This window comes from Zonotrichia leucophrys, chromosome 1, assembly GCF_028769735.1.
Source record: "Zonotrichia leucophrys gambelii isolate GWCS_2022_RI chromosome 1, RI_Zleu_2.0, whole genome shotgun sequence".
Taxonomy (NCBI): domain Eukaryota; kingdom Metazoa; phylum Chordata; class Aves; order Passeriformes; family Passerellidae; genus Zonotrichia; species Zonotrichia leucophrys.
This window is the reverse complement of record NC_088169.1, coordinates 93,280,491-93,351,529: the sequence shown is the minus strand read 5'-3', so window position 1 is coordinate 93,351,529 and position 71,039 is coordinate 93,280,491. Positions and strand designations below refer to the sequence as shown.

The following is a 71,039-nucleotide window of genomic DNA, read 5'->3' as shown; positions in this document are numbered from 1 at the left end:
AGCTACACCATTACCTAACAAGTTCTATGGCAGTGTGCTGGATCCCACAAAAGCAGCATTCACTCAGCATACAATGATGCCTGCACTTCATCAGATAAAGGGTCAGAGGGTCCAGGAGATGTCCTTGGGATGTTGAGTGCTGTGTGTGTGATTACTGTTTTGGGAGGGTAGGGGCACACTGTGAGCAGCTGGGAGCCAGCTATCATTGAAGACAGACAGATTTGTACAATTAATTTGTACCATTAATTGCTGTCATCTACATGGCCTCAGAAACATTGTCACCAGAAGGAAGGCCATTGACACCACAAGGGCTGTGCTCACTGAAAGACACAATAGAATTCAAATGCAGTGTCAAGCTCTTCCTCTTCTGTCCACTGCCTCCTCCAGCTGCCCCTTATTTGAATCAAATGGCAACAACATGTGTCATGCCCTGAGCTTTTCCAATTTGTAGATGGGATGTAAAATGGAGAGGTGAATTTTAAAGAGACATTCAGCAAGAGATTCTGGGATCCCATTTCCTCTTGTTTTTGTGCTGGTGTGTTGTAGTCTTGTTGTTGCATTTCTAAAGTCCCATGCTGTTGCAATCATATTTCTAAAGTCTCGTACCTTCTCGGTGATACTTCTTGGGGGCAGTTCTTCACAGCTCTGACTTCTTCTCCTGCTTGTTGCTCCTTCTTTGTCAGGGCTCCTTGTCAGCTCAACTCCATTGGCCAAACCCAGCCCCTTTTATCCTAGTTATCTTCACTAGCTACAGCTGCAGCCTATCAAAAACAACCAGGGCTTATCAGGGCGAGGCCTATATGCAGATATTCAATATACAATACAGATCTTTTACTAAGACTCCTACTATACTGGTGCATACAAGACTTTGGGCATTTGATATGGTATCAAGTGTCAGAGACAGACTAGTGACTGCTCCAGTTTAGGGATGTGGTTTAGAGGGACTTGGCAGTGGGAGGTTTACAGCTGGACTCCATGATCTTAAACACCTTGTCCAACCTGAATGATTCCATAAATTTTAACGTTCATCAATTTAAAGAAGATACTTGCAGTTTCAGAGGAAATAATGGAAAATGTGATCCAGCTAGAACTAAAGACTAAAAGACAAAAGAAAAACTTGGCCAATTCCTGATTTTCTGAAAGCCCAGTATGAAGCCCCTGAATTTCCCACACTTCTATGAAGGGACAAACAAGCATTGAAGCAGGAATAACTCATAATTTACAACAAAAGAGGTAATGTTTGTTCCCTTTGAACACCACACCGTATTTTGCATTGGTCCCAGCTGTCACCTAATTTTTGTCCCATCTGAACAAAAATGCCACACTTTTGCAGTGGCAGGAGGATGGACAGCAGGACTGCAATTGCCTTCTCCAACCAGAGCATGCAGGGAGGAGAAAAGAGAGTTAATTTTGAAGGTGGGCTAACCAACATCACATCCAATATGCATTTGCAAAAGAAGACAAGTCAGTCAAGGTTTACCCAAAAGTTCCCGGCTCACCAAAAATGCCCTCATCTCATGGGATCAGAGACATTTTCAGGAGTCTATAATTATAACAGTTTAGGACATTGAGGAATGTAATTGATTCTGTGAGATCAAATAATTCTTCCCTGAAACTTGTGCTGCTTTCAGTCCTGCTGTGCTGTCTTTGGAGGATTGAGTCAAAAGGTACCAGCAGGCTGAACTCCTAGAGAGTGGGGTTACTTAACTGGGAGGGCTCAGATGTCTCAGATACTGGGGATAGATTTGGTGGAAAAGAGGGTCTTCAGGGTGGATGTCACCAAAATGAAAGAATCTAGGACGTCATCCCAGAATGGATGTCACACAAGAGGAGTGAGTCTGGCAATATGCGCTTGGCACTCCAGATTATAAACTGTGGAATTTCCTTTGCTGCAACTGTGTCCACTGCTTCTTATCCTTTCAGCTTGGACCCCTGTGAAGAGTCTGACTCCCATAATCCTCCCATTAGTCAAAGACATCGAGTAAGTCCCCCACAACTATCTCTACTCCAGTATGAGCAAACCCAGGCTCCTCAACCTTTTCTTATGCATTAAGTGCTTCAGATTCTTTATTTTCTTGGTGTACCCCACTTAGTATCTGAATATCATTCATACCTTGGGAAGAAAAGAACAAGAAAGAATGTTCCAGATGCAGCCTCTTGAGTGTTGAACAGAGGGAAGTGATCCCTTTCCTTGACTTGCTCTCTTGTTTCTGCAGTCCAGCATGCCCTTGGCCTACATAGCTGCTGACTGCACTTCTGATTTCAATCAGTAGTCTTTTGGGACCCTAAAGCCTTTCTGCAGAGGTGTTTCCTGGGCAGTCAGCAGCCAGCTTGCACTGGCAAGCACTGCAAAACTTTGTACTTGTCACTGTTGAACTTGGTGAGATGTCTGCCAGCCCTTTTCTCCAGCTTATTTAGGTCCTTCTGAATGGCCGTGCTGCCCTTCAGAACACCCACCACTAATCCAAGTTTGTATCATCTGTGAACTCTTGAAGGTGTTCTCTGCTTCCTTTTTCTCTTGTAGATGAGTGTGTTAAACGGTATTTATCCCTTGAGGAATGTTACTCCCAAGTGGCTTCCCACTTACCCATTAGACTTTGGAATGTTGCCCTCTACACTTTTAGTTCACCTGTCCAACCTGTTTTTTACTCACTTTGTAGTCCCCTCATCCAACCCAATCCACCTTGTTCTGGCTACAAGAATACTATGGGCCAGTGTTCTAATAATCCAATACTTCATTTAAGGGAGAAATATGCATGCACCTAGACATCAGTAATCAAAGTTTTCCTGTATCACATTTGGCCACATCTTCACAGCTGGCAATAGATCAGCTGGACCAACGTTCTCTGGGAAGTGGCAGGACACAGGGCCAGAACTTACATATGGCAATAAAACTGTCATGGAGTTGTGGCAAGTGGCCAGAACCACAAGCTGTGCTGTGCCAGTCACAGATGGGAAATGGAAATTTGTGACATTTTGTACTTAAACCCAAAATCTGAACAGATTTTCATGAGACCATATTACAAAAAGTTATCTTTTCCTGCCTTATGTACCCTACCATGTTTCATAGTCTTGCTACAACACTGCAAGTATTGCAAAAAAGAGGAAAGTCATAAAAGGCTGGGAGGAGAGCTTTTTTATTTCTTTTTTTTTTTTTTTTATATTAAGGAATGTACCAGGCTGCCAAGTTTTAGGAGTGTGAGCTCCTCTGTAAAATCAAAGAAATCAGGATCCAGTTTTCAGCCAAGGTCTGCTGGTGATTTCCACCAGTTGACCATAGGAAGCTGTTAGCTGTAGCCCAGAAAGACTGGCATTTGTGCTGATAAATTCAGTTTCCTGAGGGGTCTGATAAGGTCAGCCAAGGATCTGGTCAGGAAAAAAAAAAAAAAGGGGGTTGGGTCCTCTCTCTCATCTAAAGTTATTGCTTCAGCTCCTTGAATTTCTACCCCTTTCTGGAATGGTTGAAAAAACAAATCTGCACTGTTTAAACTATTCTTTTCCCAAGCCCCTTTCAGAACACAAGGATGTTATTTCTGTAAGAATTTAAAAGGAAATACATGTCTGAGACGGAAAGCAAGAATGGAAAAATTCAGTACAAATAAACGGTGAATTTTTGGCAGCCAGGGCAAAGTTTTGTAATACACTGTAAGAGAGAGGTTGTCTTGTTGGCTCTACTAGTGGTCAGATTTCTAAGGAAAGAAAAGAATGTGCCTGCTGGAATGTTTTTTCTTTTGCAGAAAATGCTACAAAAGGCTGCTATGGTGGAGAAATAGGAGGTATTTTTTCAGACAGAATCCAGTATGTTCCCCTAAAAATGCCTCTCTTCTCTTTCTCTTCCTTTACCTTGTCCCAGCCTTGGCCAAACATTTTAGCCACAAGTTTTTTTTCCCCTTCCTACTATACTCACCCTTCCTAGCTCCAGCCTTTATTTTACTGAGATCAGCCATGCCAGCAGGATAGAAAGGGAAACAAATGGCTTTATCTTGTGTTTTCTTCTCTCTGAAATGATGGAAAGATTGGGTGCAATCTTATCTGTCCATCAGGAAGGTCAAATTGAAGTCAGTTACCATTATTAGGAATGCAGGACTGCAGCCACCAGGTTTCATGATCTTTCTCATCTCCTGTCAGGAAATGACCCAAAGTTATCCATTTCTCCACAGAGCATCTACTGCTTTTCCCAAGGATACAAATCTGGCTGTCTTAAGAGGGCTTTGCTTCAGTGTGTTTCCACACACAAACACTAAAATGAAGCATTTACACTACAAAGTAGTACTTCTACTTCTGTTTGAAAGACAATCAACCACAAGAAGGTAAAATGGAGCTGTGTCTGAGGAGGGTGTGATGTCCATGTCTCCACATCATCACATCAGTTGAAAACCACTGCCATGGCCCCCACACTTCCCATGTGCTGGATGGGTGTGTGGGTACCTGCTTTGATCTTCCTAGGTTTGGGTGAGGGCAGCAGCAGGAGTTTGTTCCCAGGATGGACGAGTTTGCCCATTGTTTCCCATCTGGAGGCAGGAAGTCCATTATTTCTGTGCTGTTCTGATGCCTTTGCCAGTTGCCCAAGCAACTTGGGAAAGACATTTACCTGCAATGCAGAGTGGGGATGACCAGGTGGGAAGAAAATGGATTATACTGGGACAAGCCTCCAGGAACTGAAGCAGGGAGAAGGCAGTGACTGTGGGTAGCAAAGAGTGACCAGGAACATGTAGTACAGGAACTGTAGGATCTGGAGCACAGAGGGAGATGAGACTGAGAGTGGGGAGACACAGCCAGGAGCAGCTGGGTTGGAGAGGCTGTGGATAGCCTGAGGAAGGAGACTGGGAAGGGTGGGTGACTGGTCAAAAAGCTGGAGGAAGGAGCCTAGGATCAGGAGATGGATGTTTGGGGGAATAGTGGTGAGAGCAGAAGGAGGCTGAGCCTCAAAGCTGAAGGCAGATAGATACTTTATGGGGCAAGGGAAGAAAGCAAGCAGGGAGCAGTTATGAGGAGGGCAGGCAGTGACTGGAGAGCAAAGATGACTGGAATGAGAAAACAGCTCTGAGTACAGGAAGGACCAGGAAAAGGTAGGAATGAACGAATCAGACTGGGAAGATAGCCATCAACTGCCCACCAACCTCAGTGGGATGTGCTGTCTGCATACAGGCAGCAGCCTCTCCTCCAGCTGATCCATTTACAGAGGCTCCCTCTTACAAATGGCTTGAACCCCACTATTGTTTTGGGCAATGATCCATGTGATATCACAGTATGGGGGTTTGGTGTTGCTGTTGTTGGTTTTTGGTATTTTTTTAAATGTGTTGTCTTGGAAGATGGGACAGATGAGAGTCTTGCCAAATTGAAATACTTTGAACCTGCAGGACATGGAAAGTTATTTCATATTGTCCCTTGCATTGCAGTGAAACCCCAAGTGACTTCCTTACACCAGTTGCTCTTCAGGAGCTCCATACATGGCCTCTGCCAGCCTGTGTGCTGTCACCCCATCTGGGGCACCGCTGCTTCCAAATTCCCTTTCTCTTCCTTGCCCTTTTTCTGGGCTCTGTCTCATCCAGATGGCGCTGTCCTTTTTCCTTGCACAGCTACATCCTGTGTGTGTGTCCACCGTGTGGTGGAGCCACGGGCTGCTCCCGAGCCCCCGTACCTGCAGTGATTGCAGTGTGCCCTCTGCTGTCTCGCTGTCTGCAAGTAGTCCCGATTTTCTGAGGATTACAGAAGCTCAGTCTCTGCCCAGAAGCAAAATCAGCTGTGACCCCTCTGCCCTTGTACAGCCACAGCTGAGGGAGCTGCAGCATTTCTTGGCAGACAAGGAAAAGTCAGCATTGCTTTGGGGGAAATGTCTGATCTTTGCTCTGACCAAACAACGTAACCAAGTTGGTTTTAATTTTGTTTACCTTACCCTTGCAGTATAATGTATGCAAGAAAAAAAAAAATGAATGAGGCATGACCCCCAAAATGGAGAGAGAATCAGCTAGATGAAACAGTATACCATTATTCTCAGCTAAATTGGCCAGGTTTTCCTGCTGTTGCTGTATCTGTGCTCAAAAAACCAAAGGCCTTTTGCCAATCTTGTGACTGACCAGAGTAGAACAGGATCAGAAGGTGGCTATGTGCAGTTGAATGCCTATTTACCCTCTACTAAAAAAGAAAATGCAAGTGGAAGTGTTTGTAGAAAAGGATTCATGTAGATATGCATTTTCAGTCAGCATTTTACATTATTTTTAGGTTTGTAGTGAGTTTCCACTATTAATGTGTAATAATAATTTTAATTACCATAATTCCTAATTTTTAGCCGTAGCCTAAATTCAAACTAATTTCTGATGTCAAGTAGAGTGTAATGCCAGAGTGACTTCATCAGTGACTCAGGTTGTCTGTGGCCAAGATCTGTCCAGGTCCAGGAGGTCTCTCAGAGCAGTCAACAGCTCCATTTCAGACCACTGATCTCCTACATGTGGGCACCCCTACAGATGTTGAGGAACCCCATGTCTGGGGACATGAGAAGGGGTAAGAGTAAGTTTAGGGAGGATAAACACTTACAGGTTCCCAGTAGAGTGATGTGTCACTGTAACAAGTGCCCAGAGGTGGAGGAGTCTCCATCCTCAGAGATCTTCAAGATTTGGTGAGACAGAGGCACAGCCAACCAAATGAGTGTTGGCCACAGCCCTGCTTCAGGCAGGAGGCTGAGCCACACAGCCACCAGGATCCCCTCCAGGCCAGCATTTCCACGATTCTGCAGGACTGCTCAACCCACATATAGTCCCAGCCTGGCAGAGCTGCTCTGCTCATATCCCTTTCCCTTTGATAGTCAGTTCAACTCTGCAAACAGCTGGAGGGAAACAGTTTCTCTTCATCTTTCACCATCTAACCAGGCGCTTTGAGCTTATATGATGTTGGTCAGACGTGCATCTAGGCTTAGAACAGCAAAAAGGGAGACACCAGAAGTATGCAACTCTGTTGAAGTCTTGGGGTTTCCAAGTGAGAAAAAGTCTAACTCATCAAGCCAGTTGAAACGAGGTCTGGTCCGGAAGGTAGGGATCATGAGCTCTGATCATGGAAGCCAGGCCTGCCTAATGTGTTTTTCTTCCCAGAACATCCTGATAAAAAGCAGAATATAGGGAATACAATACTGCCACTCAGACCTCCCTTGTCCTAGGGCAGTCCCTGCTCATGAAGAGGCAGAATTCTTTCACATTGGGATGCTGACAGAGGAGTCCTGGAAAATCTTTCTGCAGCAATGTAAGCTGTGGTTGTGAGTACCTCTTTGACATTTCTGCTGCAGGTTTATTTCACTGCCTAGAGCTGAGTTAGAGGGAAGGGGACATGTAGGGAGTCTAATTTCATTTCTGGATGGCTCTCATCAAGTGCCACTTTAACTTTCTTGCAGACATGAAATAAGCAATTAGAGATTTTCATTCTCAAGGCAGATGAGATCATGACGGTTGGAGGAACTTCAGCAGAAGTCTCCAAAGGCCAGAATGGCAAAGTTATGTGAGGATGCAGAAAGGGGCTTTGTGGGTTCTTCAGATGGGTCCTTCCAGCTTGGTGACCTCCTCTGCAGCTGACCTCAATGGAAAAAGGAATCTGCAGAGCCTGATGCCATTCCAGTAGCTGGTTTCTCTTTGCAGGAGGGAAGCTGCTTGGCTCTGTGCAGTAAGTAGGTGGCCCAGCTCCATACCTGTGGGACCCCCCAGCAGAGGATGATGTTTTGGGAGGGGTGGGGGGAGAAGAATCCAAACAGAAAACCTCCCTGAAGTTTCCCCTCCCTTCCTCTATCCCTGTTTGGTAGTTTTTTATAGCAGGGGCAATTTGACTCCCAGAGGCAGCTCACAAAATATGAGTAAGTCTTGGGGAGGGGGGCAACACAAAGGCCCTTTGTACTGCATGATGTGGAGTTAATCATCAGTCACTGTTGTCTACCACCAGTCTCCATAGTCAGTTCCACACAATGTGATTATACCTCATCAAAGTTAATTTGCCAAGCTGTTTAAATGCCTGTACAGTACATTGATCCTCCTCCCACCATTAGCATCTTTTTCAGCTGCTCCCCTGCTGAGGATGCTTCAGTCTGGGTGGTCCCAGCAACACCCTAAAGCATTTTTCAGTCTTGTCAGCAACCTGGAATAGGGTCCTTTCTTCTGAGCTTTTGGCTTCATTTCCCAGCCCCAGTTACAGGAGTCCTGTGGAAAATGATTTGAAGGACAAGAGGCAGCTCTGATAATGGAAAACGTCTGTGAGGGATTGGAACATTGGCTTGTAATCCTTGGACAAAACTGCCTCATTCAGAAAAAGGGAAGGGGGGAGGGAAAGCATGCAGAACAAAGATCTTATTTCACTTCACGTGATGTTTTCTCTGGAATGCCTCACTGACAGACAGGCCCAAATTTTCCAGGGACCATGGCTTTTATTTAAGCTCAGACAAGGCCATAAATGGCTGTGAGAAGTATGTAAACTCACAGCTTATGTTAATTTGTCATTTCCAGGCTCCATGCTAACTCAGAGTCATGCCATTCCCAGCTTTACATTTCCTGGGGAGTGGGATGATGGAAAAGGCCTCTAAAAGCCCTGCCCCTGAGCATCTGGACAGATGTGTGCATCAAAGGTTTGCACATGGGCACAGAGTTACAAAGCATGGCTCCATCCAGACCTGCCTGTGTTACCTGGCCGTGAAGTTTCTCCCACCAAACTGGCATAGATACCCACAAGAGCCAAAACTGCCAAGTTTTTTTGCCAAAAAAAGTTGTTTTGTTTGGAGCAGATGACCTCATACCTCGCTAAAGGAAGAAAGAGGCAAGCTTTTAAAAGACACTGGAGGTCTGGGTTCAGTGGACAGATTTTATTCAGCATTTTGGTCTCTACCAATACCTCTTGCTGTGGGAAGTCATGGGTATAGACATTTTTAAAAGTTAGAAGTTCAGATCCAGTGGACACATTCCTTTTCTAAAGGTAGGATTGTGCTACTGTTAAAGTCAATGAACCTGGGAGTGTTGGATATGCAGATGGGATTTGGGAAGGTGTCACGCTTCCACCATGAATTTATCCCCTCCCTCAGCCTTTCAAAGCCAGGCAGACCCCTCCAAATCTGTGCCATTCAGCTGGAACCTCTTTCTCTTTCCAAGCCCTCTGATGGTGCTTTCATCCTCTCTTTTTTGCCTATGGTTTGCTTTGGCCATCTCCTGTACTCTGTTGTTCTGCCAGAAAGGTGTCCCTCACCTCCCTTGCCTTGCTTCTCGACAGAGTTCAGTGCTCACCGCAGTGCTGCACTGGCCCAGAGGAGTATGTCATTTGAGCTTGCCCATTCAGCTCTCCCAGTTTCCATTCTCCTGGGACAGCTCATTCAGTTTGTAATCACAACTTTTTATCCACTTTCCCTCCTATCACTAACATTCCCAGTTCAAAAGCTTTCTCTCACAGAGGTTGAAAGCAGTGACCTTTTCCTTTGGATTGGCTTTGTTTACAGCTATTCATCCTCTTCTTACACGTTAAAGGTCTGGCATAATCCTGACCCACTGGGTCAGCTTGGCTGCAGCAATTAAAGGCCAACGTTGAAATATGGATGTGTAAGGTCAGACACTTTCTCTATACTTACCACCTAAATGCAACAACCATATTTTCAGGCGCTCAGCAACTGCACTTGCCAGCCCCTGTAGTGGGGCTGAGGGTGCTTAGCATCTCCTAGGGAATGATAGCTCTGGTTAAAGATGGGCATTGCTCCTCTGTGTGAAGGAAAACTAAAACCCCTTGGTTTCCACTGCCTAGCCCAGGGCTGGGAGGGGAATATATGATTTCATAGCATTGCTAAGCAATGACAAGAGCTAATCTCTAGGGTGAGCTGTGTTTACTAACACATTGCACATTTTCTTGCTTAGCAGCATAACTTCTCATTTTATAAGAGTCCCTGAACTCATGTTTATGTTTTAGATCAGCTGTCCAAACTTACATGGCCAACTCCCAAGCTTTCTCATGTACACCATTGGAACAGACATCCTGGATCTGTGTACAGAACATTGCAGCAGTCTGTACTTTAAAAAGGCTGTGTCGACCTTTCCTTCAGGTCTCACAGATCCCTGGTGACTCACAGAGCTGCTGCTCCACACCCAGTCTCCACTGACCCAGTCTTGGCTCACATAGCTCAAATGCATTTTAGGCAAATTCCTGAACACCTTCTAGCAAGTATCCCAGGCTCTGCCACGGCCTGGGACAGATAGCTCTGTGTGTGTGATCATGTCCCATGCTATCTCATCCTTAGAGGATGAGAATAGCAAAATTATTCAGAGTGGCTGGAAGAACCTGAGAACTCCTGTTCCCTAGTCCATGGAAGTGACTGGCACAGTCTGAGAGGTTTTTGTATATGTATAATGTAAGGGTAAGGAGAAGGTAGCTGCAAGACCTGAGTTTGAAATGTACTCTGACAGTCCTGTAGCATTGCTGAGAGACAGGATCTGCTGCTGTGGCAGTTGTTTGAATGGATTGGTGGCATCTTGGTGTGCACTGAGTTTCTACTATCACACAGCTGTGGACAGATTATGCAGGTTAGGAGACAATCTTAGACACAGCTGCTCAGCAGAGGGTCACCTCAGCGGTCTCTGAGGTCCCATACCATGTAGATGGAGTATGTGGTGTTGAGGCACACAAAAACCTCTGCACAAAATCTTCCCACACCTCAGCAGGTACATTAGCTCTGTGTCGTTGCCCTTCCCCAGAAGGGGCTGGCTGCACACACCCCAGCACCTCCTGTGACTTTAATATTAACCCTTGAAATGCCCACTGGCTCTTCTGGCACTTGGTGCTCTGACTTGGTAGCCAGGATCTGATGGTCCCAAAGCTGAGCCACAAGTGATGAGCTTTGGCTGCTGAAGCAGGAGCCTGCTTCTTTTCAGCAGGATGGCAGGTGCTAGCTCACCTCCTGGAAGTTTTTCTGGATATTTCATTCAAATGTTAAGCTTGCCCCTGCATGACAGCAGCAATTGAGAGGTGAGAAAAGTGAGCAGCATGTGGAACGCTTGTGTTTTGTTGGGATAAAATTAACAGATTATAACGGGTCTGTGCCTGAGCTAAGGACATCCTGGGTTGATTTCCTGCTACATTCATGAGCACAAACCCCCTACTGTTTCAGCTAATGGAGGAAGTGCTCTTAATTGTGTGAATCAGGATTTGCTGGTGCAGATAACTGCTCGCTCCACAGCAGCAGTATTTTGGGAATAGTGTGCCGGGGTTATTGTATGGAATATGGCAGGGCTGAGTACATCTTTGTAGCTCAATGATGCAGAAAGACAAAGTAGCTGAAATTTCATTCAGCCACAGAAGAGTCCTCGATGTGGCTCTGTGGTCTGACAGAAATGACTTTAGCAACTCCTCAGTGAAAGTGTCTGCAAAATGAGGGAAATAATGGGGAAGGAAGTGGAAGGCAGTGATGTTTATTTCCTCACTTTCAAAGAATAGTATCCACATCTAATAGTTTGTGCTGTGAAGTGCATGTGACATTGGCAGGTGTGGAGTCAAGCTGGGACTCTGCCCTGCAGTGTTTCTTCCTGGCAGTGTGTACCTGCATCCTGCTTTGTGATGTACATTACACATGAGGAAATCCATATTATGAATTGGATGGGCCCATTCAGCTGCCTATACAGCGGACAATTCACCTTACCTTGATACCAGGATTAATTAACTTACCCAAGACTTAATTTGCTAGACTTCTAGCAACAAATTGCCTGTTGCATTATCAAACTGTCTCTGAGGGACTTTTGGGGTCAGAGTCAAATCCAACAAACTGAGGCAGTAGCACGTTGGCTAGGACCTAATAATAATAACCTAATAATAATTGTGGGTACAGATATTTTGCTAGTGACTGCCTCATTTGGATGAAATAAGGGTTTTGCTCATCTAAGTGATAAGCCACGTCTCCTCTGCACCAGGTTAGATGTGGCAGACATTGACTATGAGCCAATCTCTGTTACCAGTCATCATCTACACAATGGTGGAAGCACACATCTGGCAGCTGGGATAGCTCTTACTCCCCATCAGGCTGGGGGGGACAGCCTTGTAGATGATATTGGACTGCCTGGGAACACTGTTTCCTTCAGGCCAGCTGCTGCTCTGGATGCATGAAACATTTTCTTTGTACATAAAGAATCACAGTAATTCTCACAGGCCCATATCTCCAGATCACTGCTAGTGAACTTACCTGTTCTGAGCTGTTTGGCCATGGACAAGCACCATCCTAGGGAGCACTTCCAGGGAATTGTATCAAACTGCTTTTGGATCAGTAGGACTTCTTTTGTGAGAGTGCTTTTACTTTAAAGGTTTTGCCAAACTTAAAGGACCAAACAAGTTCATTGAATAATTCAGGTTGGAAGAGACCTCAGTCTACCCTCCTGCTCCAAACAGGGTTCCTTTGCCAGGCTGAACAAGCCTTGTGCCCTCTGCCTCTTTACAAAGGGCATGTGCAGGAGCAGAATCAAAACCAAGAGTATTTAATTTATCTGTGCTGCATCCTGGCCTGACAGCAGTGGAGTGGACTGGCACGAGGAACATGCTGAGACAGAAGCATGACACACTACTGAGGACAGATGGACTGTTTCCACACTGAGGCTTTGAGACTGATTTTTCTTTCTTCTTTTCTTTTTCTGACTTGGATCCAAGTGTAGCTCAAGCCCATGAAGTACTGTGAACATCAAGTTAGCCTTGGCCAGGCTGTGGCAAATGCAGAGTGGATATGGTGACACTGTCTGGACATGGGTGCAGCTCTGTGCCCACTCCTGATGGGCATGGCCTACCTGGGTTATCACACCTGGGTGCAGGGGCTGGATGAATTCTGTGAGGAAATGCTGCCTTTGGGAGCTTGTCTGAAATAAGAAAAGCTCACCTTGAATAAGGGATATCAAGGATAAAGTTTAAGGGCCAGGTTGTCAAAGGATTTAGGCATTTTACTGCTCTAGCTAATGGAATATCCAAAAGTCTATCAAATGCATTAACCATTAAAGAAGGCATTTTAAACAAACCACATAGCCTGCTAGTGCCAGACTTGTGTGCCCTTTGGTCAGCAATGTCCATAGCACTACCTGCAAAATAAAGACCCCTACTAGGGGAGAAAAAGAAGGGAAGGTATAGCACTTTATTACATCAGGTCTGAAACAGAGCTTTAAAGAATAATTATTAGTACAAGTACTGCAGCTGGAGCAGGAGCAAGAAACGAGGAAACCACAATGAGAAAGAAAATTACAAGAGCAAGGGAAAAAAAAAATAAAAAAAAACAAAGCCAGAAGAATAGAAAAAAAAAATCTATATTTAACCAAGTGCAGTCTGCACAGCAACCAAACTCCAGAAAAGTAGTTACAGACTCAAGTCAGCACTCCCAGGTCAGGGGGACACCTGGAGAAGGCTGCTGAGTTCTCAAAGAAGGTGGTGAAGTGTCCTGTGTGATCCACGTGTTACAGCTCTGGGGACCCTCACGCCAGCCTTGCAGTCATCCTAGAGTTCATTTGTGTCTGATGCTCCAGGCTTTCCTCTCATGTCTGGCAGTTTTGGCCTATGTCTGCTGGGGAAACCCAGGCATCCCTTGGCCCTTCCTCAGTGCTGGCAGTCTGGTCCATGAGGAGTCACTGCTCACACAGCTCAAGACAACACAGATGTCTCTGGTGCCACACGAGCTGAGCCTTCTCAGCTACAACTTAACAGGTTTGCTACTTAAAAATAATTCCCTGCTTCTTAATTCCACCAAATAATGTTGCTTCAGCTTTCCTCCTCTTCAATGGGACAGACTGTTGTCCTGTCACAAAGGCCACTTGCCAAACAGCTTGGTTTCTTGAATTGTAACTTAAAACACAGTGCAGGCTGAGCAATCACTGACTTCATCACAGCAGTGTGAGCACAACCCCATCCCTTAGGGCAGATGTTTCATATGGCAGGGGAAATGGGGAAACATGAAGGATGTGGGTGGTGGATAGGAGTGAGGTAATGTAGAGAGGGTGATATAATGGTACAGCCACAAGGGTTGGGTGAGGGCTTAAGAAGTAATTTTTGGCTTGTTTAGCCTCATTTCCCTGGGAGACGAGGCTTACAGTATCACTTTGGGTGTATATGTGTGCACATGCTGTAATAAGGGAGAGGCTGAGCCTTCAGAGTAACCCTCATGAGGCACCAGAGATCCAGGGGAGTGATCTTGACAGTGCCCCAAGAATGGAGAAAGCCTTTGTTGAAGCCTGCATTTTATTAAACACAGGGGAATGTATCCACCCACAAGATGTACACTTGCATGTGTCCGGGCTTCCCTTGATCTGCTTCTCAGGCAACAACTTCTTACTGAATTTCAGTTGTGCAGCCACTTGGGGATAAGTATGTATCTCAAAATTTGCAATCCCATATGTGTAACAAAATGTTTGTTTTAGAAATACCAATGACTGGAAAGTAAGCATCAGCAGAAATGAAATACTGGTATATGTAATAGAACATCATCTTCTCTGTAGAGCAATGATTCCCAATTTCTTTGGCCCACCAGAGCATTGCAGCCTTCAAAATTTCAGGCAAACATCGTTCACCCTTATAATGAAGCTTTTAGCTGAAAGCATTTTTATGATACTTTGGTTGTGTAGCCAGAAATGATGAATTACCTCATCCATTATGGCCACAGCTTGAAAACACAACTGTAAATGCTTCCCCCTTATTCTAGTGCTTCTGATTCAAGTTGTGTGTTTTGGGTCCATCACGAAAGAGCAAAGAGTCCCATCAGATTTATTTGTCACGCACTCAGGTTGTATAAACTGTTCCTTTGCAGTTTATGGTTTTAAATGGTGAAAGTTTGGGGGGAAAAAGTGAAAAGTTTGTTGGATATCATGTATTTGGTTATAAAATGTGTGCCTTTGTACACAGCAATAAGGCTCTGGTGTCTGCACCGAGATTGTTTTGTCTTGTGTTCACCCTTTCTGATGGTTGTATGACAGATGATTTTTGGTTTTTACTTCTACCCATTTCCACATGATAGAAACTAACTTGAAGAAATATATTTTCGTGTACCTGAATGTCAATGCAGAATGGGAGATTTAATCCTTTACTTTCTGTTCCATATTTAGTCCTTTGAGTACACAGAAGAAAAACCCATGCTCATGGTGACCTACATAATCCAGCAGAGTGCCCAATCACACCTACATGAGGAGGCTGCCTGTGGTATCAGGGAGGGGATGTGGGCACTGGGAGACCCTTGCTAGTGCTCTGTTCTGAAGGCTGATATGAGTCACTTTTATTCTCTGGAAACAGAGAGCCTCCTCGTGTAACACAGCTTCCACAGAGCTGAGTATCAAGGGCACAGAAATTGATTAATCTTTTAAAATGTGTTTATCATGGGCTATTTGTTTTTTTCTTATCGCGGCACTCACTTCAGGGTGACTCAGGGTGAGTTTCTGCAAACTAGAGGCCAGCTGATTTCAGCCATAACTATGTCTGTGCTGTATCATGAGGCAATCAATGACTCCAGAACAAAGAGCTACATCATGAAAGGTGAGTTTCAAAAAACCAAAACCAAGCAATGAAAATCACATTGCTCAGCATCAGCAGTGAAATAATTAGACATCTCCTGAGGATGGATTTATAGACTAGAACCATTCACAGGCAGAAGCAGAACTTGCTGGGGAGGATGCTTTATAAATGCAAAATTAGTAACAGTAGTCCTAAAAACAAAACTGAGTAAGGAAGTAGAGGCTGAGGAAGCACAGAAAAATGCACAGCTGCCATGAACAGACCAGATGTGGGCTGATCTAGGGTAACTCTTCCTAGAGTTTTCTCCTTGCAGCAGGATGCTGGAATACTCTTTGGTCTTTGTGAATGAGGGTATGCATGCCAGCATCTCCCTTGGTGCCTGCCTGCATTGAGGGCACAGAATAAAGCAGGAAAAGAAGATGGCTTATGGGCATGCTTGGTCAGAGCGAGACGGTATTTTAAAGCCACGGGTGTCATTTTTGGTTACAACAAACCTCAAAACTCGAGAAAATGCCTTTGACAACCAGTGTCATAGTGTTGCTTGCTGTGAGAGAGGTTTCTGAATGTGCCCAAGGCAATGGGTCTCTTTGCATTGTCACCTCCTCTCTTCTGCCTACTGGAGGCTACTGAAATTCAGAGATAAAGAGCTAAAACAAGAGGATCACAGGTATTTATACACAAATGAGCACCACCAGGCATTTCACGTGGGATTTTGAGCCCCTGTGTCTGGCATGAAGCCCTGGCTGCCTGTTTTGCTCAGAGAACATTTGGCTTCTAACATGTATGGTCTAAACCCTTATTTTTAAATCTGCCCACATCCCGACAGGAGTCACACCCGTAGCTGTGGCCAGCACTTCAGTGGCCTCAGGGCTGGAGCGTGGGGGGACAGGGGGTTGAGTCGGTGAGTGAATCCCGCCTGTGGAAAAGCCACCTCGTGCCTCAGTTTCCCCATTTTGTGACAATGTGAGGGGCGGCTGCGGCCCCTCGGCGGGATGCTCTTGTCCCGGCGGGCGGGCATCAACCTGCCCCGGCACGGCTGTCGCCGCTGCTCGGGACCCGCACCGGGGCAGGGCTGGGGTAGCCTCCCCGCAGCCGCGTTCTGCCCGGCGGGATGTGCGAAGCCGGGCTTTGTGGGGCGGCAGCCGAGTCCCCTGGACGCCCCTCAGCCTCCCGCTGCCTTCAAAGGCCGCCGAGGTCGCCGTGGGGCGCCGAGGGGCCGGCGGCGGGAGGGACGGGGGCACCGCCGAGGGGCGGCGGGGAGCGGGCGGGGGCCGGGGAGGAGTCGGCCCCGGGGCGGGGGTCGGGCCGGGCCGGGGGTGGAGCCGCGGGCTGGCGGGTCGGGGCGAGGGGGAGCCCTCCCCTTCCCTTCAGCAGCGAGCCGGAGCCGGGGAAGGCGCCTCCGCAAGTCGTCCTGCCCCGCCGGTGCCGCCGCCGCCCGCAGCATGGTGAGAGGGGTTCAGGGCGGGAAGTTCGGCGGCGGCGGCCGCCCCGCCGGCCCCGGCCCGGCCCGCGCTCACCGCCTCCCGCTCCTTTCTTGCAGATGTGGAAAACTCTCCCGCTGCTCTGCGCCCTGCTGGCCGCCGCCCGCCTGCGAGCCGAGGTAGGCGCGGGGCCCCGGCGGCGGGACGGGACGGGACGGGTGGGGACAGCGGGGGCGCCGCGGGGGAGCAGCCGGGAGCGGGCGAAGTGGCAGCCCGGGCGGAGAGGGAAGTTGCGGGGCCGGGGGCGCCTCGGTGGGGCCAGGGGCCGTGTCCGCGCTGGGGCCGGATCCCTGCATCCCGCCAGCGGGACGGGCTCCCCCAGCAGCTCCCTCCCTCCTCTCCATCCCTCCCTCCCTCTCTTCCGCGCGCTCTTTCCCTCGCTCTTCTTTTCTTCCTTTCTTTCATTGCAATGACATTGAAAACCTTTGAAAGCCCCCAGCTGCAACCCCCCCAGCTCTGTTGACAGAAAACAAACGGTGCCTGCATTCCCGGTTGCGGCGGCCTCCCTAAAAAGTGAAGTCAGAAACAAAATATTCGATAATTACGGCGGGGGAAATGTGGAAGTGATTTGAGGAAAATGAACTCAAGCTGGGCTGGGAAGGGAGGCCGAGCCTGCCTTCGGAGGAAAGCGGTCCCACTCGGGGGGCAGCTCGTCCTCCCTCCCTGCATATTTTCTCCCTACATGTTTCTCCCAGATGGCGAGACCCACCCTAGAGCATCGCAGTTTGGCTCCACGAACAAAAAAAAAAAAAAAAGGCATAAACACGTCTGGTTCCCTCTTTTTCTGCCTCCCACCAGTGGATTGTGCTGCCTGGGTTATGGTAAAGAATGGGATTTAGGATGAAGCCCATGGCTGTTGCTCTCTGTCCCTGAGCAAAGCTCTTTGTGAACTCCCTGCACCGGCCAGGTGAGGAGCAGAGATGATACAGGGTGGTTGTAGCCGGCACTGTTGGGCTCTGGTCGCTGCTGTCATGCAAACCAGGGGGAGTGGGAATGAGCTGTTATGGACCAGCATTTCACATCTGCCTGTACACGATAATATTGTAATACACGATCTTCCCAAAGCGTGACATACTTATGTAGTGAGTGTTTCCATGCATCCTCTCCAACACTGTCCTGAATAAGCTAAATTGTGTTTATTCATTTTCTTAGGAACCCTAAATAAATCTTAATCAGCTTGGGTCGTTATGCACCAACACCTCTGTAGGAAGGAGGTGCACAGCATAAGAAAAATTATAATAACCACTAAATTTTTAGTGGTGATGATGACACTGGTCTGAGTAAAGCCTTCTGGGACCAGTAACCCAGAGAAACAGCCAAAATATGTTTGGCCCTGCACTTGTGATTTCATTGGTGTTGCTAACATTGTCAAAGTGCTAAATCCTGCTTTTTGCCTGATGTTCTCTAATTTGTGGTACCTGGATAGCTTCCCAGATGTAAGTACTGTCATGTCTCTGTGTCTCACCTGCAAACTGAAAGTAAGAAAAAATGTACAGCCATCATGTTCAAAACTTGGTTTTAAAAGGCAGTTAAGGCTTGAGTGAATAAATGAATTATTATGGCTGGCTTCAGAGATAATGGTCCAAGTGGCAAACCAGTGAATGTTTTGGTTTGATTCCAGTCTAAGTTCAGGAAAACTTGAGACATCATGATGACTGAGGTCTGGGTCTGGTTTCAGGGAAAATGGACACTTGAGGCAACTTTTGTTTTAGGGTTCAGTTTGATTCCTCTGTGCTAGTAGCTGCCAAGCAGTGAATATCAGTTCAGTCACAGGTAGCATCCCACCCTCTGGGATATTTAGCCCTTCTCATTTTCTAGGGAGTGGGCTGTGCTTGAAGGTGGGCTGCTTGTAATTCAGAGACAGCTTTGATGGTTACCCACTTCTAAATGTTTCTTGTTACTACTCTACTGCATCACTGGCATTCAGTAAGATTAGTGTGGCATTTTCCTGTGTGGTTTTCCCTTTCCAGATTTTGGAAGTGATAACCCTCTCTATGCCTTCTGTTTCTGCTGCAGCTTGCACTTTGTCCCTTTCAGTACATTCAGAATATTAACACTGAGCCTTAAGCTTCTAATCCTTTTGTTAGCAAAACTCTGAGTTGTACTGGGGTTCTTGTACAACATTCATTTCTACAACATTGTTAGGTGCATAATTAGAGTCTTTAAGGAAAGAAAGAAATTGCTTCAGTAAATGTTCCTGGCATAACTTCATGCAGACTGGAAAATCTGAGGCGTGCCAGAACTTTGGAGCTTTTCTTGGCCTGGTTCAGTAATAGTCACAAGAGCAATAGACGGTGAACTGTACTCCTCGGATGGAGGCCAGCCACCAGCTTCAGACAGCCCCTTTTATCTCTCTCTTCCTGGGTCAGACTCAATGAGCTGGCTGTTCACTCATATTAACAGGGATACTGCAGATGTGAAGTTACTCATATTCTCAGCTGGGGCTCCCAAAGCATATGGAGTGATTTTTGGGAAGAATCCATCACAATAGAGGAAAAGGGAGAGGCTTGCAATGTCTGTTGAATGTATTTAAAGTCGATCAGTTGTTCACTTCCTGCTGGAGTAAGTTACCTAGTTAGCACTGGAGAGCAGTCCAGGTGCTGTTTGGCTCTGCCCATTGAGGTCTGAAGGGTGGGACCACTTCCACACCAGCATCATTCTGTGTCCCACCAGGTTACTTGTTTCACAATAACAGTGAGGGGTTTTCTTGTTTTCATTTTCACTTAAACCTCATTCAGAATCTTTAAGAAAGTTATTTTCACCATGCATTTTAGATGTTAGCACAGTGGTTTATGCCAGCATGAGTATGTTGGTGTGAGCTGTGGATACAAGTCCTTTCTTGAATCCAGCCTTGCCAAGAGGAGAGGTCACTGACCTCGCCTGCCTTCTGCTCCTTGCAAGTTTTCTGGCCATTCAAAATAATCTCTGGGGCCTGTAGCTGTTCTTCTGAACTATCCTTAACCCATTTCTGGCCAAATGAGCCAGCCTTTGGAAAGAGTTATGTGTTAATGGTTTGATCTGACTTGTCAAATTTTGGCTAAAAAGGGCAAGCAGAGGAAAACAAGTGACTCCCCTCTTGTGAGGAGACGTACAAACAGATCTGAGGCACTATAACCCCTGAGCAACGCAGTGGTGACAAATATCTGGAGGCAGATTCACAACCTTTTCTAAAAGCATGGTGTTTGCAGTGTCTACATCTGTTGTAACCTTGGGATGATTTTTTTTCACCTGACCTCTGTTTCCCTAAATGTAATTTTTCGATATGAAAAGCTGAAAAGGGATGTTAAGGGGGAAGGAGAAGGCAGAGGTTTCTGTTTGCTTAACTCACCTAAGTGCTTCCTCTTGATCTGACGTGGCTGCTTTTTCATGTAAGGAGAGCAACTCTTCACCCTTTCCAAGACTTGTGCCCTTTGCCAACAGAGTACTTGTGTGCACCAGGGGATTTGGAGCTGGGAATTCAGACAGTCTTCACAGGACTTGGTGTACTTCCTCTCACTGGGTTGTTCACACAGTGTAGCCAGCATCGGGAGCTTGCCTTGGTCGGACTTTTCCCATGTTTTTGAAATGGACAAAACCTAAAAACTGATGTCTTAATAAATGAAACAGATTAAATTTAAATTGAAATTCCTATGTAATTACATAGCTGTATTTGGCTCTGAAGCCATCATTTTAAGAAATTTGCCTTTTGAAATTAAATGATAGAGACTTTATGAATAGTTCAGTCCTGCTTTCACTGATAATTTAGCCAGGACAGTGGACAGAAAAGGCAGCATGGTGCCAATGATGTGGATAACTCAGGCTGTTTTTAATAGGCACTGGCTTTGTGCAATACAACCCAGCAGTAACACATTCATAAAATAATTTAATAAAAGTGACTTCCCAGGTCTAGTCTAGCAATCGCATCTTCAGCGGAAGGAAAGATTGCATCCATTCTTTCTCCTTGAGCTGGTTTTGGAGTAATAGGTGTCTTCCTTCTTGAAATCCTTCCCTTGAGTGCCAGACCAGGCATTGCTGGAATTGCATCTCAAGACAGTAAGCACCTTTTAAATGGGAAGGCAGGGAAGAAGTGATTCTTTCCTGGGAGCACAGCAAAGGCTCATGAGTGCCAAGCCTATTTTTTAAGGTGCGTGCTGTGCCACCAGGCAGCTGCTGTGCTGCAGATGTCCCAGGAGTTGGAGTGTGGGAGATGTCCAAGCTGTTCTGTCCGAGGCACCTCATTGTGCTGAAGCCACTGGCCAAGTGCCCGTGTCGGAGTATTTGAACAACCACCCGGCCGTTCTGAAGGAGCTGTAACCTCGGAGCAGCAGCATGTGTGGCATGAGCTCTGCAGCAGTGTCGTGTAGCACTGCCATGTGCGTGGCACCCAAATGCTGCTTCTCAGCCGGAGGCGCTGTCAGAGCCGAGCTGCTTTGTGCGAGTGAACGCCTTCATCTGCCCGAGTGCAAATTCCTTGCCGGCAATTAACAGGGGGCTGCTGCTGGGGGCTGCCGAGGAGGCAGCTCTGCTCCCAGCACAGGAGGAAGGGACTGGCCGAGTCTCCTGTTGCATTTTCCAGCTGCTGTTATTGGTACAGCTGCTTACCCATCGGGAGGCTTCGGGACACCTTTGATCTTTCTTGTGTGGTGTTACATGAGCTGGGGAGTGTTTCTCTTTGTACAGAAGAGAGTTTGTCACGAATCTCAGCCAGATGTCTCTTCCCAGACTGATGAGACTCCCATTAACCAGGCTGTGTTTCCGCCACATATCCTGTGAGCTTGATGAGATTGGTTCTCAGAAATGCCTTGTTTACCTGGGTCGCATCTGTCTTTGCAGGGAGATTGGCTTCTGCTCTGCGGTGATAGCTATGCTAATCTGTGAATAACCAGCATTTCCTTGGAGAGATTTATCTCTCACAGCGTGGTCTCTGAGTTTAGCAAGCAAAAAGAGCAGCCTGCTGTTGTGCTGTGAAGGGTACTTCCTTCTACAGCTGCATCTGGGTGGTAGACAAGGGGTTATACACATCTGGGCTTCACCAGGGGTTGTAGGTTTTGCCACAGCTGTGTACTGTTAGGTGTGATCTGGTAGAGCAGGGGTGTATTTGCTCTCGACTGTGGGGTTCTGATTGCAAATTCTTGGTATTAAATAAACAAACAGCTGATAAACAAGTCTGGAGGCTCCAATGCTCTGTTAAAGCACAGATAACTGCAGCACAAGCAGCAAGTCTGTGGCATTTTCTTGCTACTTTTTCTCATATGTGTTTCAGTATGGATCTGGGCTGAAGACGCCAGGCAGCAGTAATGAGTGGCTGTTCCTTCTCTGCCTTGCAAGCTAGCTACCCAAAAGTGAAGCTCATATAAGCTGCTATGAAATTTTGCTACTGTAGTTTTGTCACTTATTACAGTGTACCTCTTGGGTTTGGTGTGGGCCCTGTGGGTGCTTGGGGCAGTGGTTTAGATAAAGATTACCTGTAAGAGTTGAAAAGCAAATTCATGCTCCAGTCTGCAAATGTGGAATTTCTTGCAGACGTCTGCACCTTGTTTGGAGTGCAACTGGAGGCCTATAAGCTAGAAACAAATCGGAGGCTCCTCTTGGACAAATACCTTGGAAAGAGCAAAGGATTTAGGGTGGATGACTGGAGAGGAGTTTAGTATCTTGTTGACTTCAGCTGGAAGTGCATCCCATATTTCCACTGTTTGACAGCTAAACAGTGTTTTCCTTGGCTGTACTCTCTCAACTGCTGGCCCAGAGATGGACCTCTAACTACTTTCTTAAAATACCTTAATGCTGTGTAATGGACCCCATAGAAGCCAGCTTTTCTCATTCCTTCTCCTTAATCCTTCCCTTTTGCACTGCAAAGACCAGCAAACCAGCTTGAAGGAACAATGGAGAGAAACAAATAAAAACACCAAGACAGAGCCATTGTGTTTCATTTGCAGGAAGAGAGGATTTGCACACTTATGCTCCAAGCATAGCAGGGCTGTTTGGACAGCTATTCGTTATCCACTGCTGGTATTCCCTAGCCAGTACATGTTCCTTCTGATCCCATTTCTGCTTCTTGCTTAGAGTCCCGAGACAGGATCAAGAGACCTTGGGAATATGAATGCTGGTAGAGCTTCCAGTGCTTAATCAGCTTCTTCCCAACAATGGAAATCTTCAAGAAACAGTGATTTGAAGATTGCTTCATAGCCAGAAACAAATTCTTTGGTTTTGTATCTATGAGGAGACCTAGAGAGGTCTTTCCATGACCTCTCTAGGTCTCCTCACAGATAGAAAACTAAAGAATGTGCTACCCATGGCAGTAGCATGACTCAAACCTGAAAGGGTCATAAGTCTTACAAGTCATGAGAGGGGAGCAGAAGATGTTAAACTCTTTGATAAGAGGGAACCAAGAGTGGAGTGACAGGAGTAGGTTGGCAAAGGTGCCTGCTTCTGATGGAGAGATATACTGGTGAACCTTGTCCTAATGAAGGAGCCCAGAGCCTGGGTGTACTTCCTGCCATCAGAAATGCTATCCTTACCTGCCTTTTCCTTGTCACCCTGCTGCAATGGTGAGATATTTTGGGGCTTGAGTGTCAGAGAGGCAGAACAAGGAATTTGTGCCCATCACCAGGATGGGCTTTGGCAGGCACTGGCCAGCTGATAAGTTGGCCTCCAGTGCTGTGTTGTCCAGGGATGGTTTTGACAGCAGAGCCTGCTGTTTTCCCAACAATGGATCGATCTGCAGGACTGTTCCTGGGAAGGTGCCCCTCCATGCTAGAGCAGCCCCTGCCATTTAAGCACTGGTAATTTTAGCCCGAAGCCAAGAGCTTTCCTTCTGCATGATGTAACTCCTTGCATATGTACTTCTTGCTGCTCTGGGACTTGCTTTCCCCTCCCGGTTTTGGCTGCATTTTCATGTTTATGTTCAAGGAAGCGTAAGTATGAGGGATTGGAATTGTTGTCTCATTTCCTATATGTAGGAGGAAGCGATTTCATTGGGGAATTTTTGCAATGTCTGGATCATTTAGTTGTCTGGGTGAGTAAAATTCCTCAGGGATAACTGTAAAGGTTGTGACCGAGCTCTGGTCTGCAGTTTGTGCATTCAAACCCAGAGCTCTGGAAGATTAGGGTGGCAAGGGACCAAGCATTCATGTGGGAGGCATTGCCTTCAGCTTGGCAGAAAAGCTGCGGTGTTCCTGTGTGAGGACAGCGTGTTTGCTCCACCATGCAAGCTCTGGGGTATTCCAGTCCTAAGACAATGAATGCCACATGAGTAGTGTCAGCCTAATCTTCTGGCAGTTCTCTCCCTCTCCAATTGCCCTCTGGATGGATCATGGAGAAGTCAGGTTGCAGCAGAGGCTCAGCTTCTCACAAAGCTCTTTTTCTGTCATCCCCAGGACTGGGGCTTGGACCCCTTTGTAGAGGATGATGTGTAAGGGTAAGGAGGAGCAGGTTAAGCAGGGAGTACTTCTATATTCTTTCCTTGTTCAGAAAAACAGACTGTTTTTTCTACAAGGTATCACTGCATGCCCTGGGATTAGAAGCTGCTTGTACAAACCATAGCCATTAGTGTCTTGTTAAATCCAGTTTCACACATCCCTGATAAGAGATGCCCCCCTCCTGTTCTTTGAAAAATGATACTCCGCTCTGGAATATCTCAGAGTTAGTAAGTTTATCTTCACGGTCCTCTTCTGTGAGCAAGTAGACCATTAATTATTTAATTCTGTCCCAGTGTTCCTAATTACACCCCCCTGTTCATTGATAATCAGTGCCTCCCCCGTGCCATTATCTCCACCTTGTACACACAGCCAGTTTATGGGACCCCTCGGCTCAGTGCTCAGCACACCTCTTTTCATCTCCTTGTAGCTCCCCTCCTCCTGTCAATGCAGGAAAGGGAAAGGATGTATGTGATCTGATTCTCTGTTTGGTGTCCCCTTTGAACCTTCTCAAGTAACTTTTAAACTGAAAAGCCAGTTTCAGTCATGTTTAGTGAAGCATGTTAATTTCTTAGAGGATACAGTGTTGCTCTAAGCTTTGTAAAAGTAGGTGCGGTGCTACAGCGCTTACCGCCTTACCGGAGGGAAAAGCTTGAGTGTGAGATCAGCTTCTGCTGCAGGCCAGAGAAGAAATTTATGAGCATTCCCCAGTGACGGTAGTTCATACCTTCATAGGCACTAAATGCCATCAGCCTCAAGAAGGAATCTGCAGGAAGCAGTTTGTGGAACAACTTATTGTTGCTCAACTTTGAACTCGGTGCTTTGTCTTCTCCTCTTTGGCGCTCGCAGCTGTGTGCAGTCGCCCAGGAGGGTGTCATGGAGGAAACTGAGCATAAGCAGAGCTAATCAGGGGGCACAAAATGTGGTTTGTTGCACCTCGTGTGCACTCACACCCATGTGCACAGAGCTGCTGTGCCCGGTCCTGTTACTTGCTGGTAACTCCTGCAAACCAGACCTGGGATGGGAGAATGGAGGATGTAGCAAAATTTGCAGTGGATATGGATTATTTGTGGATTTCCTGTCTTGCTGGGTGAGTGTTAAATCTCACTGTGGTCTGTGAAAAGCTTGAACCCGCACAGTGCCAGCACCATGCCTGGGCTGCTCCTGGCTTTGTGCACGGGAAAACCAAAAGAGATGGGAGAACAGCTGGATGTTAACACGTCCTCACAAATCACTGCCAAGCTCTTCTGCAGTGCAGCAGCACACATACAGATGCTGGGGTGAGTTAGGCCATCCTGGCTGCAGATGCAAGGTCAACAGTAAACCTGCATTAAACAGAGACAACTATTTGAGGTTTGGGTGTTTTGGTTTTGTTTCAGGTTAATATTTATTTGCTGTGGGGTTTTGGCAGGGTGGAGGGACTACAGCAGACTCTGAGCATCTGTGGTTCAAACACTGTCAGAGCCTGTGGGCATCAAGAAAATGCAAACAGACTCTTTGCAGACCAATTTGTCCTCACTCTTAGCATGATGCCATGATTTGTATTTAGGCTTGGGGCAAGGCATCCTATTCCTCTAAGATGTGGTGCTCACATCTGTAAGACAAGAATAATGATGGTGCCATGCCTCATAGCAGGGCTATAAAGCTGAACACATTCTTGTTAAGAAAAGTTTAAAAGCTCTCATGTAGAAGGTGCAGCAGGCATTGCCGAGCATAATTTTCCTTGCCAGCAATGATAACAACAGTAAGAAACAGAGAGAAAAAATGTAGACCAGAGTTACTGGTTGATACAGCAATTTCTTGCCAGCCAGTAAAGATGTTCAAAAAGGGCTTAATATGGGCCACCTTCAAGTTGTGAGCCAGCCACAGAGGTGGCTGAATGTTTTGATGAAGCCAGAGAGAGAATGAAGCAGGTCATAAAGTGGGAGAGCTGGGTCTCTCAGAGGGGATTGCACTTCTGGGGTACATTTGCTCTCACAGGAAAGCAGTAAGCACCTCTCCATCCCCTAATATCTCAGAGGAAAAAAACTAGAGCTGTGCTATAAGGGGAGCACTTGACATTGTGACAATGTAGATTTCCCAGTGTTCTGGTTCACCAGAGAACCTTGCACAGGGCATAGTCCCTTGCTTTCCCTGACAGGTCTGCCAGAGGTTGACAAGGGAGAGAAGATGGGTTAGTGATTTCCATTGGTTGTCATGGAAACTAATGGAAATTACTCCTTTCTTCTTTTTTTTTTTTGTCTGTCTGTCGTATATGAAAATTTTGTTATAACAACTAAGAAGTATTCTTTCTTTTTCTCTCTCTCTTGTTTTTAACACTTTAATTGCTGACTTCTGCTCTTCAAAAGTATTTTGTTGGCAGAATTTTCCTAGGGAAGTTTATATATAGTTTTTGAATGCTCTAAAGTTTGTATTGGGGATGAGCATCTGAAGTAGGGCAGCTGCTGGTCAGTTCTGTGTGCTGAGCTGCTTTCCACTCTGACAGCTTCTGCAAGGTACCTATGTGACCATTTTCTCACCAAAAGGCTTAAAAGTAAGATGGCAGGTAGCCTGAGTGTTCTGTTTCCCATGTAAATGGTAAGCAGATGATTAGCTACTCTGAAAAAGCACAAGCTGGATGAAAGGGGGATGATAATGCCAATTTATCAGCCAGTGAGTTGTCAGGCTTGCTGACATAGTGATAGTAAAGAGCTTAGAGAATTTCAGATTAGAGGTATGGGTGTAACACAATGTATTATTATTGCTATTTCATGTAAACATCAGAATGTCTTGTTGCTAAAAATATGACTGTCTTCCAACTCCACTGACACTAAAAGGGGCAATTTTCCCCGTAGATTAGTAGATGGTGAGACCAAAAGGAGCTATTGTGCTTTAGTTCTGCCCTCTTGCACAATGCAGCCCGTATATCTAGGTTTTTTTTTTATTCATTCCATTTGCTCTGGACTCTACAATGTGTCTTAAAAACATCTAGTCTTGATTAAGTAATTACTACAAATGGAAAATACCACTGTGTTTGGTATGTTGCTGCAGTGGTTAATTACCCACATGCTGTTACACCTCATTTCTGGCTTGCATTTGTCTAGTCTTGATCTACAGATGCTGAATCTTCTGTTTAATCCACTAAACAGCAGAAGCCTTTAGTCCAGTGTGTCTCTTCCCTGCTGCTGCAACTGTGGTCTGTACAAGGACTGCTCCCAGTCTTGTCTTTGGCAAACTGAACAGTCTGAGCTCCTCAAGCCATCCCCTGGCAAGGTGAGTTTCCTGATCTCTTGCTCAGCACTGGGTCTCCATGCAGTGCATCCCTCTGCCAGTGTGTGCCCCCTCACTCTGTGATGACAGGGCACTTCCATGTGCTTGTTACTGGGGATCCATAAATACTGGGCAATGTAAATTGTGAAAAGAAGAAAGGCAAAACCACTACAAGCCCTGATTTGCTACTAGGGAGTTTATACACATTAACACACACACCATCAGGAGGCACAGCTGGTGAAGTTTTCACAGTGGGGGTGCTCCCTTAGTACACAAATGTGCTGCTGTTGTTACCAGCTAAAGCCTTGGGTTTGAGTTTCCTAAAATACATGCTTAAGTTAAAGGTCAATATTTGGAGGCTTTCTGACCCTCTTAACTTCACAGGTGAGATTTGATTGGTCTGGGGGCCAGGAGGTGTGCTCAGCACTGCTTGTATCCTGTAGGAGGCAAGCAGCCAAACTGCGGCACCTCAGCCAGCTGAAGCCTGTCCTCAGGCAGCCTCAGCTGAAGCTTGCTGGGGCTCCTGTGCTCCCCAGCCAGTGCCCTGAGCATGCTCTCTCTTTGTCTTTCACTTTTGTCCTTAAGTAGGGATGTTGGACTTTTTTCTCCTCTGAGAGAAAGTGGAAAGCTGGCTGTGTTTCTTGGCCTCAGGTCCTTTCTGGTTCACATCTTGGAAAGACTAAATGGGTGAGGCTGAAGGTTTGTGCTTTCATAGCTTTAAGGCATCTTCCTGCATGGCAGCCTTTACTGGGCAGCAGAGGCAGTCAGATAAAGAAAGCTCATGGACTTTTTCTGTGGGCAAGCTAGTTGGGAGTCTTTTTTTGTCAGTGATGAGAAGTGAAAGGAGATAGTTCCCTTTCCTGAGGTGATGCTTTCACCCTGTGCTCTGCTGCAAGCTTGAAACTAATTTTTAATAAAAGTCTGGCAAGATGCAACAAAGCCCTGTTTCTCAGGGCTGTGATTTTAGACTTGTAGCCACACTTTCTTCAGACATGCATCTAAAGAATTGGTTGCAGAGTGTGTGAGTTGCTCTGCCTGTGAGCTGCCCTGAAGAAAGGTGAGCATGTCCTGTACTGCTTTGTCTTTGTGCTCCCTTTTCTTTTTTCTCTGCCCTTAGGCAGCTGAAAACTGAACTCTGCCCCCAGAATAACTCTAGATGTTTGGGATGAGGGTGAGCATAGTTTTTAATTTTTTGTCTTTACAGACATGAGAGAAAACATTGGACAATGGAGCACAGGGAGTGCAAAAGAGGTGCCCTCCCTCTCTGCCCCAACACATTCCCTACAGCCCCTGTGACAGGAGCCCTTTGCTGGCTGCTTTGTCTTTTGGATGGAGGAGAGCCTTAATGCTTTTTCAGAGAAGCTGTGGTCTGTCCCCATGGTTCCTCTCACATAAAACCTCTCCTTCAGAGCCTCCAGCAGCACCTGTCACCAGGTGAGAGGGGATTTCCACCTCCCCACAGGCCATTTGCCCATGGTCCCCTTCTGGAATGGAGAGCTTGTTAAGTGTTCATCTATTGCAGAGGCAAATTCCAGAGGACACTAGGTGATGTACTCAAGGACAAAGGTACCATGACTGAAGGGTGGATGCAGAAGCATTTATCAGCTTAATTCTATGTGAGAAGGACTTTGTGTCCTTGCTCATGCAGCGCATGGCAGGATAGTGTCGTGGAACAACTGCAGTTGGTGGAAGGTGAGGATGGGCTTACCTGGCAGGACTTTCAAGGCTTCCCACAGACTTCCCATGTGGCATTGGATTAGTGCTGAAGACAGATAATGTATCTAACATTCGTGGAGAACAGGGGAGTTAGTTTCCTAAATGATGATAGTGGTCTGAGCCTACTTCAAGATGAGTGTTTTGGTAGAATTTTCCTCGTCCTGTGTCAGCATGTAAGATTCTTAAAGAAGAGCTTTCTACCCCATGACCACATTTAGGTGATAATACAGTGAAGTTCATACCTGCTTTCAGGAAGCAGCTCTCTGATACAGTAGTGGAAAGTGTGCATACAGCTCTCTCAGCTTTCATACCTAGGCCTGTTTGTTTAGCCAGCAGGTGTTCACACAGTAAGTACCAGGAGTCCCAAATTAGTTCCTTTCAGCCTCTGTCCCATCCCGCAGCATTATGTGTTCCTAAGGGGCTGTTGAAAGCATTAGGATGTCTTGGGGAGGAGTGCTCATATTTGCATCATTATTTTTTATAGGATTTAGCTGTTAAAAGCCAGGCACACTGCATACTGCTGGCTGGGGTCCCAGTGTTATTATAGTCTGATCTCTCTGCAGTCGAATGGTTTCCGACAGGGAAGTGGGGAGGGAAGGAAGTAAAATGTCTTGGCTCAGATGAAGATTCAAAACTCAGGTAAGATGAAGAAACATGGTGAAGTCCATGGATGGAGTATGCAGAGGTATAAAGCATGTGTTTCACAAACTGTTGCTTGGTGTGTTTGATGACATATGAGAAAGTGGAGGAACAAGATTTAATGGAACACTGATGTGACTGGAAGAACAGCATCCCTTATAGCAGGGCTGTGTTGGCATCCTGGCATTTTGGAGATATGAGCCTCATGAAAGTCAATTGTGTTTTGCTGTATCAAAGGACTTGGAGGACTAGGCTTGGACAGCTGAAGTGCAGTGTGGCCATGGCTGCCTGCAGCAGCCTTTGGCTGAGATTGCCATCACACAGCAGAGATGCCTGGACAGGTGGTGGAGCGTGTCCTGCAGTGCTTATGGCACAGTGTGCACTGTAACTGAACATGGGGCAGCTTTCCCATGGGACATGAAGCAGGGAGCTGCAGCACCTTGACAGGAACTGCTCCACAACCAGCTGGGATACCTTTGCTGTAGAGCAGGTATTCATTGCTAAAGGGGAGAAGGAGGCAGCTGCAAACAGCGCCCCTTTAGAGACATGATTTTCATCCACACCCTGGACTTGATGGTGCTGACTGAAACATTAAAGGCTTCTTGTATAAAGGTTCACTGCTGGGACTAGACTGTGTTTGGGTATGTGTTTCACAGTGTCGGGGCTGCCAAGGGCAAGAGCAAGTAAGACATGCATGGGTAAGGGTGGTGGTTCACCCAGTAAGTGACAATTGGTGACAAGGCCTCGTGAGGGTCAGGCTTTTTAAGACCAGCACCAGTGTGGAAGACATTCATGTTCACAGTAAGGTACTTGGCCTCTCTTTGGTGAGTTACTGCATTGAAATGGCTCAGGAATTAGAAGTGCTGGAGCACTTAAAACACAAGGAGGAACACAGAGCAGCAGCTGGACTTGCCTAGGCTGTGATGAAGTTGTTGGGTGTTGTGATTGCAGTAAATCTTTCATTACAGGCTAAGGTTATATACCATATCTTGCTTTTGCCATAGGCTAAAGGAGCACACACACACCATCCCTTCAGCTTGGTGAGATGACTTTCTAGGGCTGGTATCTTACCTGTGTCTGACCTGATGTGACTGCACCCTCACAGGGTCTGGGTGTTTGGCAGGGAAGGACGGGGGCAAGACTTTGGACTTGGCAAGTTTTATTCTAGGAGAAAGAATTCTGAGGCAAGATTTTGGACTTGGCAAGTTTTATTCTAGGAGCGCTGTTAGACCTTCAGTAAGGAACTTTTGGGGCTTCTTTGGGTAGTGGAGTTTTTTCAGTGGGTATTTTTGGCTTTGTTTGTTTGGTTTTTGGTTATCTCAAACTGAGCTAATCCAACTTACTGGAGAGCTGAAAAGCAAGATTGGCTTTCTTTACAAAACAAACCAAGACCTCAAAATGTTCCTTGTTGAGTTCCTGAACCTTTCATTGCACAGTATTAGACTTCCAGTAATTGCAAAACTTCCAGATGGCCAGCAGCACCTTACGTTGGTTAATTGTGGCTCAATACATTGCTACAATATCACATGCTATTTCTAACATAATTTTGGGTGAAACTGATCATGTTATCTTATTAGATTTCCTACAGCCTGCACATTAGTACAGGCAGTGTCTAGTGCAGCTTTGTTTAACAAAGCAAGTGGGACAATTCAGTGCATGAGATTTACATCTACAATATACAATATGTACTTTTAAGGTTATTTTCTTGGTATTCAAAGGTTACCAGTGATTTCCTGGCATGCTTAGTCAAAGCTGGCTCTAGGGATATATTTTAATAAATGCTTTGGGTGTGTGAATTTCCTGGGTTTTCTTAAATCTTTGTCAAAAAAGAAAACCTATTGTCCCTTCTAAATTTCCTATCTTAATTTCTTTCAACACATTGCATTTTACATCTGAAATCTGCTGTGCATAGGAGTAGAGGGCCTGGTTGTATTGGGAATTGTAAAAATAGACTGCTTATACATTCAGGTGAGGTCATTCCTGGAGGGGAGCCCTGGAAGGGGGGAAGGTGGTGTCAGTAGTGCAAGTATTAGGGTCAGGAGGGCTTCCTTATACCCAGTTAGGTGCTGGAGGATGCTCCTACTTTGACAGTGGGCTCTGAGCTGGTGGGAGCATGAGCAGTGCTGATAACTCTGGCAGACCTGGCTTTATCTTTTGCACCTACAGCTCCCTGCCCCCATGGGGAGCAGTAGATAGCCCAACCAGCCTCTCCAACAGCAAAGAATGCTGCATCAACTTCTGTAGAATAAACATCTTTCTTTACTTCTTTAGCCCCTTTATTTGCCTCTTTTCTTTCAAGTCTCTTCTAAGCCCTTCATGACAAGGAAGACATTTTGTTCTGTTCTTATCTGTTCTTTCCCTCCTTCCATGTGCAGTCTGGGATCTCACCAATCATCAGCAAGGCAGTCTAATACGCCGGGCTGCAAACTGTAGTGGCTGAGGCACAAGCATGTATTTCTTTCTGCTGACTTTATTAGAGGAGCAGTAAATTCTGGCTAGCCAACAAGGTGGACAGCCAAGGCTGGCAGACAGCTGTGCAAGCTAATGTCTTAAACTGCTGCAGTTGGATTTGCCAGAGGCTGCCTTCTGAATCTGCCTCTGGTTTGTGTCTATCAGAGTTTATTTTTTCCCTTCAGAAAGTAATGGCAAAAATTGACTTGTCTTCACTTGGGTTCTGCAGGAGAACCTACCATCCTACAGGGATATTTCCTCTCACCTTCCAGTGCAGCCCCAGCTGCAAATGAGCCACTTAATGTCATACATGGACTTTGCTGAAGTTGTGGCAGAAGCTGGGGCTGTCCCATGCTTAATGAAGACTGCAAGAATAGTGTGACCTTCTCTTTAGTTACTCACTGCATTCATTAAATGGGAAATTTTCTGTGGAATACCAAAATTGTTTATACTGCATTAAGCAAGGGAAGTTTGCCAAATATTTTATGCTTGTTTAACTTAAAATATGTCCAAACTAAGTGTGCTCCCCTGCCTTTGATTTGGTTTTGACATAAAGTATGAAAAACACCAAGTTTCAGCCTGCCACACATGTTTCTCTGGTGTCTAGATGGCTCCACAAACAAGGAGGTTTGTGGAGAAAGATTAACTTGGCCATTTCTGCAGTGTTGCAAAGGGAGAGCATGGACACTGCCCTCACTTTGTGTAGCTGAGCTTTTCAGATCAGAGGGGATATTTTCAGGCAGTGTTAGGCCAGTGCTGTGGGCTGGGTTTCCAGTGAGGCTGAAGGCTTTTGTTTCCTTTCTGTATCACTAAGCATTTCCAGCATCTGTGAATGTCAGGCTGTTTGGAGGAATCTTCTCCCCTGGCAGAAGAACTGAAGCAGATCAGATGATTTTTCTCTTTGAGGGAGAAGGTTAAAGGGAGGCATGCAAGGCTGGATACAAAAGGTTAAAAGGGGAATGTCAATCTTCATATGGTTCCCAGGAGGATGGAAAGCCAAGCTCAAATCATCAGCAGTGTCATCTCTGATTCAAGGAGTAGCAGTTGGGAGCCCCAGTGGTCTAAAGCATGGCTAGGGTTGTGTTTCCAAGTTGCATCACAGACACTCCCTCTGGTTAGGGAGGCTACCAGAAATTCACTCTGTCTGGCTTCTTTCTGTTCTATGGGAAAACAGAGGAACATAAAAAATGTTACCACTAAATGAGCAAGCAAAAAGCCCCCGCGGAAATAACCTGTTGCAAAGCCAACTGACCTGGCTTTGGTAATTGGAGATCTGCTGTCTGTGCAGAGATTTTGGCTTCTGCTGCCACTATAAACTTCTAGGTTTCTGTGACATTTCCCAAAGTCTGGCACAATCACCTTTGTTGCTCAGGGAGGAATTGCTGCTGTGCAGGTACCCTTCACATTTGTGGAGACCATTGCCTTGTCATGTATCTTTTTTACCACCTTTATTTTGCCTTTAATACCCCCCTATCCCATGTTCCTGAGCTCTAAGGTGTAAATCTGCTGAGCTGCAGCTCCAGCTGCTGTGAAAAATTATATTTTGAGGGGGAAGATATGTGCTGCTTGTATGGCTGCTGTTTGTGTGATCAGGGCAAATGGCACTTGAAGTTGGTGCCTTGTGTTGGCAAGACCTGGCTGCCCAGAAGGACTTTGGCCCTTCTAGGAGTGAATTCCTGTAGGTGAGTGCTGTTCTGGTATTGGGGAAGAAGACATCTGGGACCTATAGTGCTGAGCTCTGGCTGCAGTTGGTTTGTTATTCCTCATTCTTTTTTTCTTCTGTGGTACAGATCATCTATAATTTTATTTTGCTGTCTGCTACATCATCTATCTCAGCCCATTAGAGCATTTAAAGTCATAGGATACCCTGAGCTGGAAGTGACCCACAAGGATCATGGAGTCCCACTCCTGGCCCTGCACAGGACACCCCAAGAGTCACACCATGTGCCCTAGAGCATTGTCCCAACACTTTTTGAACTCTGTCAGGCTGGGTGCTGTGCCCACTTCCCTGGGGAGCCTGTTCCAGTGCCCAAACACCCTCTGGGTGAAAAACCTTTTCCAAACATCTAACCTTAACCTCCCTTGACACATTTTCATTCCATCCACTCAGGTGCTATCACTAGTAAGCAGACTTTTTGCTGCCTAATTTGCTGCTTAATTACTTGAGGAGCTGTCAAACCTCTGTAAGGTAGGCTGTTACTCCATCTCTCCTGCTTTAACCAAAGACAAGCAAATAAAGTCATCTCATCCTCTGTCTTAGAGATGTGGTGACAACTACTGACTGTACGGTGAGAGCACAGGGCTATGCTTCTCTTTTGAGAAAATAAAATAAGAAAAGATGAAGGTCAGACATGACCTCTGTGCTTGGCTCCACACTACTTGCTTACTCAGTAACTGAGCAGGAATTTTCATGAGTGGATCAGCAGTAGCTCAGCCATCTTCACAGACAAAGGGTTTGTGGTACCTGTGAATTCAGACTGCTGCTGTGCTCATTCAGGCCCTCAGCTTCATCCCACTATGTGCTTGCCTGATGAGGGAGCATAAAGCACTCACTGGGATCTGCTGCCACACAATCCAGGTCCCAAGGGGACTCTAGCTCCAGGGGATGGTCATGCCCTACCTGCCATCTTCCTCTCTGTGCTCTCAGTCATGTCCTGAGCCTCCCTCTTCTATAAAAACCATCTGCTGATTCAGTTCTTCACCCTTGCACTATTTGTCCTGTTTGCTTCTGGCCTCAGCCTTGCTGGCTGTAATGATGGATGACCTGGAAGGGAGATGTAGCCCCCCCTGCCTTTCATTTCATTGCTCCTTGCTGTACCCCAAGCAGCAGATGCCTGTGAAATCCTGCAGTCCCAGGAGAGAGCTCATTTGGCATTCCTGTTTAGCTCGTGTTTGAGCAATGTAATTTGGATCAGTGAGCTGTAAGGGGAAAGATTGCTCTCAGCAGAGACTGAAGTTTTAGAAGTAAAAAGGTGCTAGAATGGTCGTTGTGTGTAAATTGGTGATTTCCACAAACACATACTAAATTGCTATGGTCCTTGAGAGATGTGGCTGTCTCCCACAAGCAAGAGGCACCAGGCTGACTCTTCCACCAAATTCAGGCTTTTGCAGAGGTGCTGAGGTCTGCTCTGTGTTCTGAGCACAACTTTAACAATTCCTCAGACATGGACAAAACAACTTAATCTTGTTCTTAGAAACCATTGACCTTTTTCTGTTGACACTTTAAAAGGAAAAGTCACCCTAAGGCAAACTTCTGACATGGAAACATTTCAACCTGAGCAGTTCAGTGCTGGCAAAGTTCTCAGCAGTGGAAAAGATATTTTCATAAGAGAAAGTGTCAGGCTGCTTTTAAGCATTGGGTGCTACCTGTTACACCCATAACAATGTGGGTTCATTCAACAACACCTTGAATTCTGTGAATCTGCTGGCTCAGCTGCTCTCCATTCCCCAGAGGACCTTTAGAGGAGGTCAGGCTGTGAAGTACAAACCCAAGTAAAGCTGGAGGGGGATGAGAGCTGCTGTTTCATATACACAGCTTGGCATGTCTTTGTATTTTCCAGTCACGAGGATGTCTTGCAAATTCCAGATGTGTGGAAAATTGTGCCTTTACCTTGGCTTTTACTACATTTCCCATCATGGTCCTTGACTCCTTACAGGCTGTGGCTGAGATTCTGCCATGGCTTTGGCAATGTCTGCATTATTAAATTAAACATGCGTGGGTTTGCCAACTGTGGGGCCAAGGGAGACCAAATGGCCAACATCTATGCTGCTGTTAGACTGTCTTAGCTCTTACTTAGAGGTGCTGCATGTGAATTACTTATTGGTTACTGGGAGTCTGTGCTAACCCCTAAACCATGTCTGAGAACTTGCAGACACCACTGGCCCTGTTCTCTGATTTTGGATGCCTGGGGTTTTGCTGTTAGTGCCTGGCTCTCTTGAATTTCCCAAGGTAAGCACAACCTCTGTGCCCATCCCAAAACCATGCAGCTCCTCAGTTTTTCCCTTTGTGGTGCTCAGGAGTGAATTGTGCTCTGTCAGCCCTTGGTGGCTTCTCCTGCCTCGAGGTATTCCTGTCCACAGCTGAACTTCAAGGAGCTTTGCTGGGGTTAGCCTAGACATGGAAGGTTACTGAAATATCTGTGCTCTCTGTTAGGAATTCACCCCATTTGGTGCTCTAAACTCTTTCTCCTGGGTTATCAGCCATAGCTATTGCTAAGGAGTGTGTTAGGAGCACCAGCAGGGAGATGAGCTGACATCATTTATTGTGTGCTGTGGAGGAGTCTTCAGCTGGTTCCAATCTCCAGTTCTGGTGACACAACTGCAAGCAGCATAGAAGCAAAAGCTTGTGTACCACAGTTATCTGGCATATGAGTTGTGTCCCTGCTATGAAATCTTGTCTGTATTTCTCAGCCATGGAGAGCTATGCAGTAAAATGAATCTCCCATGAAGGATGGTCATTCTGCTATTTCTTCATGTAAAATTCCTTCACCAACAGCTTCAAGGACAATGCTGTATTGCTCAGACACTTAATGCTGTAGAATTTGTCTTGGGAAATAATATAATTGCATTTTTTTCATAACAAAGCCATTACACTGTCAAAAGCCTAATTTTCTGTTGCATTAGCCGACAGCCAGCAGAGATTGCTGGGAAAAGAAAGTGCTTAACCTAAATTTCTTGCTAGCAAGAAAAATGGAATGAAAACAAAATGAATTTATAATGAAATGGATTTATTTCTGGGCTTTCCTATTGTGCTGTTGTTTGCTTTCTTTGAGGGCATTTAGAGCTGATTAGCAGCCCTGGAGACAGAAGTCCATTATTTACCCAAAGAGCAGCCAAAAATGGAGAGACAACAATGCAGCTTTCCTCCCTCCCTTTTTCTCTATCCTCTGCATCCCAAAACAAGCCTCAAATTTGCCCAGAAGGGAGCATTCCTCATCGAAGAGAGGACAGCTAAGTCTGTGTGGTCTGATGCTTTCTGTTGGAGATGCCAGCAGAGGATTTGCTGGAGGTCTCCAGTTCCTCGGGGTCAGGTCCCCGTGCTGGGGAGAAGCATGGAATGCCTGCCTGGACTGTGGGAGGCAAAGGGCTGGCAAGGGTGTCTGAATCCATCTGTGCTTAACCAGCCTTCTGGGAAGCAGGATCACAGGGGCTGTTTAAGGAACAAGGAGGATGAACATGTGGTCTTGCTGAAGAGATTTTGCAAAAGCCTGCACAAAAAAATTGTTTCTTTCCATGGGAATTAAAGCTAGGGGGAAGAGCCAGATATGAGCTGGTCTGTAGCAGCATCTCTACCCTCTCCCTCCTCCCTGGGTCCCAGGAATTGTTCCTGGAATCTCTGCATGCTCTATCTGTGGTGCATGGGCACTTAGGTACATGCAGAGATCCCAAGCACCCATGGCAATTGTTGCCTGTAGCATGGCATTTTTAATTGCAGGTTTAGAGGCGATTACAAATCGTTTGAAACATAGCCCTGGTTTATTGGAGAAGGTTTACAATGTGGGGAAAATGCTGTCTTTTGTCTCTCAGCTGCCCACTGAGGTAACAGCATGGTCAATAATGGATATCAGCTCCAAAACAGTAGGGGATTCAGTTCTGGAGGTGGCTGTTCCCTCTCTGAAACAAAACTACAGCTGCCTCATGTTGTTCTGTTTGTTCCCAGACTATTGAAACCATGAGTAAATCCATTCTAATTTTTCTCCATCCCTAGTCTCGCATGTCACATCTTATACAGAGGATTCTTTTCCTCTGGAAGGAATGGGAATTTGATGATCATGGCTTACTGTCCTGATTAGAACCTTAGCTAAACTTGCACTGTAGTGAAAATATTAAATTCGGGTTTGTAACCTTTCTTTGCCCTCTTCTGGCCATAAAATCGTGTTAAACTGCATATTTTCACCTCTGATTTGGCTTGTCCCCCAGATTTCAATGCAATAGGAGATTTTTGGATCTCATGTTTCTTTAAAAGTATTGTTGATAACAATCAAAACAGAAATTACTTTTATAAAAGAGCATTATTTATTAAGTCAGACATCTGTTTTTGCTTTCTCTTTTCCTCCCTTATGCTGAGCAAGACAACGGAATGAAATGCCAGAGAGGGAAATATGTTGTTTGAGTTAAAGTATAGAAGTCATATGCTTAGAGTAGCAAAAGCATAGAATTTTTTCATTCCTATGCCAGTGTGAATAAATATGGATGAATCAGCCATGAACACAGTCAGCCTTGACGTTAGGGGAAGGTTTATAACTGCAAGACAGTTTTAAGACCAGGCTTTCTGTGGGTGTGAGACAGGCAGAAATAGCAGCCTTTAATCAGTGCCATGTAAATGGAGTTGCACAAAGAGGGAGCACAGGTAACGTGGAGATGGACTTGGTGACTCCCAGCCCTGTGTGCATCCCAGCTGTGGGATCCCATTGAAGGCAAGAGTTGGTGCTAGGGACTGGTGCTGGAGGGCAGGAGGAGCAGTGTGCTGGCCAAGTGGGCAAGGGAAGTCATTGGGCAGGCAGGGAGTGGGGGGCTGAAGTGCATCTTACTCCAAAGCATTAAAAAGATGGCAAAGACTGTGACTGCCCAAGCACCTTGGGGAAATGAAGTTTCCACAAGGACAAAGTTACAGGAGTAAAAATCAATCATGAGAGGGAACGACACAGGACAGGAAGCAGACTTACAGTTTGACAACACAGAGCAATGAGAGCTGCTGGCAACTGGAGGAAGTTCAGTGCTAATGAACAGAAAGTCTGGCACTTGAGAGAGCAATTAAACAGCCTGTGGACAGCAGAAAGGGATGTGTAGCAGAGAGACACTCCAGGTGACTGAGTTTATTACGGGGAGCATCCTTGCTGAAAACCTCACACTGCACTGGTGGTGTGAAGCAAACAACACATTTCTGCTCTGGAATGGTACTTTTGCTCTTCCTGCCTGGGATTGCCTTGTCCAGGGCTAGGCTGAGGGTGGAAAGGACAGTGCCAGGGGGCCAGAGGTTCAGCAGCACTGGGATGCAGGGACAGAGCTGTGCCAGCTACAGCTCCTACAGCAGCCATGAATTAGTGATGAGTTGGATGGCACAAAGACACCTTTTCTTGCCTTGTGATTTCAGTAAGGTGGTGTGGGAATGGGACCATTTGACTGCCTGTGTGGCATGAAAAAAATAATTGTCTTGGGGAAGTATTAGGAGAAAGGACCTGTGTGAAGAGGACACACAAAAACAGCCACTTCACTCTGGCTGTAATCAGTCTTGTGTGCATATGGCAGTGGTGCAATTTATACACTCACAGAAAAAGCACATGCAATTAATTTAGCCCACCTCTGAGACATGACAGGGGAGGGTAATAGGAGAGCATTTGCCTCAAACAATATGATAGCAAGCAACTGCAAGGACCTTGCTTTTCAGAGCATTCACAACAGGGACAGGCCAGCCCCTGTGACAGGGACTCCCTTACACAAAGGAATGTGGCCAGCTAAGGGAATACCATGGATTTTTCTAAGAGATCTCTGTTCCTTGTCTGTTGGTGTGCCTCTGGTTTGCATGCACAGAGCGTGAGAGCATCAAGATCTCCCCAAGACATTGGATGCAGCTGGTTTGGTGGTTACTCTTCCACAGATTCTGGTGGGTTTGTGTTGGTTTGGTTGTTGGCTTTGTTTTTTTGGGTTTTTTTTGTTTTTTTTTTTTTTGACAGGGTTGTGTTTATAATTCCCTATCTTAGCTATGTGAGAGAGAGAGGGCTACAGCTTCCACCCAGGCTCTGAGCTTATCTCTGCCAGCAGCTGGTGCCACAGGGTGGTGTGATCCTTGAGAGCTCCCATCTGATCTCCTGAGCTGTGCCAGCTTCATCCTGTCAGAACAAAGGGCTGGATTTGGAGTGGTTCAGAGGAGGCCATCATTCAGGGAGACACCTTTCCTTGCTGGCTGCGGAGGGTCAGGGCTGAGCTCCTGCACCAGTGCTGAGTTTAAGTGGGAACCACTGAGAGGGCAGTATGTTGGGCTGAAATTCTGCCAGGCCACTGGCAGAGTCTCCCTGTAACATTGTAATGGGGCTGAGCTGCACACTGAGACTATGACAAAGCTTCCCTTCAGCATCTGGGGTTCGGAATTTGGTTTGGCTTGTGCTAGAGCCGGGCAGGGGAGATGGATGTGTGCAGATGTCTGTATTGCAGCCCTCCAAGTGCCTGCCCTACTGACTGCTTTGGTGTTGCACAAACCCTGGATTTGCTGCCCAAGACCTCGAGTGCTCTTTGGGTTCCCTCCCTATAGCACACATTTCCCAGCTGTGGGCAGTGGTGCTTCACATGCTTGATCTGTGACGAGCTCTGGGAGCCATGAGGACAAAACAGATGAGAAACACATGTTTTATTGAGCAAGTTTGCGTGCTGATACCATCATGACTTCTACATTTTGCACCACGTCTCCTTAAGGCAGTTGTAACTCTCAGAGAAAGCAAGAAAGCTGCCTTGGTCTCTGCTGGGCTAGCTGGGGGCCCGAGGGGGTCACAGCTGGTCCCAAAGCCAGAGGGGTCTGTGCTGGGATCTTGCAGCATACCTGGCAAGCTGGGGTTTGCAGCGCTCTCTCTGGGCTGGGAGGCAGCTGCTCCTCCCTGGCAGTGCAGCTGCAGCTGCTTCGAGGAAAACTTTTGAGCCAGGAATGCATAAGGATGCCGGCATCTGTGTGTGCTCCCAGCCTTTCATCTCTGAAATGCAGCCCAGCCAGGCCACAGGGCAGAAAGCAAAACGTCCTGGGAAGGGCTCAGGAAGTATTAGAGAATAGTTCATGCTGTTGGAGGTGATTCAAGCAGTGATCCCTCTTCTAGGAACGCAGGCTGCAGGAGGCATGGAGAGCCTCGGGGTCACTAGCAGGGCTTGGAGCCCTCTCCTTCTAGCCCAGGGCATGACTGAAGCTCATAGCAAGTCCCTGATGCCTCTCCCTGTCTCTGGGGCAGGGAGAAAGGTGAGATGGGCAAGTGCTCAAATTGTTGCCATCACATGTGGCTGGCACTGATTGCTTACCCTTACTGGTTTGGGGCCAGACAGGCTGGTGGAGTTCAAAAGCCCTGTGTTTAAGTGACTGCAGTGATGTACTCAGGTCCTTTACATCTCTGCAAGCTGAGCCACCTCTGGGTGTGTGTAGAGGTCATGGCAACGTCTCTTGAAATTACCCATCAGAGGAGGAGAGCTGGGAAGACCCAGGCACCTGCTCTGCAGCAGGAGGCAGTGCTGTGTTGTCCCTGCACGAGTCCTGGGTGCACTCTGCTTCCCCAGGCACATGCAGTGCACATATCAGCCTCCCATTGAAGTTTCTGCATGCAAACCTCCTGATGGCCATCAGCTTGCCCAGCTGGGTTTGGATGGTGCCAGCAGGGCAATGATATCCTCCTGTGCTGACAGCTGCAGCACTCACTGTGTGTCAGGAGGCAGGCACGGGGCTCTGAAGGATGAGAAGGAATGCAGCAGGACCGAGTGTTTGAGAGGGGGGCAGAGCAGGGTTTGCAGCCCTGGTACAGTTTAGCTGGGAGCTGCCTCATTAAATCACTGCTTTGCTGGAGTGGCTCAGAGGAGGGGATGCCTTCCCTGAAGCAGCATCTCTCTGGGTTCTCATAACCACCAAATGGAGATGTGGCTTTATTTTTCTGTTTGTTTGTTTTTGAAAGTCGAGCCATGGGAGTCAGCATCCAAAGTCTTCCCAGCTAGACAGGAAAAATTCCATGGTTGCAGCGAGAGAGGGAGAGCAATGTCTGCAACAGTTCTTCTTTATTTCCAGACACAGTTACAAAGAGCCAGATGGAAGGAGATGAAAGAATTAGAAGAATAGGTTGCTTTAGACACCAAATAACAATGTTATACGAATAAAGCCATTGGAATAACTTATTGGTTTTGTTTTTTTTAATTTGCCATTGGAATAACTTATTGGTTTTGTTTTTTTTAATTTCCTAGCTGAATCACAGAGTCAACTCAAAAACTGCATTTTAGGTCAGTTGAAATTCATGTTTTATTTCCAGCAGAAAAAAATTGCTGGGCAAACAAACTTGCTAAGCTTACCAAAACATGTTTTTATTTTGCTTTCTTTGACCTTTAAGCTTACATACATAACCTCATGAAATATATTTAAAAATAAGAGAGGGAAAAGAGTTCACTTCATCTTAGAAATCATTTTGGAATCAAAGCTGTTCCCTGAACTAGGCACAAATTTCCAAATAGTTTTGGTCTACCTCAAATTGCATTTCCTAGTGAATTAGGTCTCTGTCTGAAAAATGTTACCCAGCCTTATTTAGGAGTTATAGGAAATCAATGGTCACTTCTCTTGTTTCTTAATCACAGAAGTGCCTTTGGGCTGCAAATGCTGCCAAGTCTGTGCTGTCAGCCATGGGGACATGAGGGAAGCTCTGCTCTGGCAGAAGTGGTGGTGACTGAGCCTGGTTCCCCAAGACTACACGTGTAGGAATGGGGTGTGCCATTTCTAATGAGCACAGCAGAGATTGTTTGCTTCATTTTCCCCTTTATTTTATTTACTGCTTCTCTGCTGGCAGGGGGATTGTGGTTCTGACAGGTGTATCTTCCAAGCAACACTTCATAAGCTAACAGGTCAGGAGGGGTGTTGGGGGAAATAGCACCCAGCTTCCTCTGATAGTCCACACAACATAATTATCTCTTGTTCCCCTTCTGTTTAGGCTGTGTTAAATCAGAAATGAGGCAGGGGACCCACAAGGACGCACCAGTGTAAGCAGAAGCAGCTTGCCTAAGAAAAAGCCTCTGTGTTTGACCAGTCTTCTTGGGTAACATTGGGTCCAGCAGAAGCTTCAGGGAGCAGTGCAGGGGCAAAGGGGCCACTGTTGGCTGTGGTGCTGATAGCCTGGACAGACACCCATCCTTGGGGCATCTATGAGAAGGTTGGAAACCCTTGGACTTTAGAAAGTTTTTTTCTGTCCTTCCAACTGTGGCAGTTTCCATATTGACTCTACTTTGTAGCCTATTTCACAGTGATGCTGCCAGTTTTCTCACGGCCTTCTTGCCTTATCTGAGTTTCCTCTTGGCTGTCTCAGTGAAGAGGTCAGTCATTAAGTGTAAGTCAGAGACTTACAGAGCTTTCCCTACCTCAGAGGGAAGTCTCTTGAGGATGGGCATGAAATGGTGTTAGCACTTCACAGGGATGGTTTCAGGTGCTGGTGACTTGACTGGGGCTTTCTGAAGAATAACAGGGACAGCAGGAGTTGAAAAGAACGTGCTGATCATAACTTGGGTCACAGTTCCCCTTGTGCTGGATCCCAGATGGCCCAACATTGCTACTCCTTGATCTCAGTGTGGGGCTGTGGGGTGACTGCCCTTGCAGTTTAATAGGATTTGCTTGTTGCTGATGTGATGTTTCTGAGAGCAGTGAACACCTGCACGTGTGTCCCTCCCTGTGTACCTCTGCAGCCTTCCCAATGTCCCAGTTTCAGCAAGGATTTTCACTTAGTTTTTACAGCAGAGTTTTTTCTCTCCTCTTTCTGATACTAATCAGTAGATGCACACACCTGCCAGTTGTCAGGTCATCTCCTGAAATCCTAGTTTGCATTTTGCAGGCTGCAGTATGGTAGAGCTTTGGCAGACTTGCCTTCAGCTCCCTCTGGCCACAGGGACGCAGTTTAACCTTGGATGGATGGATCCATGCCTTTTTGGCAGAAGCACCACTGATGAGCAGACTCCAGGTTCCTTCCACAGCCTACTCAAACTTTTCCTCTCTTCCATGTTCACCTTACTTCACTTCTATTTCAAGGTGTTCCTGTTAGTCTGATAACCATTCCCAGCTATATGATTTCAGGAAGGGGATGGATGCTCCCTCAATACCGCAGACCAAGAAAAGCTGTCTACACAAAATAATGCCTAATAATGAGGGGTTTTCCGAGCCTTCCTCACTGTTCTCACTGGGTAAAGGGGATTTCATGACTGCATGAAGTAGAGAAGCTTCAAAGGAGAGAAATTACTGTGACAGAGCACTGTCCCCTGGGGATTCACTCTTCTATAGCTGCCTCCAGCAGAGCCACTGGGTAGAGCAGACGCAAAGCTGCTCTGCATTAACAAGGAGCTGATCAAATCCTTGAGCCAGGCTAGAAAATGGGAAGTACAGAACTGGCTTATTTCCAGCTCTGTTCTCACTCTCCCACACTGAGGCTGACTCAGTGTTTCCCCCCAGTCACACAGTGATTTCCATTCTTTTTTTGCAATGTGCTGTGGTGGAAGGAGAGTAAAGAAGGACTAAGGGACAGAGCTGGGAAGAGGGATCATCAAATCCATTGCAGTTGGATTCCCATCCCAGTGAGAGGAACAAAACCACTGAGGACTCTTGCACAAGAAGCTGGAGGCTGCTGGAAAACCTCAGCATTTCCTGCAATCTACATTCCCCCTGTGTATCCAGTTACTGGAAGCGGTGTGAATATGCCATAGGGTTGTAAATTCTAACTTGCTTCCCACTGCTTAGCTCACTCTTTCCTCCTCTCTGCTGGAGCCATGTGATGGCTGAGAAATGTGCCAGATTTGGATTCCATTCAGAAATAAATCATCCCTGGTCAGAAAAAAGAGGCAACAAAACTTAACTGGCAGGACCAGTAAAATTTGCAGGACTTCAGAGTGTGGGAAATTAGGGGAATGAAGGATGAAAAAAGAGGGCTGCCATGATACAGAATGAGCTGTGGGTCAACACAGATTTAGGGGCTGAAAAGGAAATATTTGAGGTTGTATATGGCACAAACTGCCTCAGATTGGGTAATGGGTGTGGGAGCAGGCAGCTGTGTCAGTGTACCTCAGAATGGGGCAGATGAAGGAAGGAACATACACCTTTGGGGAAATGCCATCTGTCAGAGAAACCTCCCTTTTACAGCTGAGCCTGGGTGTGCTTAGAGAGAGAGAGGTGATGACACCTGTGTTTAGTTGCTAGCAATAGTTTGTGGTGCACAGCTCTTCTCTGGTGTGGAGGCCCTGGGGCTGAACTCTTCATCTTCCTCCTTCATCCTCCTGTTGTCAAACGCTTCCTCTGACAACTCATAAGTGCTGTGACATACAGAACATCACCCTCTTGTTGGAATTCAGAAGTCAATGCTCGTCTTGTTCTTATTTTTGCTTTGAACAAAATAGGATGGAGAACTGTGATTACTAGGAGCTCAGCCATGGCAAAACAGAGCCTGGCCAAGGGCACTCAGGATATGGGAAGAAGAATCATTCCTCAATGAGGAGTACAACTGGGGCATTCTCGGGACTCTAGCTGCTCAGACCCTGAGATGGGTTAGAAAGTCTCTTTTCACAGCCCGGCGCTCGAAGAAGGAATCAGAGCTCTTCAGTTCTCAGTCTCAAGGTTGTTTATTGTATCCTGTCTATAAAATTTTTTCTCCTGTCCAGCTGAGGTCCATTCAGCAAGACAGTCCAAGGCACTCTGCCTGCCCCCAGGGTGGTGTTATCTTTTTATACTAAAAACTACGTGTACAATATTTACAATTACTTTCCAATACCTATCACCTATGTTAGACAGTGAGCTTCTACTCTAAACCAATCTAAAAGTGCCAACATCACAGCAGAAGATGGAGGCCAAGAAGAAGAAGGAGAAAGGCTGGACATGCCCAGATTCCTTCATTTTGCCCCCTGAACCCCCATTCTAAAAACCCCAAAAAAATCTATTTTTCACCCTGTGACAAACTAATTATTTTTCTACTTATACTTTCGTGGCTTGCAGATCCTCATCTAAGGATGAGGTAACTTTGGTAGCTTTTTCCATGGGTCATAATCAAAGTCACAGGCATCTTGGGCTCTGTGTCAGGGTCTCTGAGCCCCCTGGCAGGAGTCCTGGCAATCCAGGACAGCCAGAGGGATGTCCTCAATTCCAACAGTGCATCACTCGGTGAAGTGGTCCTAGCTTCCCAGAGAGCAGAGGGAGCTGAGCTGCTGTCTTCTGGTCATTCTTGAGCAAGTCTTGCACCTTGGACCTTTCCTTTCCAGTCTTGTCACGTGAGAGGGTGACACCGATCTTGTCCCTAAGGCCCTGTGAGACTAAATTCAGGTAGGACCTTTCACATGCACTGAGATGCTTCCCTGTGTGTGAGGGTGATTTTTCAATCCAAATACAAAGTGATTAACTTGATTCCTCCCTCTGAGAACCATGGTGCAGCAGAGCATCACATCCTATCCTCCTGTGGGACTGATTCTGCCCTGCTTACAGCTGAAGCCTCTTCAGCTGGTTTGGTATGCACAAATCAGTCACATTCTGAACTCCTGCCTCCATGCCTTGCTGGGACCAACACTAGTAAGAAAGATCCCGGTGGTTGTGGAAAAGCTGGCAATTTCACCACATGATGCAGCAGAAGGGAATCAAACTCCTTCTTCCAGAGGTGCTGTAGGGATAGATGGAGGGAATAGTGCCGAGAGAAGTGCAGCTTTGGGACATGATACTTTGGAATCTGTGATTATAAGGAGTGTTTTTGCCTGAGCAGCAGAGAGGCTGCAGGAGTGAGAGTGCTGCCAGATGCAAGCTCCCTTCCTTCTAGCAGCCATTTTCCAGACTTGTTTGCAGGAGCGATTTCCTCTTCCCCAGACTCTCATGTCATTGTTCCCCTAATGGGGCCTCACTGGTCATTGCCTTGTGGTGGAAAATATGAGGCTGTGGGGGCCAGAGCACAGACATTCCTTCCAGCTTAAAAGGGAAAACAGAGTCCTTGTGCAGCGGAGTCCCCGAGAGGTGTGCCTGGCTCCGGAACTGTTTCAGCAGCATCATGCTGTAAGAGACATCAGCTGTTTGGCAGATGCCTTTTTGCTCTTGATTAGGTTGTAGGGAGAAAACCCTCCTTCTTCCCAGTTCTTGCTTCCCTTTCTGTGCAGGCACCAACTTCTGCCTGCTCTCTGTGGGACATGAGAAAGCCATGGCTGGTGTGTGAGGGCTGCTGTCCCTGCCAGCAGTCCAGGCCATGTCTCCACAGGGCTCAGTGGGGACGTAGAGCTCTGTATCCATCCTGCCAATGTCTGCAAGGCAATGCTGCCCAGGCAGGCTTTTTTAGTAGCAGTACAAGCTGCAGGCATCTTCATCTCCATTTCCCTGACAGAGTCATGGATGAATTCCTACAAGCAGGTTTTCACAAGCTGTGTTGTTTTTCCATGGCCTCATGTAAAGGTCACTGACCTGATGGGCCCCCTTTATCACAGAGGTCAGTCAGAGCCTCAGCCACTCTCCTGCTCAATGCACATATGATGGACACATCTGATCCACGGATCCTGGACTGAGCAGCCAGCAAGTCAGGGAGGGTCTCACACAAATGGGTGAGGTACGGGTTTGCAGAGAGGGAACCTCCTATGAGCTCTGGGAGTTGCAGTTCCTTCCCTCTATTGCTTTCTTTTCTCTGCATCCAGATTTTCTGGGAACACACCCTGATTTCCCAGCATGTGCAGAGATGTATGGTCTGGCTTGTTTCCCATAAGCAAAGTCAGCTGCCATTAAATATTCATCTCACAAGCATTCAAAAGCCTTTAAGGGGTTGCACTTGATGATTTAAAAGAGCCAGTCCTAGATGTTAGTTGAGAATAGAAAAAGATAGGGGCAAAGTATTGGAAAGAGGGGTTGGCTGATGTCTAGGTATGTGGATTGGTGGATTGGGGCACATGCTGTCCTCCATGGCAGGCATCCCACAGGAAAGGCAGTAGCTCCTGACATTGTGTCCAGATCTCTGTTCACAGCCCTTGATTGAAGCTGGCTGAAATACCCTAATGATGGAAGCTCTGAGGGGGCAGCAGTGAGATGGGGTCTGTCCTCCAACACAAAGGAAATGCTGCAGGGGAAGCACAAGGGTCAGTGGCAGGGAGACAGCAGGGGGCCTGGATTCAGGGCAGGGGGCTGGAGTGAGGATCTGTCCTCAGGACTGCAAGCAGCAGTGACGTTGAGTCTGTCAAGAGGAGAGGCTGAGCCAGAGAAGTGTCGTGTGGGGCTCTGCAAAGGAATTCCTGCCTGGTTCCCTGTGGAAGCAAAGCAATGTCAGCAGGCTGTCTGTGCCTGCCTGCCTGCCTGTCTCTGGCCTCCAGCGAGCCTTGAATCCATGGGCCTGTTTCCGGCACAGCTGATAAAGCAGTGGAGGCCTCCGAGATAATGGGATCCAGCTGGTTTTGTGGCTCTAGGTGACTGCCTTAATGAGAGGGGCCTGTGAAGACCTCCCCTGAGGAAGGAGTCCATGAGCTGCCCTGGAACTGGCTGACAGACAGGCCATGCAGAGAGAGCTGTTGGAAACTGGCCTTCATTAGTTCTGCCACTCGCAGGACGGCTTTAGGAACTGGGGGAGGGGGAATCCTGCAGTTTAAATGCACTGGACCCCTCTGCATCCAGCACGGACCCCATATTGATGCCCTTCAAATAGGATATTGTTAGCACTGGGAATGTTGAGGGAACATTGTCAAATGCAGCTGGTCACACTCCCTTGGGGAACCCAGCCCTGGTCCAGACTTTGCCTGACAAACATCTCTTCTTTTTTGACTCCCTAGCTCAGGGATAGCCTGGTTTTGAGCCTTTCCAGCTGCCTAGCAACACCTTCACTGGTGTGAGCAGCAGGACATGCACCATGTGCCTTCCAGAGACAGGTGGGACCCCTGCAGCAGGGGAGGGAGGAGTTCCAGAGGGTGCCACTTTGAGTCCAGATAACACCAGACCAACAGAAGTGTTCAAGAGATGACCCTGCACCCGTGTGTACAGCAACCTCTGGCAGGAGGTTTCATTCCAAAGTAGAGTGTTTTATTCCACAGCCTACTGTACCATTCCAATAGTGATGATGTCCTGGGATTGTCCTGATGATGTCTGTTTTTTTTGGAGAGCTGAATAGCATGATTCAATCCTCACTTGCTGCGCTTATCACAGTCTTATTTTTGCTAAATGAAACTCAAGCCTTCCAAGTAAGAATTTAAGATAATTTGTGTGGATTTTCTTCCAACCTGGGGCAGTAGCCCAAAGGAAGGAAAATTGTAATGGTCACCTTACCTATCTATTTATGGCAAGCCCAGTGTCAGGGATGCCTGCTTGTTTCACGCTAATCTGCTCAGTTTATGCTGCTACCAAATTTCCGCCCCATCACACCAGAGTGTTAGTGGATCCAGGGAGCTGCCACAGGAATTGGGTCAGGTTTGCAGGGAGGAACAACTGCTTTGCTTGTTAGTTGCAAACCAAAACAACAGGACAAACGTGCTGGCAGAGCAGGCTGCACAAATGACCAGAGGTGACAAGCTGGCTGCCCCTTGGTGGCCTCAGTGAACATGGGATCTGGTGTTCCTGGACCTCTGCAGGAGGACACTGCTGCCGAAAGAACTGGAGAAACACTTGGGTAATGGGATGAAACGCATAAGCCAAATGCTTTCTCAGTGCCATCACTGCACAGGAGTTGCTAAATTTTCCTGGCTCCCCCCTGAGCTGCTCTGCTGCCCAGCTCTCTCTTTTTGAATGTTGCAGCACAATGCTTCTCCCTCCCAGCTCCACAACAGGAGAGGAGGGAAGTTTGGAAGTCAGGAGACATAGCTTATCTCAGCTTTCTGCATCATTAACCTACTGCCTTGTGTTTCCAAATCGTTCTGCGTTCAGAAGCAAACATTGCCAAGACAACAGTTAGATAAGGCGCTAGATTTCATGGCTGGATGTTGAGTTGGTTTAGAAATTATACAGGCTATGCAGTTTATGGGTAGCACCTTGGCATGTTCAGAGATCCCTTACATCCCTACTCCCCCACTAGTTGTGGCAGGGAACAGGCAAAAGGGATGTGGATGTGAAGATGTAGGGAGGGCTGGCAGAAATAGGTAGCTGCACAGCTTATTTCTCTCTGCTGCATGGAGGGGAGTCTGTTGTGAATTGTACTGATTATATCTGAAAACTTGCAGCCAGCTTTTGCTGCTGCCTTCCCTGAGGCATGAGAATCTGTGCATGTCTTGCAATCCCAGACATCATTTTGGTGCCCTTTAGTTTTGCCTTCTCTGTGTGATACTCAAGTTTGTATAATACATGGGATTGCCTCCCATAGGAGTTTTCAGCTCCAGCTTTAGAGCACTTTGATTTCTGTGCTCATCATGCAAGGCAAAACCACAAAACCTTGACTTTACAGCAAACAGCACAGAGCATTATGTGAGGGTCAAGTAATTTTATGTATTTCCAGAAAGTGGTGCCAAAAGAAGAAAGGACCTGCCCTCACTGCTGACACCAGAAAAGGTTGTTACTTGTATCAATGTCCAATGCAGTACGGGCTGCTGACAAAAAGATTTTTGAGGTCTCAAAGAGGAGATTTTATGTGGAAAGATATGCAGAAAACAAGCCAATATGAGGGGTTGTTGTGAAGCATATAAACTCCCCATCTTGTCTTTCTGCTTGTTTCCCAGAATGTGTGTAATGGCAGTAATCCCTTCTGCTCTCTTCGGGCTGTAGGGCACTGTGGACATGGAGCTGCGTGCACAGCTCTTCTCTGCAGGTGGAACTTGCTCTTCTTTACAGAGGTGTTTTGTCATTGAATTGTTCATGGTTTCAACTTTCACAGGCTGGTTAGGAAAGTCCCAGCTCCCATCAAGGGGCACCAGACAGTCGTGGCTCAGTAGGGGCCAGGGGAGGAGGCAGCCAAGGGAGGGCTGCAGCGGGCAGTTCCCTTGCAAAGGCAAGGAGCCGTGATACTTCTTTTCTGCCATGTGTACAATCACTGCAGACACTGCACTGTTTCCATGCAGTCCCACCAGTGCAGAGCAGGCACAGCACCTGGCAGGACCTTGGGATCCCGTGCAGACCTGGCACTGCATTGGCGCATCGAGTCACACTCAGTCCTGGACAGCCGGGCGCGGGCAGGGACTCGGAAATGCTCCGCATGTCTGTGCTTACTCTGTGTTGGGGGTCCAACTTCTCAGCACCAGATGCTGCCAGAGATGAGAAACAGCCCTTTCCACTGCCTAATTTCCTAATTTTAGCTCTCCACCTTGAGGCCCTGCATTGCTGGTTGCCATGGCGATCCTTCACCACTGGCATTGCCTCTGGCTTTCGCCTGCGGGTGCCTTGGAAATGTCTTTTTCCTCCTTGCTCCTCAGGAGACAACAGCTGAGGCAGAGGCATTGCATGTGACTCTCTGCACTGTCAGCTCAGGTCTTCTGCTTAGTGTTTGCCTGTTAACATGCACCTTCATCCACAGGGTTACACTTCCCAGCCCTCCAAAAGCATTGTGCATTCCCATCCCCATTGAGTAGACAAGCCAGGCTATGCATACATGACGCTACCCAGCTGCCCTGAACTTGTGGCCCTTGTTGAGAGCAGCCTTCTCCATGGTTCTTGCCAGAGAAGATGGCTGGGAAGGTTGTGCCCCTGCAGGGTGAAGAGTCAGAGTGCCCTTGCTGTGGCAGACATTCCAAAGGTACAGGCACTCCTGCCCTGGCTTCATCCTGGCTGCTTTTACACCTTCCCACTTGTTCTCTGGGCAGCAGAGGAGTACCTAAAAGAGAGAGAGTTTGGGCACCTCACTGGAGGCAGAAGAGAGGAAGTGCCTTGCCAAGGCTTGCAGTGGAAATGCCACTGTGCAGCAATTAATAACAACTCCCTGCCCTTTCCCTTCCGCCTGCCCGAGCGCACTGTGGACTGGAACGGGTGACACTTCCCAAGCACAGGACAACAGGCACGGGCAGCTCTCAGACACAAAGCAGTGTAAAAGCTGTGATTCCAGTAAATCCTGATATTAATTCATTTAAGGGCAATGATGTTGAAACACTGTGGAGTCTTTTTTTTACATTTTAAATTTTTAAAATTTGTGGTTTATATTTTCAAGCTTTTACAAGGCAGGTGCAAGGATGGACTATTCAATATTAAAGTGGCAGCTGCCATCCTCACTCACACGACTCCAGCAGGTAAAGCTTTATAAAAACATATATTACAAGGTCCAAGGTAAGATTAGAGTATCTGTCACAAGAAACCAGTTTGGCTGGTAGATTCTGGGAGATCACCAGGGAATCAGGAGATTATAAAGCCTCATTTGCAGACCCCCACTGTACTCATCCAGTCATCCACCTCTGTCCCTGTCACACTCTCAGTTGTGCACAGGAGACTCCCACATTTGCTGGGAAGGCAGCCAGGACTGCTAGAAGAGGTCCCACCCTGTGGTATGCCACAGCTGGGCTTGAGAAACCCCGTGCCAGAGTGAGAGGGCAGGCAGGCAGAGCAGCTTGCTTCTTTTCTTCCTCTGGCTGAATCCTGAGGTGGAGAAAGCCATGCTGGAATGTGGCAATGAACCAACCCCCTGCCAGCCTAGGGCAACTAAAGGCAATAAGAAGAAGCGACGAGAAAATTGTATCGCTTTGATTAATAAGAAAAATCAGAGTAATGTGGCCTTCTAGCCTGGCAGGTGGCAGGGTGTCTTCAGAAGCTGTTCTGGTGATGTCACCCTGCCAGCATCCCCTGCCCAGGTTCCAATGGAAGAGCTGTGGGATGGTGCCTGGGCTTTAGCACTAGCAGGGAGGGAGCTGTGGATGGCCACATTGGAGACTGGGTTTCCAAGTGAGCTCCCTTGGGGAGAGGAGTCCAGCAATCTGAGCTTGTGCACAGCAGATGCTTGTTGAGGCCAGCTACATCATAGCAGTGCCCCAAGTCCCAGGCAGGAACCAAAAGCCAGGCTTGGCATTGGTGGGCATGGATGGGAGGTGGCTGCTGGCAGTCCTGCCTGTCCATGGGAGAGGCAGAGTGCTGCCATCTATTGCAGGCACCTGGATTACAGACCTCACTGGGTGGCCATTCAAAGCTGTGCCCAGCTGCTTTTTCTGTCTTTGACTGCTTGAAGGGATTGACAAGTTGTTCAAAACCCCTTAAATGGATCAGCACTTTAGTAGCTACATTGCATTTTAGGTGAGTGCCCAAAGTCAGACTCCAGCCTTGGACAATTAGGGTTTTTCTTTGTGCATTTTGCAAAATGAGCTATTCTTCCTTCCCTGCCCTGAGCTGCACGAGGTTGCTTTGTGCAGTGAAGCACTCCCTTTGTTCCATCCCACCCCACAAGTGCCTGGTTCATTTACCCCAGCCCTCCCCTGGAGGTGACTGCAGAGAGCTGGATGCAGGAGAAGGGACAATGTGTCACTTGTAGCTCAGAAACAAAATGTGAAAGGAGATGAAAAGGCAGGAGGGTGATGCTGTTTCATGGGGAAAACAGGCCTGGGACATAGAATACATTTCTCAGCTAAGACTGGCATGTCCAAACACTGTATTTGACGGAATAAGCAGCAAAATAGGAACTCCTGCAGAGAATCCAAGAGATGTTTGTCGCTATGTGAACCTGGAGGAATTCCTGCAGTGATTTGAAAAGACCTTCTCAGGTTTGATGAATTGTGCAGTAGGCCAGCAAACAAACTATTCTGAAGACCGGGGCAAGGTTATTCAGAAAATGATCTGGCTGTCTCTGTGGGCTGTTCAGTAAAGACAGCACCTCTCTGAAACTGTGGTTTAAAATCAAAACAAACAAAAAACTAGAATAAAGAGGAAATAGGAGGAAAAAATGTGTTCAGCATTTGTCAATAATGCTTGCTCTTCTGACAAATTCTGTTCCTTTTTCATCACCTATTTTCAAAAGTAAGTGATGGAGGATGCCACAAATGAGCAGGGTATAAGAATAATACTCTGATGAGAGGGTGAAAAAACATTTTTGTATTAGAGGGAAGAAACATAGCAGATGTGATTGACTTATCTCACTGATTATTTTTCATTCCTCAATCTTCTTTCTGATGCAAAACTGTTGCAGAAGCGAGTTGGCTGGCATAAACCAGATACTCAACATACAATGGAAAATGTTAAGTGAAATGCGAGTCACAAAGGAAATTAATGACAAAGCAGGGAATTAAGCCAGGCTCTTCAAAGTCTGAACCCTGAAACTACCTTCTCTTTTAAAAGTCTATTTTAAAAAGCATTAAATGGATAAAAATAAGTGGCAGTTGCATCAAAACCATGATTAAACTATGGAAGTATTCCACACTAGGTGTCACCAGGAATGCTGTGGGACACCAAGAAAAAAAAAAAGAAAATATTTGACAGTTATGTGAGCGACAATACTTGTGATGGCTTTGGCTAGGAGAAAATTGTAAAGCATATCAATTGTGCTGCAGGACATAAGTCACCTGCAGGCTGTCAGGAACCAGGAAGGAATTTTCATTATGGGAGGATTACTGAATAATTATCTTATCCATGACAGTGTTCTTCTTTTAAAGTGTTTGATCTTGACTAGTGAAAGCAAGATAATGGGTCAGTTTTTTGTGACAGGGACATTGTCTGGTGCCTGATGGCAATCTCTTCTGCCTGTTTGTGTTGTACCTTTCTCTAGGGATATGTTCACCTTCTTCCTAAGTGTCTCGAGCAAAGACATTTCTGCTCCCTACCCTCTGTGAAAAGAAATTTTAAAGACAGCAGTCACTGACATGAGCAATTTATTCTTACCATTCATGCTAGACTTCCTCTTGCTCATGTTTGCTCCACTTCTCCCAGGTGATTTTCCAGGAATGAACTGAAGGAAACCCTGTATTCCTGGGACTGTAGCCCTTGTTCTTGTGTCTGCTGCTTCTTATTGTCTGAGCTGTCCATCTGTTGAAGTCATGTCTCTCTTTTTTTGTCACCCACACCTTAACACCATGGTACCTTTTGGTCCTGATACCAGTTAAATGTGCTATTTTTTTAACTGTGTTTTTACTCTTGTGAGTAATGATGTATTTTGTGTCTCTGACTTTGTATCTTGCAGGAAGAGCCAAGGAGCAAATCTAAGATCTGTGCCAATGTTTTCTGTGGAGCTGGGCGTGAGTGTGCAGTGACAGAGAAGGGAGAGCCAACCTGCCTGTGCATTGAGGTATGGGAGCAGCACAGGTCCTGTGTCTGGGACAGGTGGCACCACCATCACCCCTCAGATGAGTTTCTGTCACTGGAAGGATCCCCTGATGGAATAAGGCTATGGCTATTTTGAAACAGCTGCAAAGTCACAGTGGCTCTTCAAACAGCAGGACTGTTTCCAGTGTTGTGTGGGGGAAGAGCCCTGCAGGGTTCCCAGATACAGTCTGGGACTCACAGCTGTTCTGCTTGCAGGACTGCCTAGGGTCTTTACACGCACAGGAGACTTTTGTTGGGAAAGCCCAGGGGGGTATGGATGTGCAGCTGGCTTTGAAGGGCACTCTAGGGAGTGGTCTGTGAGCTCCAAGACACTCTGCCCTCACTGGCGCCTTGTTTGAGGAGGTTACAAGCACCCTACTAAAAATCAGCTTTTGTAAAATGGAAATAATTGTGGTAGAGTGCTGTAAGGATGAATAGCTGTATCCAGCAGGGAGTCAGAGATGATTAGAAGAGTCTTTCCCAGCTGTAGGGACACAATGTCTCCCTACTGTGCTCTGCTCTGTGCCTTCAAAACATTTCTGCCTGGCTCCTGGAAATGGCCCTGTGGCTCTTTGTTCCCCCTTCCCTCAGAGCTTGCAGCTCTGGCATGACCAGCCTGGGCACTGGAGAGTGAAATGCTCTGTTAGTAGGAAGAGAGTCTGTCACTCTGGGTAGGCTTGGCCAGACCAAAAAGGACACAAGAGAGAAGCTCATAGCCTGAACAGTGGCACTGGTGAACTCTCTTTGCTGTGGGCTGTGCTGTTTGTTCATGGCTGATGGCTTATTCTGCCATTTGGTAGCAGAAGAGTGGAGCAGAGTCTGCAGAGAGACGCAATGGAGCCAAGCAAGCACAGGTGCAGAAACCAGAAGCATAGAAACACCTCTGGGCAGGCATGGCCATGGCACATGGAGCAGCAATTGCAGGATTATGCTCCATATTTATGCTGAGCACTGATTTCTCTGCAGAGGTCTGATTTCAGAAAGACTCCTGTCATGCTGGTGGTGATGGAAACTGGGATGAAGTGAGGCCTTTGAACTCACACCCACAGACCTCCCTGTGTGGGTTTTCCTGGGGTAATGATGGGTGAGTTAGCCTGTTCCAAACACAGGGCCAAGGGGACTATGCCAAGGACTTCTCCTGAGCTGGGCTATGGTGGGACTCACCGAGCAGTCCCCAGGAGGCAGGTGAAAGGCTGTGTTCTCTGGCTCTCCCACAGAAATGCAAACCTCACAAGAGGCCTGTGTGTGGGAGCAATGGCAAGACGTACCTGAACCACTGTGAGCTGCACCGTGACGCCTGCCTCACCGGCTCCAAGATCCAGGTGGATTACGATGGCCACTGCAAAGGTAACCCTGGCAAGGAGGGCTGGCTACACTCTCAGGGACAAAGAGCTGGAAGAGAAGCATGGCATGATGACAAGGCAAGGCAGAGGCCTCACCAGCAAGACCTTGTCCCACAGTTGCTGAGTGGGGTAAACAAGGCAAGCCTCTGAACAGGAGCCAGATTCAAGCAAGAGTCCAGACGACCAGGCAAGCTGGCAGTGATGAAGTAGGCCTGAAATCAAGTTGTGAAGTCAGGGCTGGTGACTCTGGTAACCAGAATCAGACAAGAGGCAAACAAGCTCATAGTGATGCAGCCTGTGGCGCCAATTCAGCCTCCTGCTGGGTTCAGACTGCACGGGGTCCAGATAGCACAGTCCTATTGGGGACAGACTGTCTGATTCCCAAGCAGCTCTCAGCCACAGGCAACCTTAGCAAGCTTAAGGGATATCAGCTCTTTAGTGATTATCAGCTCACTCTGATTTCAGCTCTCAGCTTGCTAGGTGCCTAGGCAGGGAGGCAGACACAGGGGGAGAGAGGAGAAGGCAGTTTAGAGTTCCACAGCAATGTCTTAATTGAATCTTCTGTGAAGGGTTCCAGTGACAGCTCTTCTACCAGAATGGGCCTAAAACAGGGTACAGGGGGATCAGAAATGGTCCAATGGCAAGGGTTAGAGGAAAGTGACCTATGGGCTTCCAGAGAGATAAGCAGGGGTCCAAAGGCAAAACAGGGGCTTCTAGCCATTCACCATGACTTGGCATTTCCTATCTCTAGGCTTCTGCTCGCCACGGGGCCCTTGCAGGCCCTGTGCCTGCTACATAGCAGGGCTGAAATCAAGGTGGGAACACAGCCACCAGGACAGAGCCTGGATCAACAGTCTATGGAAGAGACTGGTTGCAACAGAGCTGGAGGCAGGCATGGCTACAACATGATAATCACAGGCAAGGACTAGGAATTGAGGAATCAGATATGAAATGGAGCCTCATGGTTCACAGTTAGAGAGTTTGGATGGAGGCTCTAGGTGAGGCCAGCAGGGTTATTAAGGCCCTCATTAGTGCACTCAAAATCCTGACACCTTGACTGTGGGGGGACCTTGGAGCTATTGCTTCCCCAAGCTTCTGGGAGTGTGGCACTCAGGAGAGCAGGGCAAACTTTTGCTCCTGCTGCCTCACTCTAAGCTTTTGGATTCAGCCAGGTAAATGTCCCAGTTTAACTGCTGAGGAAAAGTCATGCTCTGAGGATCAACTCCTAAAACCAATACTATCATCCATGTTTCTAAGGAACCTCAATAACTTTAGGAGCAAGGATTTTGCCCCATCAGTGGGCCTGTTTAACTCACACACATACCAGCTGCATGGTTTTCTTGTGTTCAGACAGAGTTCATGTGTTTAAATGTGTGCCCACTGTCTCTTACCCTGTCACTGAATACCAGGAATAAAAGTCTGGTGCAGTCTTCCTCATTTCCTTCCATCAGATTTATAAACATTGATGAGATTGTCCCTGAGCCTTCAATTCTTTGGTCTAAACTGTCTTCAGTATCTCCTCATGGTCCAGGGATTCCAGCCCCTCAATCATGTATGTGGCCCTCATATATCCAAAGACTCCCAGGTTCTTCTGCTTTTACCCATGGTGGGAAGAGATTTGTATTGCTTCACACTGCATCAGAAATGTCCTCTTCTGTCTTTCCATTAACAGAGAAGAAGTCTGAGAATCCAGCTGCAAGTCCAGGTAAGAAGCTGTGTCCTGTTTGGCTGAGGCCTCTGTATGAATCTGTATGCTCTGGGAGATGGGCACAGGGTGTGCTGGAGAGGTGCAGAGCTCTGTGTAAAAAGCACATCCTGCATGGGCTGTACAAGAGTCTGAGTTGATAAATCAGCTGAAAGGGGATTGCCCAGCTCTTTACTCTTGGGTAACCTTTCAGAGCTCATACATCTCCTGGGCTTTTCACTGTGCTGGGATGTCTCAGGGACTCAGCATAGACTAGGTGCAATGAAACCCAGTTTGCCCCCAGGGACTCAAACTGTGAGGGATGGAGCATTCTTTTAAAAGGAAACTTTGCTTTAGGAGTGATGAACCAATGGGTGCAGAGGCAGAGAGTCAGGAGGTACAGCTGAACTGCCTCTACCATCAGCCATCAAGATGATCTTGAGTCTCTTCTAACCTAAATGATTCTATGATCACCTAAATTTTAAGTCTCTTCGATTCCCTGTGCTTGGTTTCTCCCCTTATGCATTGCCGTGTGTACTTAACACTGGATTTTAGGGCCATGGCTTGTCATCAGGAGAGCCTTTTCCTATTCATGAACTCTAAATACTGGAGCTGTATAATCATCAACTTTAACTTCCTATGACAGATGAGAGCAAAGTCTCACACAAACTAAAGAGGAAGGACCATGTCAGAGCATGGCCACCACCCTAAAGCAGTTTTAAAGAAGTACAAAATGAAACATGCAGAATCCCTATAGAGATTATTTTTTTCATCTCTGCATCTGCTTGTGATAGTAGTCACTGCATTCAGAAGATCCTTGATGTGTGCAAGTGACATGAATGCACACTGATTCCTTTTCTGGCTTTGCTGACCACTGGGCAGCAAAGGTGTGACGATTCCTAGCTAGGCTTTCAGTTTTGTTTCTAAATCACAGTTTGTACTAGCACACAAAGTGATAACTGCCCTGGAGAAACCTGTGACACTGGCAAGCACTGTGAGTGAACAAGCCCAGCCTGACCCCCTCTCATTTCCAGTCAGAGTGGACAAACCAGGGCTTTGAAGAAACAGTATTTCCTGAGATAACAGGCCCTAAAATTCAAGTCTTGGAGACAGAGTGGTAGAAAGGCTTGCTCAGTCTAGTCCTCCCCCTTGCAGAGGATAGAGGTTTTGGTATTTTAGGGTTGATAGCTGAATGACAATTCTGTGCAGTGTCGGGAAGCCCGGGGACATTGTCAGTTACCTTCCTCCCTCAGTCTGGGACTCTTCACACCAAGATGAGTCAGCTCCGGGCTGTTCTTCCACGAGCTTCAGGAATGGGAAGGAAGAGCTTTGGCAGGAGTGTTGTTTTCCAGCCGTGCCACATGGTGTCACCAACAGCCCATCCACTATTCAGCACATGTCAAATCTGCTTGGATCTGGCAGTGATGTAACCGCAATGACGGGACCAAGGGGCTGCAAGCTGCCATCAGGGCGAGCTGGCTGCCTTTTATTTCCAGTCCTCTCTTTGTGATCTCCCTGCCACCCTGATTTCTCTCACTCTTGTTTTTCCTTCTGCTGCACTGTCTCCCATCACAGTTGTCTGCTACCAGTCGGACAGGGACGAGCTTCGTCGCCGGGTGATCCAGTGGCTGGAAGCTGAGATTATCCCAGATGGGTGGTTCTCCAAGGGCAGTAACTACAGTGAAGTCCTGGACAAATATTTCAAGGCAAGTAGAGCAGCACCTGCCTCAAAGCCCAGACAACATTTCTTGCCTTGCCACTGCATGACAGCTGCTGTGCCCCCAGCTGAGAGGCTCCCTTGTGTGATGTGCCTGTTGAGCTGGGGACCAGAGGGATCTGCTAAGTCCTACAGCCTGATGTGCTATGGGCTGCCTGCAGCAGCCACTGACTGAGACACTGACACAGCTTGTGACAACCAGATGTGGAGCATCTCTGATTCCTGGTATCTGACCTGCCCTGGGGAAAAGGAAGAGGGCAAGCCACATGTGCCTGCAGCAGAGTAGAGAACTAATCTTGGGTAAAATGCCAGAGGAAAAGAGGTGAAAGTGCTGGAAATGCAGGAAGCTGTCGTAGGGGCTGCTGATTTTTTGGTCTAGATAGTGCCAAGGCCATGCTGAGATGGATATAAGGGACATTTGGGGGCTTCAAGGAATATGTCCCAGTTGTGGCTGAGAGCTGGCAGTTCCCTAGTACTCTGTAGAGTGAAAGCCACTCGAGTCTTGGGCCTTGCAATAATCCTGTTCCTCCCTTCTCCCTGTCAGTCTATCCCTCAGCCCATCTGCACCCCCTTCTGTAACCAGCAGATCCCAAGCTTCTCCTATGCTCCTGCCACATGCCCTGCTGTGTCCCTCCCCCTCACGCCTGGCTCCTGACAGAGACTTCAAAGCATTCAGGATGGAGCTGGAGGAGCAGGTGGGGAAGAGGGGAGAGCATTTAAATCATGAGCTGTTGACAGCCAGAGATTAATGGTGCCTGACAGGAGTTAGCGCTGCAAGCAAATTTGCCATGGCAATGGCACCCCCTGGTGAGACAGAGGAGCTGGTCCCCTCTCTCCACAGAACATCCTCACATTTGCAGTGGAAATCCACTGGCCCTGGGTGCTCCTGTCAGTGCCTGCCAGCACCAAAAAGCAGCAGTGTCCTGTGTTAGTCCCTCTGCTTGCAAATATGCTGTCCCCAGCCACTTTTGCAGGGTCTCCCCAGGTCATGGGCTTTGCTGAAATGCATGAGCCAGCCACAGGCTTGTTCCACTGTCACCACACACCCACTGTCCCCACGCCTGTCAGCGTGCTGGTGATATCCTGAGGCTGAGCTCAGAGGCAGGCAGCCTCACGTTCTCTTTACTGTCCCACTTTTTCTAGAGCACTGATCCCAGCCACTGGGTGGGAGATGTTATGGCAAAAAATACCTCTGCTTGTACCAAAGGGAGAATTTCCATGGGCAAGGTCAACAGTATGAGGTTCAGTAAGGGCAAGTGTCAGGTCCTGCATTTGGGTCACAAGAATCCCAGGCAGAACTACAGGCTGGGGAAACAGTGGCTGCAAAGGGGGCTGGTGGAGTCACCATCCCTGGAAGGGTTCAAGAAACAACTGGATGTGGCACTTGCTGCTGTGCTTTAGTTGATAAGGTGATGTTCAATCAAAGGCTGATGATCTTGGAGGTCTTCTCCAACCTTAATGATTCTGTGATTCTTTATCAGGTGGTAATCCACCTTTTCAACTGCCTTATTCTTTAAGCTTTGAAACATTTTTAAAGCAGAATTCAGAGTTTGGAACAACTTGGGACAAATCAAGGCAAAGCAAACTAAATGGCTTCAAACACACAGAAATTTGTGTCAGCAACGAGTGCCTGCTGTTATTTGAGGAATTTGTCCTGCCAAGCTGTGGGGCTCGTCATGCCCTGCATTCCTGCAAATGGCCTGATTCCTGTGCTGCATGTAGGAAACACTGGAGGCATAGTTGAAATGAAGCTTTTCCCTTTTCTCCTTGATGGGGAGGTTTGTAGATGTGGCATTAAGCTTTTCCCTCCTGGAAGCCTGACTTGTGGGGCTCACTGGGATGTGCTTTGCTTGTCAGGCAGGTCATGACCTTGAAGGACATTATTTCAAGAGGAGCAAGACTGGTAGTAGGAAGCTGCTCCATTTTGGAGAATCTCTGTGGGAATGCCTTAATGTAGACCAACTTTGAAAGGCAAGAAAACTCACTTAACAGTCTGGGTCATTAAGAGAACTGCAGTCATTTTCACAATAAAAAGCAGCTTCAAAGTCTAGTGGAAGTTACCATGTGGAGCAGTCACACAGGATTATTTCCCTGGCCCTAGATGTTTCTCCTGAAACACACAGAGGTAACAACAGGCAGTGTGTATTCCAGCATTCCTGAGAGCGCTGCACAAGGAGCCACAGCGACCTGCCCCAATCACACAGCAAAAATTAGGTGGCAGCAGTCTGTATGCAGGATTAATTTTCCCCTCACAGCAATGCAGCTGTCTCTGAGGGGGCACAGCAGATCCTGCTGAGTGCCCAGCGCTGCGGTGTCACATCTCCAAACAGGAAAGCAAAATGCAATTACTTCTTTGGGAGTACAGCCAGGATTTTGGGGCTAAAGCTGCTGCTCTTCAGTGCCAGGAGTCTTGTCAGGACCTTAAGAAGTTGATGGTGAGGTGTTGTGCTATTGCATTAAATTTTTTCCCTGGTATCAGCAGAAATTTGCTTCCTCTGATTTTTCCCTTTTGTCACTGTCAGAGTCCAGGCACAGCTTTGGAGTTACACATATTGGAAAGCTGACACCTCCCTGAATGCAGCTGGTCTGCTCTAAGGCAGGAGGTATATAAGAAAGCTAAGAGCTGGCTGAAACAAAGAGAAGAAATAGGGTTAGAGCCATAAATCAAGCAGCAGGAGGTGAATGAGAGGCAGTGTAGCTTATCTGTGAGAACAAGGCTAGGATCATTTCTGTCTTATTCTGAGGCTAATGTGGATATGTTGCTGCTTTTCTCTGAGCCTCTTTCTTTGAGAAAAACAGGGATAATGGAACTTGTCTCACTAAAGCTTCAAAATGTTATGTAGGTATGGAAGAAGGAGGGTACTTTGAACTGATAAATGAGACCTTCTCACTTCTTCCCCTCTTCCCCTACAGAGCTTTGATGATGGTGATTCTCGCTTGGACTCCACTGAATTCTTGAAGTTTGTGGAGCAGAATGAGACTGCCATCAACATCACCACCTACATGGACCAGGAGACCAACAAGTTGCTCAGGTGGGCAGTGGACAGGATGCCAGAGAGAGGGCCAGGGAGGCAGATGTGGTAGAATGGAAGATGGAAATTCACTCATGGTAAATATCAGCTAGGGCTTGCACTGGCAGAGTTAACTGTGTATGAAGTGGCTTCCAACTTAAATAGGTGTGAACACACAAGAGGAGCAGTCCTGTCTCTACCCTTCATGTTAGGCACGTATTCCATTCCTCTTTTGCCCTAAAAGTAGCACTTGTGCAGCCAGAAGGGAGTTGGGTAACAGAAGATTTGTCCTCTTCTTTCTATTTCCTAATAAATTAGCTTTCCTGGGACTGCCCTCTCCTTTTGCCTAATAGCTACATCCAGTGCAAGGAAGATGGTGGGAAAACAACATTCATAGGCAGCTATGGTTTGAGAGGTTTCCCTCTTTCTTTGTCTGCCACTGTGTGAAAAAAATGCTGCTTGTGGTTCTGCTGTACTTGCATCTCTACCTGTGTGACAGCATGCAGATGTCAACAAATGTGGATGTCCCATTCCTGCTGTTCTGAATATCCCCCCACTGCCCAGCCCGCTGCCAGACAGAGAGTATTTTGTGACTGTCCTTCTTTTCTCTGTATCCCATGAGGTATCCTTAGAGAAGCCACTTGTGCCAGACATCTTGGAGTCTCCATAGTTATCACTGGTTTTAGTCACCTGCACTCTGAAGACAGTGGAGCAGGCACTGGCCTAGCACAGCCCTGTGCAGAACAAGCCTCTGTGTTTCCTTTCAGGGGACTCTGCGTAGATGCCCTCATCGAGCTGTCAGATGAAAATGCTGACTGGAAGCTCAGCTTCAATGAATTTCTCAAGTGCCTCAGCCCATCCTTCAACCCACCAGAGAAAAGTAGGAACTCCTCACTTATCTTGGGGAACAAGAGGGGTCCTGGGAAGGGAGGAAAAAAACAGAGATCAGCTTCAGGCCAGACATTGGGTGCTGTAACTCCACAGCCAGAGATAATTTTAATATATGCCTGCCTCTTATCCAACAGCACCCTTTGTCCCTGCATTGTTGAGAGTACTGCTTTCACTATCCCAGAGCTCCTGCAGCTTTTGTAATAAGAAAGGTTTGGATTTTAGAAGCAAGGACATAGGTTGAATGGGTATGGTATGCTTGTAAGATCAAGGCATGTATTTAACAGTGCAGAGGTCAATCATGTGAGGAGTTCATGGCCAGATAACTTAGGAAAGTCAGACCAGACCAAAGTCCTGCTATGCTCTGCCTTTCACACAGAGAGCCTCCCTGATGACCATCTCAAAGTTCATTATCCTTCCAAATCATTTCCCCAACTTATCCTCACCTAGATCAGAAAAACCCAAGCTTTCATTTCAGGGGTTCTTTTCTTTGTGTAACAAATTAGGAAATTCAAACAAATCCAACACTGAGATTTCATTTGGAATTGAGAAATTGAAATGTGTTCTTCTGATGAAGAAAAACAAAGGGTTTGACTTTCCCAAATTATATTTTGGCTGATTTCACTCACCAAATTCAGCATGAATATTTTAGTCATGAGGAAACTTCTGATGGTTGGGGGAAGGAAGGCTTCCCCTTCAACCAAGGCATCTCCAAAGTATGTTGTCTTTAGCCTGCTTGCCCTCTCACAAGCACTGCCTTTGTTTTGTGCCTCTTCAGAGTGTGCCCTGGAAGATGAGACCTACGAGGACGGAGCAGAGACCCAGGTGGAGTGCAACCGCTGCGTCTGCGCCTGTGGCAACTGGGTGTGCACCGCGATGACGTGCGAGGGTCCGTATGCTGCCCAGAAAGTTACTGTGTGTGGGTCTGGGCTAAAGAATTCTCACTCTGTGTCCTTCCAAAGGCACCAGCTATCCAGGGTTCTTCTCTCTCCAGCTTTTCCTCAGCTTCTCCATGGCTGGTTTCTGCATAACCCTCACTTGTTCCGTGTTAGTCAAACCCAAGCTGGTACTGTTCCAGAGGTCAGAAATTATGTAACTGGGCTCGGGGCAATGCTGATGGGGTTTGTAGTTTGGATTTGGTGTCATGAAAATTCAGCACAAGTCTTCCAGACTAGAGCTACTCTGCATCCTGCTGTGCAAACCAAATAGGTCATTGGCTGCTACTGTACGTGTAGGGGTGAGCAAGTCAGGATATGTGTCCATATCCTCACTGTATCTGCATTTATGGAATTTGTAAAACAGGATCTAGGATCCTGTCCTGATCAAGAGGGGATATAGGAACCTTCATCCAATGCCAAGAAAGCACTTTAGCTTCTTGCCACAAAAACTGTAGAATAATGCTGATGAAGGGAGATGGTGCTATAGTAAGGAAGGGTTGTTTGTTCCTCTTTTGGAAGGCCCTTAAACTTGCACAGCCAGGTACAATTGTGAGAGGTTGTGGTGCAGTTGTGAACAACAGCTCTCTGTTTCACCTTCTCACACATAGTTCAGGGCCAGTGGAATGCCACCTTTTCCCTGTGTTGGCAAATGTATGGGTCCTTCCCAAGGAGCCACATCCATCCTCCCAGCATGGTGCTGCATTTCTCTGGCCTTCTCCCCTAGAAACTCAGTCCTTGCTGCATTTTTATATCCTTCTTCCCTAGAAACCAGGCCCTTGCAGGAGCTTTATTTCAGTGCTGTGTGGGACCTGCCAGGCGTACACTGGTTCAGATCTATAGCTTGGGCAGAGTAGGAGAGGGAAACAGCAGCAGTGCGTACAGAGCTTTTCATGTTTATCTGATCTTCTGCAGCAGAGGCTTCAGGATCACCTCAGCTCACACTTAGCTGTAGCAGCAGGAACTCACCTGAGAAAAGACAACTGTAGTATTAATAGAGCTGCCAGAGGAGCTGCATGTAGGTGTCATAGATTAAGCAACAGAATGAGAGACTCTTTTTGTTGCCTCCCCAGAAACAACCTTCAAAGTTGCTATGCAACACCTGTTCTTGGTGCCTGCTTTGTTCCCTGCATCCATGACAGAAGCATGCAATGGGATAACGATTCCTTGACTTTCTGCCCATGTCAGAGCAGCAGAGGAGTTAGAGGCTATTGTTGGAGGAATAATGAAACTGAAGAATCAGATCAAACACATCAGCAAGTTACATCTTCATTGAGTAAAATTACCTCTTCATTAGATATCAGTTATTGTACTTAGGTTGCACTGAGCTTCCATTTATTCCCTTCAAGAGGCCAAGATGTTTGAGCTAATTATAGGTGTTTCTTTTCAATAACATGCAACCTCTTCTATGTGGCTTTATTATCAGTCACATGGGAGAGAGAGACAGGGACAGATTGCACACCCAAGTTGTGAAGTCCCAGGCAGCCACAAAGCCTGTTCTCTTTCTAAGAAACCAAGCCATACCATCCTCCAGCAAAGGCTTCCTAAGCTTGAGGGATGCTGTGCCTGACCTGCCTCTCTTTGCTCTTCACAGTTCAGCATCTGAAATTTGCATCCCCTGTTTGTGAAACACTAAACTCCATTTCTGCTTCTAGGGAGGAATGAGAAGGTGCCTGCTCAGAGACACCGACCTGATCAAGATTTGACTGAGGAGGAGATGGCCAGATACGTTCAGGAACTGCAGAAGCACCAGGTCAGCATGAAGCTGGGAAGGTCTGCTTGCACTGAGCCTCCCCTTGCCAGACGGGTTCCTTCTGTTTCTGTCACTAGGAGACTTCTAGAAGTAGAAGGGAGTAAGAGATAGAAGGAGGAGCAGAGTAAATGTCTTGCCTGTGGGGACAAGATCAGGTGTGAGGCTTTCAGCTACAAGCCAGTGTTGGCACTGTCTGTGGATGGATCAAATACTTCAGAGCACTACCAATTCCTGTGTCAGTGCAGAGCTTCACTTCTGTGCTCTCTTTTCTCTAGGAGACGGCTGAGAAGACCAAGAGAATGAGCACCAAGGAGATGTAAGGGGCCTCCACAGCGGAGGAGCCCAGGAGGATGGGCCCAACCTGCCATCCTGTCCTCCAGTGCTGATCTCAGTATGCACAAGTGTCTGCTACAGTTGCCCAGTCACAGATATTTACATGTATAGCGATGGGTTATTTGTTTTGTAATACACAAAGAATGGGGCCAGGAAAGGGGAGCAGAGCCCACCTGTTCAGGGAGCTTCATTGCTGGGACCTTGGAAGGCTGGGAGGGACTTAGGGCAGCCTCTGGGGCCCATCCCCAGAACAGAGAGCTGCTCCCTCCAAAAGCTAACAGGGATTTCTTGTTCCTCTGGATCTGGGGAAAGGATGGAGGTCAATGCTGGATAGAAAAGGGGGTTTCAGTCAATACAATTGCCAGCACCACCCTTGTCTGCAGAAATACAGGCCTGGCAGTTTTGTGGCTGAACACGTGTGCTGCAGGGCACCACTATCCAAGGACCTTACCCTTTGCTTCGAGCTCCTCAAAGCTAGTCAGCCTGGTGTGACACCTGGGACTCGTGGTGCCATGCTGGCATAAGTCCAACACATTCCTCCTTGCTTTCCACCAGACCGTCCCCAGCAGCTCCTCCAGTACACTGTGGGCTCCAACACAACATGGTTCCTTTTGACCTCATCTCACTCTTTCTCTCCCTGCCCCCTCCTTAGAGGTGCTATCATATTTTTTTCTTATCACATTCACATGCTGACTCCCCTTTTTTTTTTGTTTCAGGTTTTTTATTATTTTATTTCCTATGGTAGTGATTCAGCTTTTGTATGTTTTGTAGCTCTAGATCTTTCAAGAAAACCCAGCGTGTGGGTTTTTGTTGTTGACAGTGCTGTAATGCCCATGCACAGTTTGTATTGCACTGTGCTCAGCTGCCACAAACACCACAGGCAAATTGTGAGCCTTGCACTACAGGGTATTTCCTAGCTGGGGGACAGCAGTGTCCCTCATGGGAAGGAGAGACAGGGTTGGATGTAATTAGTTTCACCAGACACAGATTGCCACTGCAGCTCTCTAGCTCTCACTCTAGTAGCTAGCATTGACCGTGTGCTCAAATCTGTGCTCGTGCCTCTCTAAATTGCTCAAAGCAGTCTAGAGACAGAGGGACCAGACAATCCCAATAGTACAGTATCTTAAAGCTTAACTATGTAGAAAACTGTTTAGTTGTGCTGTTGGCATCATCTTGGGCTTTTCATCTTCCTCTGGGGTGAGGCAGCAGTGTTATTCTTTGATTCCAGGTAGGAGTTTGGAGTCAGGGCTGGAAGCCTCATTACTGACACATTTCTCAATGTCATTATCAGACCACCTTTGAGCACTCTCACATTCCTTCATGGGTCAGTTTCATCCCACATGTTTCTCAGAGCATTGATCCTACATGTAAATGAAATGCTCTTTTGTTGATAGTCACCTCTGTAGCCTGAAGCTCAGCTGATTTTCTTATGCAGTTGTCAAATGTACTTCATGCACACCTGAACATCCATGTTCCCTTCATGCCTGTGCTGTGCTTCCCAAGCAGTTGCATGTGCCCTGATCCACTACTTGTGACTTCCATCTTTCTGTTTGTGAGCAACTTCAGCAGTTGTTGCTGTGTATCTTGCAGCCCCTGTTGCTTGCTCAAGCAAAATTCCACTTGCATCTGCAAAAGCATGTCCAGTTTGAGTGAAGATCAGCAGGACTTGAGTCCCAACCTCCCCTTCGTGCACAGTGCTTTCCTTAAAGAGGAGGAATGAAGTATAGGAAAAGAAGAAAGCTTGGTCCCTTCTGTGCTCTTTCCCATGAACCAAATGTGTTAAAGGCTGGCTGGTCTTTGAGCTCTGTTCCTGATGTGAAGCCAGAGGACTTCCATTAACTTTGACATTGTGCCACCTTTCCAGTGAGAGCTATAATGTACCCTGGCATTGAGGTTTTGGTATCATAAATACAGGAGACTGTTTTTGGGGGTTTTTTTTCTCATGAGGGCCTGGATTTGAGTAGCTGTCACCTGTGAAGGTGAGAGGAATGAGTCCATGTGAGCTGAGGGTAATGTGGACAATGCTACACTGGGACAGAATAATTGTGTTCTGGTGGCACTGGAAGAAGTGGTTGGTGAAATAGGAGCACCCATTAGGCATAGGCTTGCTCCTTCCCAAGAGTATGAGCGAAAGGGCTTCATGTGCTGGATCTGGAGTCACAGGAACATTGTTAATAATGTTTTGCTTTATTCCAGCCCTGTTCTAAAAGGTAGTTAGTGCCTCCCAGATCACTTCCTTCCAGCTTGGGTTGTTAAAGTGCCTTAGAGAAAACACAACAGCTTGCCTTAAAGGCTTTCCCTGGACAGGGATAACATCTTGTTCAGTCAGGAATATCTCCAACTGTGAAAACCAGAGCATGTGCAGGAAGGGGAGGCGAATGCATGGCTTCAGGGCTTCTGCAGGCTGCACTGTGCTGTGTTCTCTGTCCCCTCCTGCCCGCTGTGGCTGCGCAGCCGTGTGGATGGGGGTGGCTGCTGGGGCAGCCAGAGATGTGTGCGGGCAGCTGAGGCTTCCAGAGCTTGCTCTTGCACTGAGGGCGGAGGGACGGGCTGCGGTCCCCGGCAAGCGGAGCTCTCCGAGAAGCCATACAACAGATGCCAGGGTAGCCTAGGGCAGCAGCTGGGAGTGCAGCAATAGTGCCTCTGCAAGGGGCTGCTGCTGCCTCTGGAGCCTCTTCCTCCTTGTGCCCCCACAAAGGGACGTGGTGGAAAGCAGGGCCCCTTCTAAGGGCAGCAGTTCTCAAAGGGGACCAAAACACCTCGGCAGCCCAGACTGAGCAATGCTCAGGCTTCTGCAGGCTGGTCACTCACTAACTCCTGCAGGCTGCTGGGGAAGGAAGTGCTGAATTTCAGCCATTGCCCCTCTGGGACGATAGCTGTACAGACTACAAGGGGCAGGGAAGGTGTTTTGTTTTGTTTTTCCCAAAATACCAAATTTAAGCAACAAACGAAAAAGTCCCACTCCTCCCTCTATATTCCCTCCTGTATGTGTGTGAAATTTATCAGTATTCTGTAGGTTTCCTTAGTGCACTTATTTTACTTGATTTTGTAATTTTTTTGAAGCAGGGGGGTTTGGATATTACTGCCAAATAAATGAAACAAAATTTAAAAAATAACACTTGTTTGGTTTATTTTTCACAAGCCACACAACTTGTTTTCAAATCTGTCTTTGCACACTCATACACAGATCTCAGTGTGTTGGACAAATGTAAGACATGACTGTTTCTGTTTTATAGCTGGGGAATCAGGTGGAAAGAACCCATAGGCAAGCAAAAACAATAACTAGAGGCCTTGAGAATGTGACTGAATAGTGAAATAGCCTTCAGTGGTGGTGTATGACAGAGGATGTGCCCTACTATTTATTCATCTCCCCAGCAATGCCACTGCTGTGAGTGCTTCTGTGCAGATAATGGTCTGACAGAAGAGAAAGCTGCCTTGCTTTGTTCCACTTGGTGTGCTCCTTCCAAAGCTGTTTACAAAAGAAAACCAAACAACTCACAATCATTGGCTCCTCCATGTTGTTTTTCACACCAAATGGCCTCTTTAGCATGGACCAGCTGCTGCACATGCAATTTTTCTGTGGCATTCCCTGCCCGTTCACTGCTCAACTGCACAGTGAGGCTGCTTTATTACTGCAATTTCTACTGTGAGGATTCCCCGGGATTTTAAGAAGAAATGAATGGAAGCAGCAGCCACAAATTTAGCTAGGTGGCACTACAAATATTTTGCCTTGTGCTCCATGCATATTTACTGAAGCAAAGTGGTTTTGAGGTGGGAGAGAGGAAAAGCAAAAATTCTGTTGCCCACTGCTTGTAGAGGCCTGGGAAAAACTCTGACCTGTTTATGGAGTTGTGCATATCTGAGTACTATATTACTGCACTATACCCTTAATCACAATTCTCCAGTGCTGTTAAGCTTCAGGTTTAGAAATAGGCTATTTAAGTGGTAGATCAAGAGACTGAACTGCATTTGTAAGGTATTTATTAACTTTAGCTCTGAAGACAGGAGGAGACAGATCTATAATAAGACTCAGTCCTGAACCATGTTACAGGACACACCTTGAGGAGAACCAGACTTAAAGCACTACAAAAGACAAGAGCAAAATCCAGATGACCTTACTCTTGTGCTTACATAAACTGTCCTGGAACAGCGCAGTATTTG

General features: G+C 47.0%; 1 protein-coding gene across 1 annotated transcript; it reads left to right on the top strand.

Moving 5' to 3' along the window:
• Nucleotides 1-16,804: 16,804 nt before the first annotated feature.
• On the top strand, nt 16,805-69,994 carry FSTL1 (follistatin like 1). The gene is made up of 11 exons (XM_064722604.1): nt 16,805-16,907; nt 17,003-17,062; nt 55,093-55,197; nt 56,432-56,561; nt 58,230-58,262; nt 59,817-59,947; nt 62,872-62,990; nt 63,737-63,849; nt 64,636-64,746; nt 66,448-66,545; nt 66,821-69,994. Exons 1-11 carry the CDS (start codon nt 16,905-16,907, stop codon nt 66,863-66,865), a joined length of 948 nt encoding a protein of 315 aa, XP_064578674.1. The 5' UTR covers nt 16,805-16,904; the 3' UTR covers nt 66,866-69,994.
• The last annotated feature ends 1,045 nt before the right edge of the window (nt 69,995-71,039 follow it).

Coding starts and splice junctions, on each gene's coding strand:
- FSTL1 (XM_064722604.1), top strand. Junction 17,063..55,092: donor CCGCCCGCCTGCGAGCCGAG/GTAGGCGCGGGG, acceptor TGTATCTTGCAG/GAAGAGCCAAGGAGCAAATC. Junction 59,948..62,871: donor TCCTGGACAAATATTTCAAG/GCAAGTAGAGCA, acceptor CTTCCCCTACAG/AGCTTTGATGATGGTGATTC.